Source organism: Perca fluviatilis, chromosome 1 (genome assembly GCF_010015445.1).
Source record: "Perca fluviatilis chromosome 1, GENO_Pfluv_1.0, whole genome shotgun sequence".
NCBI classification, from domain to species: Eukaryota; Metazoa; Chordata; class Actinopteri; order Perciformes; family Percidae; genus Perca; species Perca fluviatilis.
The window spans coordinates 9,452,348-9,520,821 of record NC_053112.1 but is presented as its reverse complement, the minus strand read 5'-3'; the positions used below and the strand labels follow the sequence as shown (position 1 = coordinate 9,520,821).

General features: G+C 41.7%; 3 protein-coding genes and 1 long non-coding RNA gene across 5 annotated transcripts in view; 2 read left to right on the top strand and 2 right to left on the bottom strand.

The window, feature by feature from the left end:
• Window positions 1-8,128: 8,128 nt before the first annotated feature.
• LOC120559285 (ectonucleoside triphosphate diphosphohydrolase 7-like) lies at window positions 8,129-28,559 on the bottom strand. Its single transcript, XM_039800910.1, has 14 exons — window positions 28,376-28,559; window positions 27,241-27,349; window positions 25,644-25,823; window positions 23,383-23,588; window positions 21,028-21,178; window positions 19,694-19,797; window positions 18,784-18,843; window positions 18,526-18,674; window positions 16,837-17,003; window positions 16,098-16,299; window positions 14,292-14,411; window positions 14,085-14,170; window positions 9,444-9,605; window positions 8,129-8,434 (listed from the first exon to the last, which is right to left on the bottom strand). Exons 2-14 carry the CDS (start codon window positions 27,246-27,248, stop codon window positions 8,218-8,220), a joined length of 1,812 nt encoding a protein of 603 aa, XP_039656844.1. The 5' UTR covers window positions 27,249-27,349; window positions 28,376-28,559; the 3' UTR covers window positions 8,129-8,217.
• Window positions 28,560-31,081: 2,522 nt separating this feature from the next.
• Window positions 31,082-43,142, top strand: LOC120559444 (mitoferrin-2-like). Of its 2 annotated transcripts, XM_039801132.1 has the most exons (5): window positions 31,181-31,423; window positions 37,763-37,850; window positions 39,414-39,642; window positions 41,095-41,151; window positions 42,428-43,142. In XM_039801132.1, the coding sequence occupies exons 1-5, from the start codon at window positions 31,320-31,322 to the stop codon at window positions 43,033-43,035; spliced, it is 1,086 nt and encodes a 361-aa protein (XP_039657066.1). In that variant the 5' UTR covers window positions 31,181-31,319; the 3' UTR covers window positions 43,036-43,142. The 2 variants fall into 2 exon arrangements, with proteins under 2 accessions (XP_039657060.1, XP_039657066.1); XM_039801126.1 differs by lacking the exon at window positions 37,763-37,850 and having other exon boundaries at window positions 31,082-31,423.
• A 1,664-nt stretch (window positions 43,143-44,806) lies between these two features.
• Window positions 44,807-46,136, top strand: LOC120559537. The gene is made up of 2 exons (XR_005639308.1): window positions 44,807-45,220; window positions 45,783-46,136. It is a non-coding gene; the product is annotated as an uncharacterized LOC120559537 (long non-coding RNA).
• Window positions 46,137-65,306: 19,170 nt separating this feature from the next.
• The window catches only part of LOC120559460 (homeobox protein Nkx-2.5-like), a 5,420-nt gene continuing 2,252 nt past the window's right edge, over window positions 65,307-68,474 (bottom strand). The window contains exon 2 of the mRNA XM_039801160.1: window positions 65,307-68,368. Within this exon, the coding sequence (XP_039657094.1) occupies window positions 67,722-68,368 (647 nt within the window). The 3' untranslated portion in view covers window positions 65,307-67,721. The remainder of the gene's footprint in view (window positions 68,369-68,474) is intronic.

Below are 68,474 nucleotides of genomic sequence, written 5' to 3'. Positions count from 1 at the left end.
AGTGCCGGGAAGGGGGGACAGCACTTAGCCACGGCCTCGGGATAGTTTATCCCAAACCTCTTAATCCCCCCCCCCTCCCTGTCACATTCTGACAGCTGCAGAGGACGATGAGGAGCTATCGCTGCCGCTTGCTGCTGCAGCCTGCGTCTGGATGCCCCGCCTCTCTTTTTGTCTCTGACCCTGGAAGCCTCCATCTGGGAAGAAGCCCGATTCGGGTGGGGAGGGAGGGGTGCGGGGGTGGGGGTGCGGGGGGGGGACAGGTGTCGGTTTAGACCCGCTGGTCCACCTTGGAGTTCTCTCATCAGTGAAGCCGAAGTGTTGTGGAACTGGCTGAAGCTAGCTCCAGGTTTTTTTTTTTTTGCCTCTCATGTTTGGTCAGTACATTCGAGTCACAAAGCTGAGCATCTGTTTTTATGAAATGTATAAAATCTCTGACGATCTTTCAACAACCCAGAAGGTCCTTTTAAAGACCCGGAAAAACCTGTTTCTTTATGTGGGCGATGAGATCCCTACACGTACTCAGTGGCGGTTCTAGACCATTTTAATGGGGACATGCGATTTTAAGGGGTACCAGATATGCCCGAAACCGCATGGGCTTACCAGGAAGTGGGCATGGCCGTAAAGCAGAGACTTGTGGGTACCCACCTAATCCGTTTTCATTCAGATATCTTGAGGTGAGAGGTCAAGGGACCCCCTTTTGTAAATGCCCATGCCAGTTTTTCCCTCGCCAGATTTTAGCCTAACCTCTGAGCATTATTTAGCCCCTTTTTGACATCTTAGAATGACATGGATGGATTAGGTCATCTAGTTTCATATCATACCAATATCTTCACTATAACTTTTAAAAAAAAGGAGGGGACAGAGGAGGAGGGGCAGGGGGGGGGTTGTCCAGGCCCAATATTACAACTGCTATTGCCGGACAGTTTTGGGTAGTTTACACAAGAGATTTCTATATTTGTGCCTTGTTGGATTGGTTCATCCCCAGATAAATAGCATTAATATAGATAAACAGACCTAATAATACAACTTTTTTCAAATTATGTTTATGCCTGGAGCAAAACAAAAGAAATCTGTTTTATTCTGCAGTGGACAGAACATTGTTTGGATCCAAATCAACAGTTATTGACGATTTGAATACCTTCAGATACCTTCCCTGTTTTGGGAAATGGTTGGTCTATATTACATTTAATGAATTCATGATTATTAGACCCCTTGCAATAAATTTGCACACAAAGTTTATGAAAGATGTATGACATCGTTGGTCTGCTTGACTGCTTTGAATTCAGGCAGCCAGACGGCACAGTTTTAATGTTTACAGGAATAGTTTGAAATTTTGGGAAATCTGCAAAAAAAAAAAAAAACTGCTATCTCATAGCTGTGTGTTAAACATGAAGCCACCGCCAGCAGATGGTCGGCTTAGCTTAGCATAAAGAATGGAAACAAAGGGGGAAACGGCTAGCCTGGCTCTGGCCAAAGATAAGAGAATTAATTAACATGTTACATCCGGTTAAATTCGTGAAATACCAAAGTCACGAGAGACTAATCCATAGGCATAATTCATTGTGTGGGGGTTAAAAAAAACAACTGCTTTTTCCAAGGTTTTTGTGGCTTTTTGTCGTTATTGGAATGCTTGTCATTTTTTTCCGATATTTTTGCCGCATTTGGACAGTTTTTGTAACATTTCTGTTGCCTTTTTCTGACGTTTTGACGCCTTTTCCAGATTTTTTCGAGTTTCAAGTTTTCCGATGTTTTTGGTCGCTTTTTCAATGCTTGCATACATGTCCAGGGACCTCCCTACACCCCCACCTTGGATCCCCCAAATTGTTAAACCTAAAGTTACGCCCCTGGTCTAATCCTAATCTACCGACACACATATTCCAGTGTTGATTTGGCGGTCTGTTGTACATGAACAGTGGCTGCTAGGAGCTTTACACAGCTGTTTGCTGGTTTTGGAACGTCAGCCAGAGAGATTTTTGAGAAACACAGGTGCTCGGCTCTGGATCTCAAATGGAACGACGACACGTGCGAGGCAGCTGAGACGCACCTCGCGGCTTTAACCAAAACCAAGTCAGTCGTTTCTGTCGGGATCAGAGGCCGGCTGCGGATGCGAGGACATTAAAAAAAAACGCCGGCGTCTCGTTAGAAATGAAATGCTATACCTTCTCGGTATCAAGCGGAGGCTTCCCCGCGGGGAGAATAAAGACGGAGTAGTCCCATCCCCGCTGGGCCTTTAATCCGTCGGAAAACACGTCGGATGACGGCAGGAAAGGAAAACCGAGAGACTAGCAAACATTCCACAATAATAACCATGTCATATAATGTACAGCAACCTTTACTTTTCTCTTCTTCCTTTTTCTGTCCGTCTTTTTCCGTAACCACAATACTACAGTAATACTTCGGACCTGTTAACACATTAACACATCTTTATGTACAATTCCTTCGTCAGTATGTAACCTTTAAGAAAATAGAAAAAAAGAAAAAAAAAAAAATACAAGAAGTGCCGTACAAATAGAAGCCTAATATTTTTTTGTTTTTTGTTTTGTGTGAGTGTACTGTACACCTGTATAATGTATATTTTAATATTTATATGCAGCTGTTGTATTAAAAGTATATTTTTAAAATAAAAAAAAAAATGGGTCTGTGTTTCTTCTGTTAGTCCAGAGAAGATTTTTTTTTTTAGTCCAGAGAAGATGAAGTGCTCGCTGCAGCATGTGGTGACATTTTCTTTTGACAAACAAATGATTCCTGTAATGACGGCAAAAGTGATTATTTTATTTCACATATCCGCCTTAAAGCACTTTCCTGACTTTGACTCGCTAATTGCAAGTTGTCAGGTGTTAAGTGTGAGGCAGTCAGATCAATTTAAGGTGTTGCTGTTTGTGTTTTCTGCTCATTTACATTTTGCAGAATGTTCATAAATGCTGCACAGCACCGCCAGCAGGTCACACAGAGTTACTGCATCAGTTCTGAAAGTAGCTTCTTTTTTTGTTTTTTTTTTTTTTTTTAACTTCTTCCTGAAGGAATGAAAGCAAAGATAGAGCCCTTTGTAAGTTTTGGCGTGCACTGGCAATGATTGCTTGACAGGCTGGGCAACGATTCACCCACGCAGGCTCCAACTCATACCAGTTTTGTGGAGACAAGCGCCAACTGCCGATCAGTCTCCTCCTTCAGCTCACGGGGAATTTTAGCCCTCAGTGTTGTCTTGCATAAGAGCAACTGTTATCCTTACTCCCAGGTTGTGTACTGTCGAGGACAAATGTCTAATCCCAGAGCTTTACCCTCCATTAAACCCATTTTCAATTTTTTTTTTATCCACTTGCCTTCACTGGTATCAAACTACGTGGATATTTTTTGTCTCATTCGCACAAGATCTAAAATATCCATCTCTGGCATCATTGCTTACAGTTGCCCAGCTGTCAGTGAGTTGTAGATGTTTAAAAAAAATTTCCAAGCACTTTTAAAGGTCCCATATCATGCCAATTTTCAGGTTCATCCTTGTATTCTGGGTTTCTACTAGAGCATGTTTACATGCTTTAATGTTAAAGAAACGCATTCTTTTTCTCGTACGGCCCCTTTAAATATACCTGTATTCACCCTCTGTCTGAAATGCTCCGTTTTAGCACGCTTCTCTTTAAGGCCACCTCCCGAAAAAAAGTGTGCCCTGATTGGTCAGCGTTTCCGGGTCTTGTGCATCTGCGCTCTCTACCGTGATTGCAGCCCGGGGAATGACTGTAACGGTACTGTAGCGGCATATTCTACCTATATAGAGTATATCTGACATCACAATGTTACCTGCAACTTGTTTAAAGTAACAGTTTCTGAATACGGAAATAATAATAAATACTGTGGGTTGAGCATTTTGATACTTTCACAGTATTTATATAGCACCTAGACTCGGCTTTCTAATAAATAAATAAAAAAGACACTTAAATCTCTAACGTTTTACAATATGGGACCTTTAACGGTAGAGAGCCGCAGAGTGTTTCCATGGATGCTGCAAGAAAAAGGCTAAGAGAATCATTAAGATTTAAACCACAAGGGTAACAACGTTTTCTCCCTGGTGAGGTTGGGAAGAACGGGCCGGATACACCAGGCCTGCACCGAGAGGCTCAGGAAGAGCTTCCCCAACAATCCTAGATGAGGACACTGCCTAAGTTTGCCCTAAATCCTAGAACAACTCCTGCGTACAGCTGACCTGTGTGGAGATGCTGCGACTGGATTTAGCTCTTGGCAAAGGTGAGTGAGGACGGCAAAGGTTAAAAAGGTTGAGAATAAAAAAAAAAAGGCAATTCAATAAAAAAAATGGACGGATAAATTTGCCTTTATTTTGCCACCTCATACCAATCCTAAACCACTGTGTTTAAATTTGGTTTTTATCTGATAAATATTAATATCTGTTTATTAACTGGCCCACTGGCAAAGCAGGTTGAGAATCCCTGCCCTATGGTTTCTGACTTGATATCCAAAGAGAACCAATTTTGATTAGTGCCCCACAATCCTGCACCCACTGTAAGGCAGGAGCCACACACACACACACACACACACACACACACACACACACACACACACACACACACACACACACACACACACACACACACACACACACACACACACACACACACACACACACACACACACACACACACCAAGACTCGAGATTTTATTACTAAAGAATCCTTTATTCAATTTGGAATTGTTCCTATTCACATTGATGTTAAAAGGTACAGTAATTAAAAACATCAAAGTCAAGTGTCCCCCTTCAGTGAATTACTGTTCAACATTGCACAATGCCCAAGCTCTGGAAAGACACTGTTAACCATTGGTCCCTTTATTCACGAGGCAAAAACATCAGAGGAGCAGCAACAAAAAAAATAAGAAAATCCTGGAAACCACATCAGGATGAATCGGAAAGAGATCCACAGTTACCTCGCCGTGGGAGGGGAATTAAAAACAGAAGAGAAAGGTCTCGGTCAGCGTTTACATGTCACTCTGTTGGCTGCTGTAAACTCCCGTTAACCGGTGCAGGACTCACGAGTGGAAAAGTGGTTTTGAAGTACAGACGAGGAGACCGAGGTTACAAACGCGCGCTGACAGCTTGACAGGGACGTGTCACAACTCATCTGTGTCAAGGCGAACAGAAAAATAGCGAGGAGAAAGTGTGCGAATCACATTTTAGCTTATAAAAAAAAACAGCACTTTTCTTTTTTTTTTTGACGAGTCATGCTCCACACCTCAGCAACAATTAATTACAAATCAGAATGTTGGACAAGAAAAAAAAAATCTCCCACTGTGGGATAAACACACGTTTTAACTTCTCAGGAGGTTTCACCAGCTGCTTCTCAGACCCATATTTGCATCGTCATGGTCTGTCGCACAGCAGTCAGCACATAACGCAATGCCAAGGCTGTCTAAAAGAAAAACATCAAGACAGTGGCTTCAGTTACAACTATGAAATACAGTAAATATAAAAACAATGAGTAAAATCGACCTTCTCTTTTCAGAGAAAGGCTTTTTTTCCCTCAAAATGGCTTTAAAGAAGTTCATTTTGAAAACCCTAAACCATATCAGATGTTTAAAAGGTCCAATGTGTGGGAATTTCTCCCATCTAGCGCTGAGATCGTATATCGCAATCAACTCTCTGGCGCCACGCAGTTCAAGGTACGTATTACAGCTACGGTAGCCTTCACGCTTCAAAAAGAAGAAGACTCCTCTTCCTGAAATCTGGATTTTGAATACGTGTGGTCCTCCGTGTTTCCTTCTTCAAACTTGCCGGGGGCCGGGAAGCTACGATGCCCGTTAGCAACGTTAGCAGCACCTGGGAGTTTATCATGTGACAGCCAAAACGCGAAAGGCGGAGCAGTATGTCCTGTATGTCCCTTACAGGCTACCGTATTTCAAGACGGCGCATGAATATGGAGTGCCTACCCCTGTTCATGCAAACGCAAACGTAAAATTTCAAGGCAATAGAAATACTTTGATGGTGGTGGTAAATATTCACGAAAAAGGACGAGTTTGTGGATGGGCAACACCGATTTTGATACAACTACACACGTTGCACACTGGACCTTTAACACCAGAGCTGCAAGGATTCATTGATTAGTTGTCAACTAAATGGCCAACTATTTTGATAATCAATTAATCCTTTTGAGTCTTTTTTTTTTTAAGAAAAAACTAAAAACTCTCTGGTTCCAGCTTCTTAAATGGGAATATTGTTCTAGTGTCTTCTCTCCTCTGGGACAGTAGAACTGAATATCTTTTGAGTTGTGGACAAAACAAGACATTTGAGGACTGTCATCTTGGGCTTTTGGGAAAACGCTGATTGACATTTTCCGCCATTTTAGAGACCAAACGACTGATCGATTAATCGAGAAAATGATCAACAGATGAATCGAAAAATGAAATGAACCGTTAGATGCAGCCCTATTTAACAAATAATGAGATCCTGTCCGTACATTTATTTTTTTGTTGTTGTTGTTGCCATGTCCCGGCCTCCATTTTGACCAGTGGCATAAGACACGCTGCTTCATTTTTTCCTCGTGGAGTTATTGCATTCAGAAATCAGACGGCATCGGTTTATATCAGACCTCCAGGGCCTTCATCTGCTTTCAGCGGCTTTATCCAAACACTGGGCAGATCTCTTCCGCTTACTTCAGCTGAAAAGCGTCTTGGCTCCGTCGTTCCTCTGATAAACATCGGTGCTGGACGGAGGTCTTGGCGGGACGACAGCGGCGTTCGAGTATCAAAGCGAAAATCAGAGAGAGCCGAGCTCTGCGGCCGACCGGCTTCGGAGGGAAATCATCCCGTTCGGGGACGTGCGGAGGTGGAGATGAAACACTATCTTTGATGGCGGAAACTGCTGCACACACGATGATATCGTGTGAACGTTTCAACTGCCAGATGGTGGCAAAAGGAGGGATTTTGATAACTGAGATTTAAAGGTGAAACGGGAAAAAAGAATCGGTTCACAGCTGAGTGAAAGCTTCTTCGCCTTTTACTCTCGCTCGTTTGCGATTGCGATTTGAATGTCACGTTCACATCGGTCACCTGAACATACTGCGAGATCATATGTGCACACTAGGGGTGGCGGTAAAAAAAAAAAAAAAAAAAAATAAATCGATTCACGTGTGTATCATGATTTGTTTTGCTGCGACGATTGTTTTTAGATTGATTCTTTTCCTCAGAATCGATTTGTTTTTTTTAACCATAATTTTCTTTGCATGCGGTGCCGCCATCGTATCGGTTTCCAGCAAAGCAGAGCGAAAGCGGAAAAAGCAGAAAATCCATGTTCTGCTCTTCTTTACAAATGAAATACATGCCCGACCGACTGATGTGCATTCTTCTTAGAAACGTCTCATGATACATTGTCTCTAGAAGTGTATTATTCTACTCTTGCATTTGTTAGAGAAGGAAAAGTCGCAATACCCAACACTGTCGAATCGCAATACTCAAAATAAATAAATGAAAATCCAATCGGCAGCCATCTATCGTGAAAGAATCCAATAGGGACAAGAGCATGTCGTCCCGGCCCTAGTGCCAAACGTGAAGATGCAATATGTTTAGTAAATTATACAAACTTTGGCAGGCAACTAGCCTCAAAAAAGTTAATTGGAAGAAAAATAGGAGGGCCAAATGGATGTTGAATGGTCTTCAAAGTCCTCAACAAATCCATATTCCGAGGATATATTGGCTCGGCCTGGGGACACTAGCGCCTCTCTTCTTCTCGCTCAGCAGTTAAGACATTCATCAAGCCACTCAGCTGTGCAGGCTGCCGTCCAACTAAGCTGAGCACGTGACACAGACAACATGGCTTCGGATTTTGGGGGAGAAATAGGTAGCAAACGAATGATGGTTGTTCGATTCCTGTTGTGCCGAGTTGGTTCTTTTCTCCCAGAGATGAAAGTGAACACGATGAGACATCTTTCCAGTCGGAGATGGGCTCTGTGTTTAAAGCTGGGTGATCAAAAAGAATATACGGAGCGGAGTTTGATTCCCCGGGCTCATTAAACGGTCTCTGTACGGTCAAATCTTTGGCCCGTATATCCTCATCAGCCGAGTCACACCCTCGGCTGTTTGGGTAGCGTCCCAGGTTTTCTTTTCCTGTCCTCCCCGTACTCCCGTTGTGTAGCGTTTTTAGTATCGTGGTCGTGGAGGACACGGGAGCCAGCAGGGTCAGGCAAGTCTGGAGCCTCCGATGCCAAACGGGGGGGAGGTTTCTCAGGGGAGGAGAGCCTCTCCCTCTTCGACCCAGAGGAGGTTGAGGGCCTCGGCCTGGCGCTGCTCGCGCTGGTGGATCCTCCGCAGGCGCAGGATGTAGAGCAGGATGGCCAGCACCACCACCAGGATGCAGAGCGAGAACAGGTGGTGGTTGTAGACAAAGGAGGAGCGCAGCCAGCTGGGGTGGCTCTGCCGCAGCGTTTCCTGCTGCAGGTCCCTGGGGACGACAGGGGGGGGGGCAGCAGACGGCATGAACAGAAACGCTGACACGTGTTCGATACAAATTAGCACAACAACACCGATGAACACAACAGCAGGAACAGCATTCTGTATGTGTCCTTTAACATAAAAAATAAAAACTAAATCTTCCACATACAGTGGGTGTATTTCCTGTGCTGTTAAACAGCTAAACGTTAGCCTCCACCAACCTGCATGGGTTGAAGTTCGTTAGTGCTGTTTAGAAATCTACGTAAGAGATAATGATCCTGTTCAGGAGAGTAGAGATGCACCGATAGACCGGCCGGTGACCGGAACTGGCCGGTTTTCGCCTGCTCGGCCATGACCGGCGACCGGCAGGTCAGCCTGACGTATGGCGATTTCATGCCGGCCAATTAACTGACAACATAAGTTATACGAGTTACAGTTCTCAAGGAATTAACCTGCGACATGTCAGCTGTTTGGAAATTCTTCAGCGCGTGTGCAGAAGATAACAAGTTTGCAATATGCAACACCTGCAAGGGAGAAACTAGGGCGTGGAGGGACGACACCAAAAACCAAAATCAATTTTTTTTTTATTGGATATTGGATGGGAAAAGAAGGAAAATGGTTCTAACATTGCACTTTAGAGTAATTATTATTATCTGTTCAAAACTTTTTCTATGTCCTGTGCAAAATGTTCTATTAAAGAAAAGATAGAAAGTAAATATTTGCGTGTGCTGTGAAGTGGTTTGAAAAAATGAAATGGGAATCGGCTAAAATCGGTATCGGCTGGCCTAACTCAAAGAAAATCGGAATCGGCCTAGAAAGTTGTAATCGGTGCATCTCTACAGGAAAGTCCTGCTCTTCATTTGACTGCTAGCGGCTAGCATTATTTAAAGTACAGTAAGTAGTAGGGGTGTTGAGATGAAATCATTGCATCAATGCATTGTGACAACTGTCATAGTGTGACTATCTTGGGGGGGGGTAACTGATATGTATGCATTTGTGTGTTGTGATGATGGAGGTACCTGAGAGGCAGGAAGCGGGTTTTGAACAGGATGGCTCCCAGAGTCCACTGGACCTCCTTGTCGTAGACCAGCTGGGCTGTTTTCAGACTCAGGTACTCGGTGGGGAAACGGAAGCCGGAGTGCAACACCTCGTACATCCAGGCCGACTTGAAGCACTGATACCTGGGTAAACAAGAGAGGAGGGGGGAGAAATGAACGGGTCTTTATGCTGTAGAGGTCTGCAAAGGGACAGGGAAGATCAGCCGGTGGTCTGCACCTCAGCAGTCTCAGACCTGCAGTTACGGTCCAACCTGCCCCAGCTACGGGCAAGAAAAGACACCGCTTCTGCCATTTTTGGGCCCTATCTTTGCACCGGGCGCGGCGCAAAGCGCAGCGCAAAGCCCGACGCAAGCGTCTTTGCTAGTTTAAAGTGATGGTTCGAGTAATTCAATTCACCTAGGGTCCTTTGCAACATGACTGTAGAGCCAAACACCCCCAAGAAGCTTTTCACCTTGGTCTAACATTGGGAGAGTTAGCTAGAGTAGCGTTATCAGCTGAATAGCTTAGCGCAGGGGCTAATGGACCCACGTTTGTATCTCGTAAATTACCCCACTAATAATTCCCGAAATTATACCAAACATCTACAAGTAGTACAAATAGGTTATGCTCTCATAAAACGATGGATTGGAAAGTTTTACAAATTACAACACCGAAAAGAGATGCAACAAAAATATTTATTAATTTAACTTTTTTTTTTAAGTAAGTGCTGTAGTATAACTAGCAGGAGACAAGTAATAATTGAGGTAAGTTTGGAGACATTACCTTATTTAATCATTAAATTAATAAATATTTTTGTTGTATCTCTTTTCGGTGTAGTAATTTGTAGACGGCCCTAAGCACTCGTCTAACTGCAGGTAGCAGCAGCAGAGAGCAGAAGAGAGCAGGCAAGTGTTTGCAAACTTTCCAATCCATCGTTTTATGAGAGCATAACCTATTTGTACTACTTGTAGACGTTTGGTATCATTATTAGTGGGGTAACTTACAAGATACAAACGTGGGTCCATTAGCCCCTGCGCTAAGCTATTCAGCTGATAACGCTACTCTAGCTAACTCTCCCAATGTTCGTCCCAGGTGAAAAAAGCTTCTGGGGGGGTGTTTGGCTCGAGGTCATGGTGCAAAGGACCCTAGGGTGAATTACTCCGAACCATCACTTTCAGACTGACGCAGTTGTCAGTTTCCCGTCCAGCGCCCGCGTCGTTTAAATAGCAAATGCACCTGCGCCCATCGGTGCGCCCATGGGCGGCCTGGTCTTGCGGGGAGGTGTGTTCAGGTGCGTTCTGGGCGTATTGCCGTCTTGAGGCAGCGGGAAAGGATCGCGCCATTGACCAACAAAAACCAGGTCTTAAGTCAATAACGCAGCATTTCATTGTTATTTTAACAGAAAATTAGTAAAATGCGCCTACGCTCATGCACAGCGTGCACACAATGCTCGTTACACACACACACACACACACAAGCGAAGCAGCACACACACATGCAAAAGATTACAAATAAAAATATTACGGTGCAAATCCTCCATCATAATAGCAATGCGCCGAGGTCCAAACGCGCCTGGCTTTTAAAGGGAATGAGAGATGACGCTCTGATTGGTTGATTGCAGGTTACGCCCAAAACACACCTCTGATTAATGAAGACATTAAGTACAACCCCTTTGAACCACGCGCCCGGTGCACGGACCCCTTTTTTTTCCCGCCGTCAAACGAGCAAAAGTGGATTTGGACACGCCCTAAACGCACGCCGTGCACTTAGATCGTTAAAACAGGGCCTCAAAGGCGTTTTCACATGTACAGTGTTTTTAATCTGGTCCGACTGAGTTGATGAGTTTGTAAACTTGGAGCATCGTCCCCCCCCGGTTCAGTTTCGTTTCACTTGGAGACAAATCCAAACAGACCAAAATGCGTCACTACAAACCCACGCACAAGCATTCACTCTCCTTATAGGTCAGATGTGCAAGGGGAGCAAGAAAGTAAATACAGGAAGAAGGTCCCATGTTCTGGACTAGTGCTCAAAGTATTCATTAAAATGTTCTTTTTTTTTTCAGACATTCTTTCTTGAGTCTGCTCCGCTCGCCGAGACTTGAACTAAACAAGGCAGGTGTGAAAACACCCTGAGTGTTAACAGCTGCAAATTTGTACTTTTTGGGTGTTTTTGGTGGCTTTATGTTTGGCATTTTAAACCTGCAAAAAAAAAAAAGAAAGAAAGAAATATTAACTGGAGCACATTTCTGAGGAGTACTGGGAACGGTGCAGCGTTTGCTCTGCTAGGTGTGAAACGTGACCTGGTTACTTTGAACAGGGAAGTTCAAAGCCAACGATTCATGCAGGTCGACTCCGTTCTGTCTTTGGCGCTACATTTTTGAGCTATAAACCTGGGTGTTACTGATATGTTACATCTAGAGCTCTGGTGTTGGTTGGTAGAACAGTTGGCTGGGACGATTTCTACAGAGAATTAACACTGAGGCTCAGCTGTCAAGCCTCAAAGTGTTAACTGTTCAAAAAAAAAAAAATCAAAGTCCCTGCCAAAGCTGACTGTAGAGCCCCGACTAATTCCTTCACAAAAATCATCAAATCCCTTGGTGGTTTTCAGCCGTTAGCTAAAATATATTTTTTCACAGCCACCGGAGGTTTGAGGGAAACGATGATGTCCATTTTTAGTACCTGTATTTTTCTTTTTTGCTCATCACACGAATACACAAGAACAGCAGCTATATTGAAAGAAAGAAAAAAAAAAAAAAAAGCTTTCTTTGAGTCATGTCATGTTGACATGTCCACATGTGCAGGTCCAAAGCTCTTCTTTCCTGTTGGTGGAGCAGGTGTAGAACTAACAGCACCTCCTTGTGGACAATCTGCAGCCTGCTAAATATGAATGGGCACGTTTGGGACTAATTTACATGCTTTACACCTAAAAAATAAAATAAAGAAAGAAATCTGTAAATTGCTGCAACCATTGAAAGATAATGGGAATATATACTAACACTCGCAGGGCTTTTCAAAAAAGAAAATGTGCATGTCCTCCTAATAGGAGGAAAGACTAATAAAATATGACCGAACAGAACAATACTTAAACCTATTCTATATCAAGTTAATGAAAGCCTGTACATTTTGTTCTATATAGTATCTGGTAGCTCTTTCATGGAAAAAAACAAAAGTGATAAATATTGAACTTAGATTCATCTGGTGGCTGGAAGCATCACTCCAGATGAATACTGATGTTGCTCTGTGTCTGCTGCATCTGTAAATACTTACCGGTTCGCTTAAACGTTTGCCACAACTTGTACACAACTGCAAGGGCATAATATTCCGATGTTGTGTTTACAGCTTATTTGCTTTGCCCCCAAGTGGCTCTATGGTTATGCGATTACAAAATTGTACAAGTGCATGTTTGTGTGTGTGTGTGTGTGTGTGTGTGTGTTTTGTAGCACTGGATTAATCAACTAAATCGGTCATTTTGGCCTTGGTCGACTAAGATTTCTTTAGTCGATCGGTCATGTTTTATATAAAAGAGACTTCAGATACAGTATTAGGGGACCACTAAGGTCTATATAAAAGAGACTTCAGATACAGTATTAGGGGACCACTAAGGTCTATATAAAAGAGACTTCAGATACAGTATTAGGGGACCACTAAGGTCTATATAAAAGAGACTTCAGATACAGTATTAGGAGACCACTAAGGTCTATATAAAAGAGACTTCAGATACAGTATTAGGAGACCACTAAGGTCTATATAAAAGAGACTTCAGATACAGTATTAGGGGACCACTAAGGTCTATATAAAAGAGACTTCAGATACAGTATTAGTGGACCACTAAGGTCTATATAAAAGAGACTTCAGATACAGTATTAGGAGACCACTAAGGTCTATATAAAAGAGACTTCAGATACAGTATTAGGGGACCACTAAGGCCTATATAAAAGAGACTTCAGATACAGTATTAGGGGACCACTAAGGCCTATATAAAAGAGACTTCAGATACAGTATTAGGGGACCACTAAGGCCTATATAAAAGCATCCAAAGAGCACCATGTCATAGGACCTTTAAAATAGGTCTAAAATCTTGTCTCGTCTCGTGAAGCCATTCTCGTGTCCTGTCTTGTCTCGTTTGTGTGTGTGTGTTTGTTTTGTAGCACTGGATTAATCAACTAAATCGGTCATTTTGGCCTTGGTCGACTAAGATTTCTTTAGTCGATCGGTCATGTTTTAGACTTTTTTCATGCTGAATAATTTACTTTCAAGAAACTTATCAGCACGTCTCTGCTAAACATGAGATTTAAAGCGGTGCTTTCGCACGATTCTTTGTGGAGAGACTCAGTTTTAGTAAAATCGATTAGTGTACAAAATTGTACGAGCGTTAGTCGACTAAGAATTTCTTTAGTCAAGGACGAGGACGGCCCTAATGTTTTGCTGGGAAATAAACAGTTGAGGAACTCGGTAGCTAGCGTGACCGGCGACAACCACCACGGCAGAACGGAGAGAGAAAAGAACAGGAAGTCAAACAGAAAACACAAAAAGGAAGGTGTGCTATATTCATACGTCACTGTACGAATGAAGACTGAGGCTCTGGATCAGGATGAAGACGGCTGGAGAAGAGAGGTGAACCTACTTGAGTCTGCTGATGTCGGCCTGCTGAGAGAACAGCTTGTTGTCCAGGCGCTGTTTCAGTATCGGCCACCTGGTGGCGCAGTAGTCCTGCAGAGAACCCCAAACAAACAGCCAGTAAACTTCTACAAACAACAACAACATGAGAGGAAAATCCTATTCTTCAGCAGAGTTCGTCATGCAAAGACGCCGTGGTCCTGTGTGTGGTTACCATGGCAGCCCTGGAGTACTTCTGACTGTCGTACTGTCCTCCCAGCCTCAGCACGTCCTCCGTACAGTAAAAAAACTCGGAGAAGCCGTAGAACTCGCTGTTGCTGAAGTTGATGGGAGCCTGGAGAAAAAAACAACAACATGGAACTAAAAGTAATTTTTTTGCCATTTGTGCTTAGTGAAGACTCAAATCCAGGCTGTCCACTGAGCTGTGACTTCAATATGTGTTCCCAAACAGAGGTGTAGTCTACGTGATATGCAGGTATAGGAAGTATACCCACTAAGAAAGCTCCAGGATTTCCATATGCCCAATGACACGCAACAACATACTTTACATTATTATTTTTGATATATTTTGAATTGTCATCTGTGTTCTTTTTCTTCGCATAGGCTAAATAAAAGGTATTTCCACAGTAAATTGGTGCATTAAAGCATATCCAAATATGCTTTAATGCACCTTTTATGAGGTCATAAGGAGCAAGGTTACCTCCCCTTTTTACCCGGTTACCTCTCTGATTTACCTGCCCAGAGAATTTGGCCCACCCATGAGAAAGAGAGAGACATCATGGCTTGAAAACAAGCAAAGCATGGCAGTTGGTCAAAGCCACACCCCCACCCTCCACCTTGCCCCCCCTCTCTCCTCCTCAATAGCTACAGACACAGAAATGGCACATCCTAAGTAAAGCTCATTGTGGGACTGGCTCTAGTGGCTGTAATTCTGCACCAAGGCTGAATTTCGGGAAAGAGACTTCAGATACAGTATTAGGGGACCACTAAGGTCTATATAAAAGAGACTTCAGATACAGTATTAGGGCACCACTAAGGCCTATATAAAAGAGACTTCAGATACAGTATTAGGGGACCACTAAGGTCTATATAAAAGAGACTTCAGATACAGTATTAGGGGGACACTAAGGCCTATATAAAAGAGACTTCAGATACAGTATTAGGGGACCACTAAGGCCTATATAAAAGAGACTTCAGATACAGTATTAGGGGACCACTAAGGTCTATATAAAAGAGACTTCAGATACAGTATTAGGGGACCACTAAGGTCTATATAAAAGAGACTTCAGATACAGTATTAGGGGACCACTAAGGTCTATATAAAAGAGACTTCAGATACAGTATTAGGGGACCACTAAGGCCTATATAAAAGAGACTTCAGATACAGTATTAGGGGACCACTAAGGTCTATATAAAAGAGACTTCAGATACAGTATTAGGGGACCACTAAGGTCTATATAAAAGAGACTTCAGATACAGTATTAGGGGACCACTAAGGCCTATATAAAAGAGACTTCAGATACAGTATTAGGGGACCACTAAGGCCTATATAAAAGAGACTTCAGATACAGTATTAGGGGACCACTAAGGCCTATATAAAAGAGACTTCAGATACAGTATTAGGGGACCACTAAGGCCTATATAAAAGAGACTTCAGATACAGTATTAGGGGACCACTAAGGCCTATATAAAAGCATCCAAAGAGCACCATGTCATAGGACCTTTAAAATAGGTCTAAAATCTTGTCTCGTCTCGTGAAGCCATTCTCGTGTCCTGTCTTGTCTCGTGAGCTGAATGTCTGGTCACACCCCGAGTGATTGGTTTAAAGAAATGCAATCAATTGAGAGTGTTTTTTTCTCCTATCCCAGAATGTATATGTGGTGGGCCAGACCTTACTCTACAGCGCTGTGGAGATAAGTCTGGTAATGCGAGACTATGCTAACAATAGCCACTTATTTTAAGTTTCTTTGTTTGTTCTTCATCTATGATAAAGTCTCAGTATTGATGTGGAGGTTGGTACCTGGTAGACGCCCCCTGGTGACATGGTGCCGTTGTGGAGTCCCAGGAAGGGTCGCACGGCCTCTTGACACTGAGTCCAGTCGCCCTGACCCCGCAGGTACAGCGTGTGGTTGTCCCTGGAAACCGTCTCGGACAGGCTGACCGGCAGACAGGGGTCCAGGTACGGTTTGTCCTCACTCAGGCCCGTCTGAGTGGTTAGAAACCTGGACAAACAGGAACATGAAGGAAAAAAAAAACACTAGTAAGGAAGATCGCTTAGGTTCAATCTGTGGCCTCATTTTAGATAATAACCATCAAAAGAGATGGCAATAAAAATAACTTCTATGGACTTAATTAGTAATAGCATCTTTACAAGAGTCATTTCCCATATTAATTTGAATAATTACCATAAACAACAGACTGACAGTACTGACCGGTTGGTATATTTTACATCATGTACCACCTGGTGGATTCTTACAGAAAATATGCATTGTGCTTTTTGGCACAAAGCAGAAAGAGGGTGCTGTTTTAACAGCGAAAACAAGGTTTTGACAGGTGTCGATGGAAAAATTGAAACATTTGTACACGTTTCATCAAAGCCTGACAGGTTGTGAGATATAAAATGAGGTTTAGATTTTGAATAACACTAATACGACAGCGGTTGGCATTAGAGAGAGATGGAAGCAGCTATAACGTGTAACGGGCATGCATAGTGGCCCGAAGAATAACACGCAGCGAGTGTGTTCGGTGTGACTCTGAACCTGTTCTTGGCCAGCGTGTCGTTGACGAGACGGTCCTCGTAGCGCTGCCTGGCCATGTTTCCTCCGAAGCCGAGGAACGTGGTGACGTAGACTCGGTAAACGTGCTGTGTGTGCTCGACATCGCAGCCCAGATTAAACTCCGCGAGAACACTCTTACTGGCCTCCTCCTGAAAGAGAGAGAGAGATGACATGGCTGCAGACCTGTCTCCACGCAAACAAGGATAATACATGTCTGTGACAGAGCTGGTACAATTAGTCCATTCATTTGCAACTATTTTGAGGGCTGGTTCATCATTTAAGTAATCTTTCAAGCAAAAAAAATGCTGAATATTTGAAGGTTCCAAGATAGGGCTTCCAAAGAAGGTTCCAGGTGATCAAATTTTAATTGTGATTTTGGCTCCTGACGATCACAAAAACAATGTAATCGTGAAAAAACTGTTATTTTGCACATTACGTTTTGCAAGTAAACTCTTATTTTTGCTTGTGTTCTGTAGGGAAATTATTAAGGGAAATTTCACAGTTCAACATGTTTTCTTTTAAGTTCAATAAATGCAACATCTTTCCAAAAGTCAATGAGTAACCGTGTTAAATAATCACGATTTCAATATTGACTAAAATAATTGTGATTGTCGGTAAATGATCCGTGCTGCCTGCACGATCCGTTCTGCGCATGTGCAAGATGTTCGCGCATGCGCTGTTGTACGAGGATTTACGACACTTTGCGATCTTTTCCACGCTTCCGGAAAAGATCCGCTAACAGCTAATTAGCTAACAGCTAATTCGGCAACCGCTAGCTGATTGTAGCGGTCTCCCGTTAGCCTCCGCAAGCAAGATACGTTAGTTTAGCTAACAGCTAATTAGCTAACAGCTAATTCGGCTAACCGCTAGCTGATTGTAGCGGTCTCCCGTTAGCCTCCGCAAGCAAGATAAGTTAGTTTAGCTAACAGCTAATTCGGCTAACAGCTAATTCGGCTAACCGCTAGCTGATTGTAGCGGTCTGACGTTAGCCTCCACAGGCAAGCAAACGTTAGTTTAGCTAACAGCTAATTCGTCTAACCGCCAGCTGAGACTTTACTTGTGCTCATTTAAAATACAATCACTCAATACTTGTCTTTATTGTTATTACTGTAAAGTCTTAATTTAGCTGTAACCTGCTTTTCCCATTAAGTTTGACTTAACGTTATTTTAGACTGAATCTAGCTGTCAGTGAGCGGTTAGCCGAATTAGCTGTTAGCTAAACTAACGTTAGCCTCTCCCGGTGGAGGCTAGCGTGGAACAGATCGTGCAGTGTCGTATCCTCGGTAAAACAGGATTATCATCCGCGCATGCGCAGAACGGATCGTGCAGGCAGCACGGATCGTGTACCGACAGTGATTATGATTTTTTTTTTTATAATTGAGCAGCCCTATTCCAACTCCAAGGCACTCCAATGCGAGACTTTGATGCTTACACGACTGTAAAATGTACAGTGTAAACTGAATATTTTGGGGGTTTGGACGGTTTGTCGTGCAAAAACAACTTTGGGATATTGAGATGGCCATTAACATCCCCCCCCCCCCCATAGACTAAATGATTAATCTAGAAAATAATCATCAGATGAGTCGAGAATGAAAATAAACGTATTGTCGATAACAGGGAGTTCACACTGTTCCTTCTCCAGGAACACATGGTCTCACGTCACTTCCTTACTTGTTGTGGTGAACTGAAGGTGATGGCGCTGGGCACCTCATAGGCGATCTGCAGCGAAGCTCCGCCCATATCCATGATGCCCACTGTGCGCCGCCTGCTGATTGGCTGCTGGTTCTGAGACCCCGTCGTCACCTCCACTGTGGCGTCCTCTGAGAAACGTGAAAGAACTCGGATGTTATTATGTTCTTTGTTTCTCGTAAAAGAGTAATTAGGGTCAGTTTGAGATACAGTACGTCCTGTTTACACATTCACACTCACCGTCATCGGCGTGCTCAAAGCGGCCCAACACAAAATTAATGCCAATCCACGCGTACACTCCTTCGGGGTTGAGAGGCGACGGGAACACGTCACCACAAACAGGATGAGAGGGGAACACAAAAACAGAGGGAAGCAGTTAGAAATTACAGAAGTGAGGGCTCCTGCACACTGGCTGTGTCGCGTGAGCGTGTCAGCTGCGTGGCGTGTCCTTTTTTTATTTCGGCTCCCATGGTAACAGGTTAGAGCTTTCACACTGCCTGTGTGACACGCACGTCTCGGGCGCAGCTCGAGACGCGTGCATGCTAGAAATAGGACCGACGCCTATTTTTCACGCGACACGCAAGCGTGTTGGAAGCGTTTCCAGGCAAAATAGAATAGGAAAAGATGTTTATATGTCATTTTGACCCAAATACATTTGATAAATGACATTTTGAGGTTTGAAAGCCTCTAGGTTTTGACATAAATGCAGATATAAATGTAATTTAAGAAGATAATAAGAAATTATCAATTTTTAAATATTGCACCTGTCAATGCAGAACAAAATATTGTGTAGCCTATTTTGCCGTCAATACTGCAGACGTTGTCTTTGCTGTAATCAAATCAGTATATATTTATGTTTAACATGAAGTATACTGCTTGAGTGCAGTTTATCAATGGGAAACATACATGTGTACAGACAAGGCTAGCAGCAGCTGCGCCGCGTCAGACACGTTTCTGGTGTGCAAAGACGTAGGAAACACCACGCAGGCGCCACGCGACTGACACGCAACAGAAACGCCACGCTCACAGTGTGCAGGAGGCCTTAAGGATAATTCCTGCAAGTGGCGAGTGTTACACCCTCTCAATTCAGTTAATATATACCCAAACCAGCACCAGCAGGTTAGAGCATCATAGTAAGCAAGCATCACACCTTCTTGTTTCCCAGAGATGACCTCGGCATGGGATCGGGAAAACAGGAAGTCAAACTCCAAAGGGACATCAGTGACCAGGTCCTCCAAGATGTCCGCCTGCTGGCTGCATACAGAGGAACCAGAAACATAACATAGATACACGTCTGAAACGTTCGGCAAATGAGAATCATAGAAGGACATTTCGGGTATGCACGGAAAACTTTCAATCAAATGTGTATTTCAGTATGTGGTGTCAAACTGTGGAGCTCCTTGGATAATGATTTCAAGGGTAATATATCTTTTCAGTGTAAGAAAATGTACAAGGACAAGAAAATTAGACAACATGAAGTTGCCAGATAAATTTTTTTTTTTTTTTATTTGTTATAATAATCTTTTTTTTTTTTTTTTTTTTTTTTTTTTTTTTTTTTTTTTTTTTTTTTTTTTTTTTTTTTTTTTTTTTTTTTTTTTTTTTTTTTTTTTTTTTTTTTTTTTTTTTTTTTTTTTTTTTTTTTTTTTTTTTTTTTTTCTCTCTCGTTATATAAATCATTTATGGTGGGATTATAAAATGTTTTTTTTCTATGATAAGGGAAAACAAAAAAACAATGTGAAGTGTGAAAACTGTTTCAACATAACCTGAATATTACAACCTTCATGAAGGGAGGATTTACAGTAGGACTGCTGCTACTCGCATTTCGCTAAATTAGATTAATTATTTAGTACGTATACTAAACTCTCAAAATATAAGTGTGGGGAGGGTTTCTGCTGAACCTTAGAATTTTTTTCCACCAAACCGAACCCTACGCTTGCACTACGCGCGCTAGGCTGGTCGACGTAATGACGCCGCCGTTGATTACGGGAAGGTGTTTACGTAGGTGGAGCGTTCAATGCAGCAGGCTGTGAGGAAGTGAAAATGGAACTCTTGAGCAGAAAAAGTGTTATTTGGCAGTACTTCCAGCCAAAAGAAGGCCATTCAAGTCCAGCTGCATGTTCAATTTGCAACGGCGATTTGTCTCATGGTGGCGAGGACCCTAAACTATACACAACGTGGCCGCTGTTAAGACATTTACGTATGAAACATCTGAAAGAATACGAGTTGTGCATGAAGTAATCTCCAGACAGCAGCCAGAATGCAGCAACTTCAGGTACGGCAAAGGAAGGACAGTCACAGCTAAAAACTGGGAGTAGGATTAGGTATTCGGTTTCGGATTCGGCAGATTCTTAACCAGTGGATTCGGTATTCAGCCGAACCTCAAAAATCTGGACTCGGTGCATCCCTAATATAAAGTACTATGATTTGAAAAATCATATTGGAATTTCAAGTGTGACCACAGAGTAATGATGCGGTCGTGTCTACCTCTCCGGCAGCAGCCGCATGCCAGCAGTACAGAGGATGTAGAGCGGCGTCTCTTTGTGTTTGGTCTTTGGGACGTGAGCCGCGGCGAAGCTGAGGAGAGGGTGGAGGTAGTCGCTGGCCTGCGTGGGCGTGTTCGCCAGGGTGGAGATACCTGAGAGAGACAGAAAAAAAATAAAAATAAAACACACACATTTTAGCACAAGCTAAGAACAAGATATCGTGATACTGTTATATGGCATAAGTGTTGTCTTTTCCTGGTTTTAAAGGCTGCATTACAGTAAAGTGATGTCATTTCCTGAACTCTCCAGACTGTTCTAGCTATTTGCCATTATATCCACATTACTAATGATTATTTATCGTAAAATCTCATGGTGTAAATATTTTGTGAAAGCACCAATAGTCAACGCTACAATATCATTGCGGTATCGATAGAGGTATTTGGTCAAAAAAATCGTGATATTTGATTTCCTCCATATCGCCCAGCCCTACTAATTATGCAGACACATTTAGAACACTAATTATCATAGCTGCAAAGATTTATTGATAATGGTCAACTATTAATTATTATTAAATACTCGACAATGACAAAAATGAATGATAGTTGCAGCCCTACTAATTACAAATCCCCACACGTATTTTCTTTTGTTAAGGACATATATGTCGACTCACAAACATCTGTTATTAAATATATATTGGCCAATACTATAAGCTCGGCCAGGCCAAATGTATCTGTTGGCTTCTAGTTCAAATAAAATGACAAATGTATGAATAAATAATCAAAAACAATGTAGATTCTTCAATTTCCCAAAACCAATAATCCTGATTGCAATATCTGACTGATTGGGATAATAATATCTTATATTTTATCCGTGCAGTAAAATCATTGGACGAGCTTCCAGAAGAAGTTGTGCGTTCCCCTTCAATTAATTCTTTTAAGAATAGGTTGGATGCATTTTGCCTTTGTCAGTAACTTATGTAACTTATTAATGAAATGGTTTTTTTTTTTTTAGAACATTTCAACCATGAAATGAATGCGCTGGTTAATATATATATATATATATATATATATATATATATATATATATATATATATATATATATATATATATATATATACACACACACACATAACATTTGTTTTGTGTTGCTTGAGTCTGGAATAGAGGATTTTATATCCTGTACCAGAAATTTTTTTCAATACATTTTTCAATAAATAATTGAGCAGGCCACATGGTTAGTTACTCGGTTGTTACATTCTGTCCCAGGGTTCAACGTGCCACGTGGCCTTTTAACTGCTCCTGGAACAAACCCACTGGATCTTATCTGTCTGCTGGGACTGAGATAAAAACCAAGTCACGGGGCCTGAAAGGCCCTTTCTGCTGGAGTGACTAATTACTTCACAAGGAAGCGTCACCAGAAACACTAATCCTGACAATCTTCTTGGCTCAACGAATAAAAATACTGACATGGAAATATAGAGCGACTGAGAGGTTGCTGCTTTTGGCTCAGCTGATTCTTGGTCAAAAACGGTTCCATTTTCTTTCCCAGAATGCCCTGGAAAGAATGAGTGTGCAAGGCACAAAGGAACTACAGTTGCCCAAGGAGGACTGTAGAAACATTCACGCATGAATACTCAGATTTCAGTCCAAGCCAAGCTTTGTCTGCCTGGTACTGGTTTGCTTGTGTGTAGAGCCCGACTGATTTTATCGGCCGATATTAGGCATTTTCCAAACTATCGTTATCGGCATTTATAATGGCCGATAAATGAATATTTGAAATATTACATTAAAAACGGACGAAACACCCTTCAACCATGTTTAGCGTTGCATAGTTTGTTCACTCTACAACGTCCCTGTTGGCAACACTCACGTTTAACCGTTTAAGTTTCATATCTTAAGTTTGTATTTTTAAACATTTTATTTATCAGAACTTTAATATATTTTGATGTTCTGTTGTGACAATAAAACCAACAAGTTTATTTTTAAAATGCATTATATTATTATTTTAGTGAGGACTCATAAATAACTACAAATAACTAAGGTTAGGGAAATCTGTTTATGTTTTGTTACGCGTTCTTTTTTTAAAATATATATTGGAATATCGGATTTTTAACTCACCAAATATTTGTATCGATATCAGCCTTAAAAATCCTTTATCGGTCGGGCTCTACTTGTGTGCAAGACTCTTTACATTAAGATGGTAAAAATCTATCGTACTTTGACAAAAAAGCACTAATATTCCTGATTGTTGCATATAGAGCACAGGTAAGAAGAAAGGCATGCTGACATAAGACCAAAAAAAAAAAGAATTAACAAAAAAAACAACTGCTGTGACAGACTACATCCGCTTCCTCACCAGGTTTGATCTTCTTGACGACTGGCTTGCGGTCGTGGCCCCTCATCTGTCGGACGTCCAGCAGGGTGTGAGGGTTCCCGTTGTGGGGGGGCCAGTAGTACACAAAGACCCGAGAACCACTGCTGCCACAGTCCACCACGATCCCATAATTCAGAGCAGGGTTGAGGACGTCGGTGGCCTCCATGGACTCTGCGCTGGAGAGGTACCTGGGGGAGAACAAACACAGAAACATTAAGATATGAAGAATACACTCCTGTGTGGGGGAGGGAGGTTCGGTGAATGAATGAACAACACACAGCAACACGATCCATGCTAGCCCAACGCAAGTAGCACATTGGAACTGACTGCCAAGCTAACTTACGCCACAGCCAGCCAAACTGAGAAAAGGAAAGCCACTGACCTACCTTACAGGTTCCAGACAAGGCGAGTGGAGGGTCCCAGTTTTAAACTGATTAGGTGTAATGTTTTTATAACCCAATGTGTACTTCTAGCTTTGGTTGCTTAAGACAGTAGGCTACACACAGCTACGGATTTGACCAAAACAAACAACCTAAAAGTCCTGCCTTCCACTTCCTGTTAATACGTCTTTTTATTTTGGAATTTTGAATGGAGTACCGAAACGGCAGTTTCACAGGATCTAAACAAACTTTTATTTTATTTAAAAAAAAAAAAAAAAATAGGTGTTTGATGGCTTTACGCCATAGGCCGACCAGGCCTATGCCATTTGGGGAGGGGCCGCACACCCCCTATATTTCTGAAAATCCTAGACATGGTTGGGACCTGCACTTCCTTCCGTGCTTTCTGATTAGCCTGTGTTTGTATTGAAATAAGAAGCTGCTGCGGCCCGCCGTACATGTTGAGCAGAGGCTGCACAGTTTGACCAGCGGGCAGCGGCCGCACGCCAGGCCGCCGGATGGTGTTGCTAAGAACTTGCGATGTATAACTATTACCAGACCGGCCCTCGCAGCCTCGAAAACACTACCGGCCTACCGGGAAAAGTCCCGACTCTCCCGATTGCCACTCCGCTACTGTGGATGTCTAAACTAAATGTATAAAAACACATACCAAGACACAAACTATACAGTGCCTATGACTCATACATACAGGTCACCTATGCATCTCTAGCTGTCCTTGGTTACTAAAGAAAACACCTGCAGTCAGTCTCACACAGTCACTTTGAGCCGTCTGGCTTCAACAAACCGATTAGATAAGTGTTCTCACAGAGCTGGCAATCAGCTGGCTCTGTTTACCAAGAATTTTCCAGCCGAGCTACAAATGTTTCCACGTTCACACGAAAGAGGGAAAGAGTTCAAACAGCTTAGGACGACATGCGCGAACTATATATCGATTTTTTATTTCATTAGCAAGGAATATTTCTTGAATAATTAAACTTGTAAGTTGAGTTATTGTTGAAGCAATATTTTCTTTGAGGGATTCCAGCGCCTCCTTTGTTTCAGTTATTCCCATCATGGCTTTCGCTGTTGATTATGAAATGCACTGACATTTTCTTTTAATCCCCTCGTAAAAAAACAGTAACAATGTGGTTAGATTAGAACATTAACTGTCCTCATGCTCCTGTGTAAACTACTGTTCTAAGAGAGATAGCCTTTGTTTTCGAAATCCTGCACATTGAAACTTGCAGTTTAAATATCTGTTTTGTTGTTCAAATCGACCAGCTGTGGAACAACTGTTGATCCTAGTTGATGGTGAGAGTCTACTAGGGATCCCAGAAGTATGTTGTTGTTGTTTTTTTACAGAAATGGCTCAAGACTGCCTCTCTGTCCAGCTCCAACATGACAAGTTCTAAACATCCCATTTTTTGTAAAACGCTCAAGCTCATTCCGACATTTTTCCATCTCCGATTATTTGTGAATGTGTCTACTCTGTCTACACTGACCTTCTCCCCACATTCAAATCCTGTCTAGATTTAGATTTTTACTGATCCCAAATTGGAAAAATGTCAGTGCTACAGCAGCAAAATATCAGACACACAGCACACATATAGAATATACAAGAAGTAATAAATAGGGTAGAATACAAGAACAAATATAAAAAAACTACCTTTTCAAATTTAGGCATACTCAGTGTAATTTTATAGTATTTGTGTGTTGTTGTTAATTGCTTTGTAATTCGGTGTGGTCTTTGTTGTGCAACTGTTTTCATTCTTTACCATTTGTTCATGTAAAGTGTCCTTGAGTATCAAAAAAAGGCGCCCATAAATAAAATGTATTATTATTATTATTATTATTATTACTACTCACTTGTTGACTCGGGACCCGGGCCGTCGCTGTGGGCCCCACAGCTGCCTCTGGTAGGTTCCCATGAGGAGGAGGGCGCAGGTGATGAAGAGCAGCAGCAGCAGTCTCTGTCGGGGGGCACAGCCTAGAGACAGCAAGGACACACTGCAGTACCAGGAGGCCGGCAGGCAGGAAAAGGTGATCCTGTGGAGGAAGAACACAACCAAAAACGACAATAAACTAGGGATGAAACGATGCATCATAAAGCGGGTAAAAATCTGAATAAATGTGTAAAGATTACAACCAAAAATGTAAATCACAATGCCATTTTTAAACAGCTTAGGGTGTAATCTACTTTGATTTCACTTGTTTAACTTGAGACGTCACAAGGTGTTCTTAGTTTATTTATTTGAAGGGATTTTTTTTCTATTTATTTAGTTGTTTGGATGCAAGATTTGTTTAAAAAAAATCTAATTGTGATTTTTTGATACAATTCTTTTTTTTATTTAAAGTGCTCCTATTATGCTAATTTTCAGGTTCACACTTGTATTTAGAGGTTGTACCAGAATAGGTTTAATTTTCAAAAAACACCATATATTTGTTGTACTGCACATTGCTGCAGCTCCTCTTTTCACCCTGTGTGTTGAGCTCTCTGTTTTAGCTACAGAGTGAGGCATCTCACTGCGGTTACATCTTTGTTGGGAGTCGCACATGTGCAGTACCTAGGTAAGGACTACTAGCCAGTCAGAAGCAGAGTATGAGAGCGTGCCCTGACAGTAGCTAGGTAAGGACTACTAACCAGTCAGAAGCAGAGTATGAGAGCGTGCCCTGACAGTACCTAGGTAAGGACTACTAGCCAGTCAGAAGCAGAGTATGAGAGCGTGCCCTGACAGTACCTAGGTAAGGACTACTAGCCAGTCAGAAGCAGAGTATGAGAGCGTGCCCTGACAGTACCTAGGTAAGGACTACTAGCCAGTCAGAAGCAGAGTATGAGAGCGTGCCCTGACAGTACCTAGGTAAGGACTACTAGCCAGTCAGAAGCAGAGTATGAGGGTGTGCCCTGACAGTAGCTAGGTAAGGACTACTAGCCAGTCAGAAGCAGAGTATGAGGGCATGCCCTGACAGTAGCTAGGTAAGGACTACTAGCCAGTCAGAAGCAGAGTATGAGAGCGTGCCCTGACAGTAGCTAGGTAAGGACTACTAGCCAGTCAGAAGCAGAGTATGAGGCGTGCCCTGACAGTAGCTAGGTAAGGACTACTAGCCAGTCAGAAGCAGAGTATGAGGGTGTGCCCTGACAGTAGCTAGGTAAGGACTACTAGCCAGTCAGAAGCAGAGTATGAGGGCGTGCCCTGACAGTACCTAGGTATGGACTACTAGCCAGTCAGAAGCAGAGTATGAGGGCGTGCCCTGACAGGTAAGGACTACTTAAGTAAGGAAATTTGTTTTGTGAACCGGAAATCATGAATCATATTAAATATTTAAGTGAATCGTTACATCCCTACAATAAACACTGTGGAGTTCAGTGGAGTAAAATCGTGCCACATACTGTTAGATACAAAAGCGACATCATGAATTACCAAACAACAGGGCCCTCTCGTAGATGGCGTTATCAGTTTATTACCTTGCCATGTGTCCCGGTCGGCAAAAAAACAAGATGTCACCGTCGTCACCTCATGGTGCCTGCTGTCTGATTAGGATCCTGTCCAGAGTTGGGACTTTTTTTCTTCTGCCTGAAAGCGAGAAGAGGGAGAGGATATTGCTTACAGTAACAGTGCTACACCGTAACAATGAACAGATTTTACCGGTACTCAAGAAATCCATTGGCAGATTAATCATGAGTTGCTGTCCTAACTGCCATTGTACAGTCAGTGTATATTTAAGAATGGTCCTTGTTTAAGTTGTGTCTATTCTGAGTTTTTACTTCATTCTAGTTATTGTTTATTTGTAGCTTTTCAAAAAAGTTGTTTTGTGATTGATGTGACATTGCTGTGTAATTATTTCAATTCAATAAATAAAATCATTATTTAAACTCTAATCTCCATATACAATGGCCATAATGCACTTTGTAGTATATTCCTCTATCTTCTTTTGGTGTACAGATACGATAAGTTTAGCCTTTATTGAGCCCCAGTGTGGACTATTTGTTGTTACAGCAGCACAAGGACAGCCATAAGGATAAATATCTAGGTTTATAAAACTAAAATAGAACTATATATTAGAAATATGGAGACAAAAATGACAAGGTAAAGGAACAGCTGTGTGGTTAAAGTGCGAGTGTGTTGACGGTGCGGTATAATATTGCTATAAAATAGTATAAAAGAGACATAAATAACAAAATAAATCAATATAGAGGTACATACTAGCTAAATAGTGCAGTAGCGCCGAGATTGAACAGTGGCTGATGGTATGTTATTTTTTAATTCTCCTATGATATTTGTGTGACATTCACGTAAAACGCAGTGTATGCAGTATTCCCCCCGTTGTTTTTTTAAATACAGGCCGGTAGAAGGAGGCTTAACGTTATTTCCCAGTTACATAAGACACAAGTGTTGCATAAAAACACAACAGTTTCACATAACAAACAGCACACCACTTAATTTGTTTTCCAACTTAGCTACACTTGTGGTTGCTTTTGAAACCTGTGTATGAATGTGGAAGTTAGCAGCTGTTCAGTTACGGTAGGTTTCCGTGAACTGCTGCTAACGTTAATTGGTTACAGTGTATCCCAATGCTATCACTGTTCGATATAAACATACCTAAATATTCCTGACCTCCGCCATGACAGCCCAGTCCGTCAGTGACAGTGAAGGTTGTGGCTCATTCGAGCCGAAACGGCGATGGAGTATGTTGTTCTCTCACTCTGCTTTTACGGAGATCGTTAAGACAGGAGACGAAGAAGAGGAAGTGATCGAAACCATCCAACAGACTTCCTGTCGGCGCGGGTGCTACGTCATCAAATACGTATCATGAGCTGAACGTCTGCTGCATTCAAGTGCTGTAGGAATATGAGGGGTGCATTTAAAACCACTCCTTGTTTGTTTATAAAATATATTCACTGACTGAACATTTATTGTAATATAATATAATAACTTTATTCAGGACACAAATGGAAGGTCCATAATACATCAAAAATGACAATACAAACATAGCAATACATACTGTATACAGTTAATTACAATTACAATTCATATAAATTAATAAAAGGTCAACAACCTTCACCTGTAATATACAAACAGGAGCGCCAATGTCTCCACAGTCTAGATCACGTGTGTCAAACTCAAGGCCCAGGCGCCAAATCTGGCCCCTTGCAAATGATTTGATCCGGCCTGCATATCAATTTAGATTCACATCAAATTTTGGCTGGACTAGTTGTGCACCACACCAAAAAAAATGAGGAAACTGGTTTTCATACTGTATTTACACTGCCGTGCAAAATTTGACACATTTGCCGACTGTGAGACTCAGAATTCCCCGCAGAAGCAGATAGTTTTTTAATATTCAGGCTGTGATACAGGTTGTGGTGAGTCGACTGGGTGGCAGCTGCTTTTCAAAAGGTAATGTTTGTTTTTCATAACTTGCTAAATTCTACGATGGCTAAGAAACTTTTTTGTTGACTTTTTTAGGGTTTTATGTCGACCAAACTGTATGGGAGAAAGCTATTTGAGACATGTAATGATACAAAGTTAATTTACTTTTTTTGTTCAATAAAAGCATGTCAATAAACTCAACATGTCTGGCCCTTATTGTGATCGTCATTTCCAGTGTGGCCCTTGAGACTTGACATTGAGTTTGACACCCCTGGTCTAGATGCATACCTGACAGAGCTAAAAATCACTGTGGGCTAAAGCTTGTATAATTCTGTTTATTGAGACAGACATTCTACACATGTATCGATAAATAAGGTTTCTTATTAAGGCAGAACATGTAGGCCCACCAACACTAACAAACACTTGACTAGCACTACACCATCTTGGTTGTTTTAGAAGCAGTCCCATGCCATCATTAGACGCTACATTCAGTCTCTGCATGTTCTTTTTTTTCTGTAAGACCGCCACAAGTGGGCAGTATATGGTGTGTGTTGTACAGAATGCTTTGAATAAAGCTACCTTAACATTAGCAGAACACATGCCAAATTTATGCGCAAGCACATAGCCTGAGCATACATCTCGCCACATCTGATAAATCATTAACAATATGATGGCCACGATATTTAATCTCATCACACACTTTAAGGGCAGTACCAGATAAAAAGAAATCAGGAAATACTAATTTCCTGTCTTCTTTACTTCTAACAATCATAATATTGCTCTTTTTTGCATTATATTTGATATCGAAATCCACACCGTACTGAGAACAAACCTTCAAAAGTTGTTGTAACCCAGCACTATATGGGCAAATGATTACCAAATCATCTGCATACAAAATATTATTTTTATTATATTTTATTATATTTATTATTATTATATGTTATAAACAAATAAAATGAACATTATTCCATTTGTATTCTATGATGCATTATTGTATTTGGGTTTGAGTAAGGAAAATAAAGAAAAGAAAGTCACTGTAAAGACAAATGGGACAATTTGAGTCTTTCTAATGTAATTTTGGAAAATTTAAAAATGTTGAGGGATTATGCATTGTATTATTGCATATCGGAGGCATTTGTATCATAATGGTACGACACATGTTTTGGTAAATGGATGGATAATGTTTTGTAGAATTATTTCTTTCTCCAGGTAAAATGTACTACATATACAGATAGATAGATAGATAGATAGATAGATAGATAGATAGATAGATAGATAGATAGATAGATAGATAGATAGATAGATAGATAATACATAACAACATACGCCACCACGTGGACACATGAGAACATGCTATAGATTATTTCCAGTTTATGATTGTCACTAGTCCCTTTATTTAGCACGACCACAGCAGTGGCAATAAAGATGTATATATATATCATATAGGCCAATGAATAATTCAGGTCAGTATCAGAAAATTGTTTTCTTCTTCTTACTACAAATATTCTGTATACAACACCACAATAAAAAATAAAATAAGCCACGGTAATAAGCGACATGAACGTACAATTCCAATTTGGGACGTCCTGTATAAAACTTCCCGTACATTCATGTGACCTAAATGTTACAAAATCGTCAACACCCACTGATGCTGGAACTCCGCCCACTTTAGACAGAATTGGCCAATTGAAGGGACTATCAGTGATTGACAGTCAGCCTGTCAATCAGAATTCAGCTTCTAGTGTGACTCACTGGTAAACCCACCCGCTCGGACTCCCGTTTCCCGGACTTTCTGCGCAGATGCTGTCTCGCAGAAGCAGCGACCCGCCAAGTCTCTCCGGCAGGTTGGGATACTAATTAAGTTGCCAGGAAGACTACACCAACAAGCGGGTCGCTAGAGTCGATTATAACAGACTAGACGGACTTTTCACTTGAATGGAAGCGGACGGTTTCGTGTCCCGCCGAACGTCCGTGGAAACACCGGGCGTCGACAGCCGGGTTACTGGCGCTGCAGCCGGTGCAGGGTTTCGATGGATGGGCGGAAGGCTCCTGGACACCACGGGAGGATTTGTCGGGTCTCTTTCACCGGGAATGGCCGGGGAACAGGGCTTTGCTCCGGTGTTGCATCGAGCAACTCCCGAAACCTCGACCTCCGTCGAGCCAGAAATAGACTATGAAGGGCTACCGCAGGAAGCAGCCACCACCACACACATGTTGGCAGGAGCCGTGGCTGGAATCATGGAGCACTGCCTTATGTACCCCATCGACTGTGTTAAGGTATTTAAGCAAAGCTATACACAACACCGCTTATTTCTCCAGGCCCAGTTTATGTCACACGGAACGCAGCCACCGGTTGTTTAACGTAGCTAGGCCTGAACACAAGCCTGAGCTTGATTACCGTAAGCAGGCTACAAGCAGATGGGGTAACCTTGCTAACAGAGGTCAGTTAACAAACTAGCATTACCTAAACGGGAAATAACGCAACACCAGGTGGTCGAAGTAAAATTCCATATACGAGTATGTATGTTTGGCGCAGTTAAGCTTTCATTTTGGTCGATATTTGTTTAATAACAAACTGACAGATGCGCCTCCTCCATAGAGAAATAATGGACGGAGCTTCCGGCTCTGAAAAGTGAAGCCAATGCGCAAGTGCCTTAAACGTGCATTCAATCTAATTTCCAACAGGGGGCGACTCCACTGATTGCAAAAATAAGTCGGAGTAAATGGCCCTACTTCTCACTTGATTTATTACCTCAGTAAACATTTTCCTAATGAGTTTATTGGCTTAATTGCTAGTTTCAGGTCTTCTTCAATACAGCGTGCTGTTCATTTTATAAATGATGTTCCCATTTAAAATAGACATAAAACAGGGCTGGCTACATACCGAACTGTCAGTGGTAAAGGCTGAGCAGTGCTAACCATGACACTGTTTGCATTTAAATAGCCAGGAACTTTTATTAGGTACTGTCCACGTTTGCGCCCTAAACTTTGACCCTTAACTTTCACTTCATCAAAGTTAATTAGAACGTATCGGTCACCTAAAAATGTCTAGTTCAGCGTTCGGTGGCACCTTGCCAAACTAAGCTAGCTAGCGGTAAAAGTCCTGCAACTTTCCATCTTTAGCATTTGCCTAAGCGCAGTGCTTTTAATACCATAGACGACACTGGCTGAGTCACATCCTTCTCCCCAACTCCACCCTCGCGTCCAAAAATCGTCATGTCCGGTTTCAAAAAACCAAGATGGCGACGGACAAATTTCTAAACTTGAGGCTTCAAAACGGTAGTCCACAACCAATGGGTGACATCACTGCTGCTAAGTCCATTATTTTCACGGTCTATGGTCTCCTCTCGCTTAGCTAGCACGCTACATACACGGGGTTCCCACAGTCGTGGAAAACCTGGAAAAAGTCATGGAATTTCAAAATCTCATTTTCCACGCCTGGAACAGTAGCTCTAATATGCATTGATGCGTGACAGTGTTTTGTTAAATATCGCATAGTTTCTCATAGGTTTTTTTTCTCCGCGTTCCGTCTCTCCCTTCTCAGTTGTAAAGTGAGAGTGGGTCTAGGGAAGGTTCATTCACAGCCCATTTCCAAAGGGGCGTCCCCAACGGACGCTACTCGAATGCCTCTGGGCGCATTGGATAGTCCTTCAACCAATCGGACCAAAGATCCGGGTGACGTAGCAGCGACAGCGGCATCAACGGGTTGCTGCGCGTTGGTGGCCGTCATGTTGAATGTTAACAAAAAGCTGCTCGCCGTCGCCGCGCTATTGTCATCGTGTAAAGCCCGCCTCAATGGTTCTGATTGGTTTCTAGATTTGGAGAAATTGGAAATGGTAGGGCTGGGCGATATGGAGAAAATCAGATATCACGATATTCTTGACCAAATACCTCGATATCGATATTGCGACGATATTCTAGGGTTGACAATAGGTGCTTTAACAAAATATCTTCACACTTAGATTTTAGATCAATAATCATCAGTAATGTGGACATAATGTCTAAGTGGGGAAAAGGCAAATAATAGAACAACTAGTACAGTCTGGTAAGTTCAGAAAAGTACATCACTTCACTGTAATGCTGCCTTTAAAACCAGGAAAAGACAACACTTATGTCATATCACGATATGACGATATCCAAAATCTAAGACGATATTTAGTCTCATATCACGATATCGATATAATATCGATATGTTGCCCAGCCCTAGGAAATGGGCTTGAATGGGCTCTTGGCGAGAATGACTTGCAGAGCAAATCTAAAATTTGCCGGAAGCTCGTCAGGATTTTCCCAGGCCAGTCTCTCCCTCCAGCTAGCTGAAATCCTCTATGAATCTGATATGTTTTAATAATGCCGGGAAAGTGTAGGCTACATTTAATGATTCATGGGTAGATACAGGTATGTGTCGGTCAATGGAAGAATAGTTTCAACATACCAAACAAATTAGCGTAGCTAATCTAAACAAAGGTGTAATTGTAGTAGATGTACATACAGGGTCCAAATTTACTTTTCGTTCACCAGCCAAATTGCTAATTTGTTTGTTTTTTGGCTTTTGAAACAAATCTACCAGCCACGTGCATATTTTACCAGTATTTGGCTGTTGGCTGGGTGGTGATAATTTTGAACGCTGCGTTTATGGTGCTGTTAGTCGTTGGTCTGTTTGTGATTGTAAAGACGTTACTAAGAATTTAATGAGGGGAAAACGGTCTGAGGCCATCATGTGGAAAGTCCATTTGTGAAGAAGAAGTAGTAGTAAATTATTAACACAGATGGGTCGTAGTCACCAGATCCATGGTCGACAGTATAGATGGCTAAGTAAAAGAAATAAAACACACCTTGGGTTGTGATAGTGTACACAGTTGTCTTACTGTAAACCAATATAGATGACATAACTGGATAGTTTTATGATTACCTGACCATATCAAAGAATGTTAAGGTATCAGTTAATGTGAAGGTAAACACTAACCTAACCAACAGAGGGGAGGACACAGATTCATGATTTATCCTGTTAATGTGCCTGCTGCATCAAGAGTAGTACTTAGGCGTTTTACTTACAAAACTGCCATTTTCGAGAAGAGAATTGTTACATAGTGTAACATGTGTGCTTGCGGGGTCCCTCTCAAACAGATCTCTGAAATGTGACCTTTACCTCTCTGTGCTCAGCCGTTTCTCACTGTTTGAGTTGCTCTTCTAATGAAGAGTATGAAGCATGCTTACACTGGAAGAGCGACAACTTTAAGTGCATTCAAAGATTTAGTTGTGCACACTAAATTCGCCTCATTTGGAATGTGGTGTTGATTGACCCTTTTTCCCCCCACAATGCAGTGCACAACAGAAAATGAAGAGCTGCGTACAAGTGGAAGAAATCAAAACCAATGGTGGACAAGAATCCTCAGAAAAACAAAAACAATCTGAGGGATAAAGCTTATGTTTATTGGTTGACGTTTGTTATTTCCTGAGAGAAGGGAAAAGAACGTACAGTACATTTCCTGTGCACCTATTGTAAAAACATTATACTATGAAGATAAGCATAAATAGCGCAGACTGTGCAGTATTTGTTTGGAACTGCAACATGGCAAATGAGGAACCGTTTATTGGGCCTGAACCGAGCCGACAAACTATCCACTCGCTGCATACCTCAACGCTCAAAGATGTTGGACTGACACCGTAACCTCCTTTTCACCAAAAGACCCATTATTAAGATTTAGGAATGACTCGTCAAAATGATCAACCGATCTAGTCAAAAGTCAGTTGTTTACATCAAGACCAAATGCACAATCGTCTTGCTGTCTACAACTGGTTGTTCTTAAGACCTTGGTTCTCTTTAGCCAGACTGTTGTTGAGTTCAAACAGAGCTCCTGTTCACTACAAATTCCTTGGTAATTAGCTCTTCCAGTTGGCACGGTTTTTTGGCACGACAACCTTAAACCGGATCACCCCTTGTTTACAATAGCATTGCAAATCGGGGAAGAGGTCTTGTAAAGATTCTCAGATGTCTGAAACGATTATCACCGGACAGAATTATAGTTATTCCGAATTCTGAAAAAGTAATAGTAAAACATACTTTTTTAAAGTATATGATAAATTGAATTTTTGTTACTTATCACATATCACGTTGTGATAGGCATATATTGCCATTTTAAATGGTCACCCTGTGGTTAGGACTTCAAAATGAATCAGTATATCTTAAAAGTAATTTGTTAAAACAGCTTGCCTTTTTTCTTAATAAAAAAAAAAAAAGAAGAAGAAAGAAACAAGGCACAATTAAACGTCGACACTACAATTCAAGCTCAAGACCCACCCTGGCAAAATCACAGGTTTTGTACTCCTTTGTCCAACAAGTTGTTTTTGGTTTGGCTTGTAAATGGGCACCGTGAACCTGGATTTGATTAGTACAAATATTAAGAAATGTGATCGACGGCAAGACAGCTTTATTTCTAAAGCACATTTCAGCAACAAGGCAATTTGAAGACAAGAAAGAGATTGTTTAACTCTCTGTTCCCCCTTCGGTACAGACAGTGGCTGCCTGTTTCAGCCACAAAGTCGAAGGAGGAGGAAGTGCATTACAAAGTTGTGTGGCCAAAAATCTTTTGGCTCGAGGAAGCCAGTTTGGTTCGATTACAGTAATGTTGTGTTCTCAACTTCCTCTTTCCCAGATTTTCACAATCTTGGTTCCGTGTTCCTGCACAGCAGGTTGGCCAACATCTTTTGATATCTACTAGTTCATTCTTTCCACTAATTTCAGACTCTGTTTCCTCATTGCTCGCAGCTCGTAACCTTAAGCCAGGATTAGAGCATTGTGTCCCTCCCTGATCTCTTTGGTTGCAACTTAAAATTCGGCTGCACCTCTGACCAAACCCAACTGTAATCTCAAAGTATACTGACCGGCACCCTGAGTACACGTCTCTCCATCACTACAGTGATATTTTCAACCACTTCATGATAGCACAAGGATTCAGCTGGTGTTAAGTTGCTACATTCCTACTGGGCTTGGGCGGTATCAAGGTATTCCAGCACACCAAGGTATTTAGAAATGAAACCTAAATGTCAGATGTATTTCCTTGTAGAAATGTCTGTCGCTTCCTGTAACAGTCTGATTGATTGAAGGTTAGCAAAGCACAATGCAATATGGCTGTTGTATTAAACTTTGTATATTGTGATTAAATGTCTCGCTGTGAGGAAGTTACTTTCTCTCACTGCACAAAATAAAGGGCACCATCAGGGATTTAAAGGTCCCATGGCATGACAATTTCACTTTATGAGGTTTTTTAACATTAATATGTGTTCCCCCCCAGCCTGCCTATGGTCCCCCATTGGCTAGAATTGGTGATAGGTGTAAACCGAGCCCTGGGTATCCTGCTCTGCCTTTTGAGAAAATGAAAGCTCAGATGGGCCAATCAGGAATCTTCTCTTTATGAGGTCATAAGAAGCAAGGTTACCTCCCCTTTCTCTGCTTTGCCCACTCAGAGAATTTGGCCCACCCATGAGAGAGAGACATCATGGCTTGAAAACAAGTGAAGCATGGCAGCTGGTCAAGGCCTTTCCCCTCCTCCTCCTCCTCAATAATAGCATTTATAGCTACAGACACAGAAATGGCTCATACTAAGGAAAGCTCATTGTGGGACTGGCTCTAGTGGCTGGAATTCTGCACCAAGGCTGAATTTCAGTAAAGAGACTTCAGATACATATTATTTTTGTGTGTGTGTGTGTGTGTGTGTGTGTGTGTGTGTGTGTGTGTGTGTGTGTGTGTGTGTGTGTGTGTGTGTGTGTGTGTGTGTGTGTGTGTGTGTGTGTGTGTGTGTGTGTGTGTGTGTGTGTGTGTGTGTGTGTGTGTGTGTGTGTCCAAAAAGCAGCATGTCATAGGACCTTTAACGGTAAACCACGATAAAAATGTTGACGATAACAATTAGCGTTTTTTTTCATTTAAAATATTATCGCGGTGGATTACCACGGTGTGGAAACGGCGTGTTTAATCCTTCCCAGCTTCATCAAAGTCTAAATAAATAGTGGTGTTTCTTTGATTTGTGTACATATTGTTCTTTATGTTTTAGCTTGAATATTTGGATTTGTATAATTTTAAATCCGCACTACTGGAAATGTTCCTGACAAATAAGCCGTTTACATGCTGAACCCTTGTTCCTTTGATGTTAAAAGTTGCACTTTCGATAAGGTTTTGCCTATATTTTTGTAATATAATCAACTGTTACACTTTTTGAAACTATTTCAACTTGTGTACGCCTATCAGTGCTTTCTGAACATAGTGAACACACTTTGAAAAATACTGCAGATAACACCGAAAACCGTGATCATTTTGGTCACTGTAACTGTGAGGTTAAATTTTCATACTGTTACATCCCTAGGCACCATGATGTCTGCTAACTAAAGGGAGAAAAAAAATTCCCAGTGACTGGCACCAACAGGAATAATGTTGACGAGAAGCCATGGCACAAACATAAAAAAAAAAAAAGGGGTAACATTCGTTCTGTCCTTGTAGTGCAAATGACCCCAGAGTTATCTCGCTTACTAGATGTGCTATAACAACTTGACCGCAGAGAGACCTTTCTCCCGGCTGTGTGGATAGTAGATGTTACCGTATAACTCCTTTGTCATCCAATCAAGGGCCTTTTGTTTCCAAGCAAGAGGCGAGTCAGCTGTAGCTGCCAGGTTGAAGATGAGTCCCTCAGAGATCACGGTTTTAGTCCCAGAGGTTAGTGTCTGTCATCTTACAGGCCAACAGCAAACCTAACAAGAGACACCGAGAACATCCAACATGCAATCGGACCAAAAGTGGAAATATTATTTAGTGCACCACAAGATGACAAGTTGACAATGTATAGTTTATTTTGAAGGCCCAAAACCAGCTATATTGTTAAGATGTGTAGTTAAAGTGTCAAGTACTACATACATTTAACACGCCCTCCTCCACTTCCTGTTAGCAATTACATAACACTATATGTTACATAAGTGAGTCAATGACTGCATCTTGATTGCCTTTCAGCTGTTTGCATGACCGAGGTCCTCATGCCTTTTTTTTAAAAGTCTTTGTCTTAGTCTTGTTTGGCAAGCTTCAGCTGTTGTACTTAATATCTGTCCTTTTAATAAGGTACGTGTCAAGATAATCAGTTATGTGTGTGCAAAAAGTGACATGAACATAAAGCCCTTTTTGTATTGTCTTTTTTCGTTCACTGACATCTGATTCTGCTTTTTGGTCTAACCATCTGGCTCTTTGTCAGTCTTGGGCTGAGCAATCTTTCAGTTTGGTGCCTCAAAAAAAGACACACAAAAAAAACTCTGCCAGACTTGAATACACTGCTCATATTGTGGATGACTGGGCAAATTCCATTTGAGTTATCATTTCCCAGAAGCAGGGAGCAGGAATGTGCATGTACGCCTCCAGGATCCAGCCACTGTAAATAATCACCCCCGAGGGGGAGGGAGGGTGGAGGCACGGGCAATTCCCTTATTGCATGTTATGAGAAGTTCAACTATTACGGCATCTTGGTCGGTAGCTTTGGAATTTGATTCATTGCTCCAGTATTCGGCCGCTTTATTTATACACGCGCGGGGGCGGCTGTGGCTCAGGCGGTAGAGCCGTCGTCTACAAATTGGAAGGTCGGTGGTCCGATCCCTGGCCCTGCAGTCCCATGTCGAAGTGTCCTTGGGCAAGACGCTGAACCCAGAGTTGCTACCGATGCTGCGCCATCGGGGTGTAAATGTGTGTGAATGTTTATCGGATGAGCAGGTGGCACCTTTTTATATAGACGCCTCGGCCACAGTGTGTGAATGGTTCCTGTACTGTGTAAAAGCCCTTTGAGTAGTCATTAAGACTAGAAAAGCGCTAAATACATTCACGTGCACAGATTCACTGATGTTCCTTGTGCAGCAAACGGTACTGCTTATCTGAGCAATACTAGTGTTTTTGTTTTTGCACCACTTCCTGGTTGCGTTCAGCACTCTTAAGTCCCCATTGGTGGTTTGTGGTCGGCGACTTTGTCTGCAGTCGATTCTCTCTAAGTTTGATGTCGAGGCACAGTCTGTTTTATAATCAATCATGTGGTTGTTTTAAGAATTACCGGGACAGCCGGAACAACTGATGGTGGAAGAGCTCATTGTTCTTCTTTTGTAATAACTTCAGCTACCAATCTAATCTAAAAAAATAATTCACTAGCTCTGTGAAGTCAGGAGTTATAAAACTCTGCACACTTGAAAACAATTTGGATAAATAATGTAATTTTTATTTTGGTGTCTGCGTTTGTTCCTCTCACGCCAGACTCGCATGCAAAGCCTGCACCCCGAGCCGGGAGCGCGCTACAGGAACGTGATGGACGCCCTTCGGCAGATTGTGCGGACGGAGGGGGTGTGGCGGCCAATCAGAGGTGTGAATGTGCTGGCGGTGGGGGCGGGGCCTGCCCATGCTCTCTACTTTGCCTGCTACGAGAAGATCAAGTTCTCGCTCAGTGACGCCATTCACCCCGGAGTCAACAGCCACTTTGCAAATGGTAAGACGTCTTCCAACAGACACACAGACAGACACACAGACAGACACACAGACAGACACACAGACAGACAGACCTCCAATGAAAATGTTACTTTTCATTCACGATGCTCAAACGTAACTTAACTATTTTCTTTTTCTTTTCTTTTTTTTTTCTTTTAAACAATTTTAAGGCAGGTTTGGTGATAATACAGGGGTTTTTACGTAACTATTAGTATTAGGGGGTGTAAGAAAAAATTGATACACTTGAGTATTGCGATATTTTATTTTGCAATACTGTATAGATACAAAAAAAAAAAGTCAATCTATTTTTCTATCTTATTTGTTTTTGTAATTCATGTAAGACAGTGGTTCACGTTTATGTTGTGTTTAAACCCCCTACCGCTAGATGGCTATGCTGAGACGCACCACTAGTGTCCTTGCCTAACAGGGACTAACAGTGCCTGACTTTTTGCTAGAAGCTAACAACGTAGCTATGGCTGAACTTTGGCCTACTTTAGCATATAAACATTAGCTCACTAAGAACCTGGGAACCACAATCCCAAACTGGCAGTTTGATTTTCTGTGTACTGAATTGTTTACCTAAAGTAAACTTCTTTGACTTTTATGAACATCATGTCGTCTTTTTAATATTAGTTTTTCTAAAATTATACTTTAAAAAATCCCAATATATCGCCTTACGCACAGTATCGAAATATATTGCAATATATTGAATCGTGACCCATGTATCGTGTATCGCCATATTCTTGCCAATACACAGCCCTAATTAGTATATATTAGTATTCCTAGTTTACAAAGGTCTTACATTTTTTTCTAGACCTTTAGTCATAACTTTTTACATTTTTTTAGTGTGCTGTATGTTACAATTGACTGTATTTGTTGTGACTTGGATGTTTATACGACTGTACAGGTAGGGTTACGTCACACCTCGCAAAGCTTTTGTGTATTAAATATGTGAGAACTATTGTATAGATAGGTAGGTAGGTAGGTAGGTAGGTAGGTAGGTAGGTAGGTAGGTAGATAGATAGATAGATAGATAGATAGATAGATAGATAGATAGATAGATGATAGATAGATAGGGTGGCTTGTGACCTGGAGGTAAAATGGTTGCCCCACAAGGTTGGCGGATCAATCCCAGGTCTTCCGGCCACGTGTCAAAGTGTCCCTGAGCAAGGCACTGAAGCCCAAGTTGCTCCCCAGATGCTGTATGTATAGCTGTCCACTGCTCCTAGTACTTAGGATGGGTTAAATGCAGTCATTTTGGTTTTTGTTAAATTTAAAAGCAAATTTGAGTACTTGGTAAATATTTCTTCTTCTCGCGCTTAAAAGCCGTACGGACTTATGTGTATGTGGCCGTAGAAGTTGCCGTTACATTTTCCTACCAAGTGACCCGTTGGGAGGAGGTCGTTGTGGTTGAGGCTTTAACATCCGCCTCGCTGTTTCCTCTGTTCTGCAGGAGTGGCGGGCTGCATGGCCACAGTGCTGCACGACGCCGCCATGAACCCAGCCGAAGGTAAAACCTCCTCTGCTTTGCCTAAACACACACACACACACACACACACACACACACACACACACACACACACACAGTATATTCTGCATAGTGAAGACTGACTGTCGGTCTATGTATCAGTCCCACCAGAAAAACGCAATTATGCGATTGCATAATCAGCCAAAGTCCGCATATTCATGCGGGGGGCTGCATTTTTTTCAAATAAGCCGCACTTTCGCCGCATAAATTGCTGATTTCCGCACGGGGCTTGCATGATTTCATAATTCCCGCATTTTCGTTGCAGTGGTCACATATATATCTTAGCAGAAAGTTGAAAAATGTTGCGTTTACTTCACACAAGAGCAGCCGTTTTCCCCTGTTGCCATGGGAACGTTATGAAGTGATGTAATTACGCGACATGAACATCGTCGAAAAAGCAGGGTGTTGGGGAATCACACAGTTTTTGCAAGTTCCCGCAATTTCATCGCATAAAATTGCATGAATATCCCGCATATTCCATCGCATTTTTTAAGAAAACGTGCCGCATAATCAAGGATTTTTGCCCGCAACGATCACAAAAAAACTCCCCATTTTTCTGGAAGGACGGATGTATAGAAGTTCTCACCCTCTTTCAAAGACCCTTGTAGAAAGTCTCTGACGGTGTTATTCTGCCATCAGGACACTTGGTGGAGCTCCAGACTCAGATGTGTTACAGGAGTGCTGTTTACCAAAATGTTACTGCAACAAACCAGTCGAAGAGTTGCATAATTACTTTGAAATATGTATTCATCAGCATCAGCATCATATTTCTGATCATTAAGATTTAGCCCGTTTTGTGTTTTTCCAACACAGTAACATAGATTTTCTTGACCACAGCTGTCTTCTCAACAATCCTATTTGATGTTAAACTTTATATTTCTGCTAAGAGTTTTAGGATTTTTAAAGCTTATAAAAAATGCTAATCCATCGCCAACAATAGTCCTCGATAGTCAAGCATTAGGCCTCTAATAATTCTGCTAAATGTTCTAATTGATGAGCGATTGTTTTCAGTTTATTTATGTAACGTTAGTCCCATATATGCCACCCATTTTTGCCATGAATTGTATTAAGAAAACAAGGTTTTTATTTTTAAAGACAGTTTGGTCAAACATCTTTCTTTCCTTTCTAGTGTTCCTGCCTTCCTCCCACTTCCTCTTTTCACGGTCCTGTTTGATTGTGTAATCATGTGAAATATATACTTTGGGGTTTTCCCTGCTAATTTCCTCTCCTTCCCCTCATCCCCCCCTCCTCCCCTCAGTTGTGAAACAGCGAATGCAGATGTTCAACTCTCCTTACCGTGGCGTGCTGGACTGCGTGGGGTCTTTGTGGCGGCACGACGGCCCGGCCGCCTTCTACCGCAGCTACACCACCCAGCTGACCATGAACGTGCCCTTCCAGGCGCTCCACTTCATCACCTACGAGTACCTCCAGGAGCTCCTCAACCCCCACAGACAGTACAACCCTTCCTCCCACGTCGTGTCGGGCGCGCTGGCCGGCGCCCTGGCCGCCGCCGCCACCACGCCCCTCGACGTCTGCAAGACCCTCCTCAACACGCAGGAGGCTCAGGCCATCCACGTGATCCAGGCCGAGGCCGCGACGGCATCCGGGGCAGTCGGGGCGGCCGCCGCCGCCACCGCCGGCGCCACCGCCGGCGGCAGCCGCCACATCTCTGGCCTCTGCGAGGCCTTTCGGACGGTGTACAGAACGGGAGGCATGCCCGCCTTCTTCAAAGGCGTCCAGGCGCGCATCATCTACCAGATGCCCTCCACGGCCATCAGCTGGTCCGTCTACGAGTTCTTCAAATACATCATCACCAAGCGCCAGCACGAGAGACGGCTGCGCGGCGATCGCGACGGCGACAAATAAACACCACGCCGTAAGATTGGGGTGTCGGCAACGCAAAGGTTTATTGCAATCGATCACGGTTCTATCGGTATTGATCACTAAACCTCTAAAGGTTTTAAAAAAAAAAAGCTCCTGAACTTTAGATTCTTTGAGCAAACTTTTTTTCCTGAGATCTATTAAGCGCGGTCTGCTCTAGTTCACAGCAGGCGAGGACACGTACACCTAGGAGGCAAATAGTCTTGATTTCTAGACGTTGGAGAAATGTCCGTCAATACCCATCGGTAAGAGAAGAGCCTCGAAGGGGTTGACGGGGAGTTCCCGTTTTCCTAAAGTCGCCCCACTAAATTATGACGCTTTTTAACTATTTTTCATTTTAGTGTTCAACTTGACAAACTCCCTCTATTGGCTTTCAAAAAGCTTCGTGGAGGGCAAGGCACAGTGAAAGCAAAGTTGCATTTGGCCATTTGATCAAAGAAATCCCCTCCACCACCGATTGTTAGCGTTCAGACTTTGTTTTGGCTCTGAACTCAAGTACGTTGGATTAAGAAAAAAAGAGTGACTCTGAAGTTAAAGTGCTGACTTTGAGCTTTAATTTGAGGGCGTTTACATTCACTTCCAATGAACTGTGTAGCAGTTTTGTCATACATACCCGCCAAAAGGATTAAAAAAAGGGCAAGCAATCCTACATTGGTGGCAAAGTCAGCACTTTAACCTCATAGTTACAAATCCAGTGCGTTTGAATACAGAGCCGAAAGAAAAGACGAAAATTCATCACAATCCAAGTTCTAAGAACTGCGCCATGAGCTGAGTTACACCCCTCTCTGAAATGCTCATGCTGCACTTCTCACTTCAAGGTATTATCACCATGATAAATTCTGACCACGTGGTGGCGTACAGTAGACTGGGTAAACTAGGGCTGGGCGATATGGAGAAAATCAAATATCACGATATTTTTGAACAAATACCTCTATCGATACCGCAACGATATTGTAGTGTTGACTAATTGGTGCTTTCACAAAATATTTACACAATGGGATTTTTGATAAATAATCATCGGTAATGTGGATAGAATGACTAAGTGGGTAAAGGCAAATAATAGAACAGCTACAACAGTCTGGTAGGTTCAGAAAATGACATCACTTTACTACGACATTACTACTGTAATGCAGCCTTTAAAACCAGGGAAAGACAACACTTACGCCATATAACGATATTACGATATCCAAAATCTAAGACGATATCTAGTCCCATATCACGATATCGATATAATGTCGATATATTGCCCAGCTCTAGGGTAAACCCAGCCTGATCTGCCGGCGATTTGATTTCCCCCCCCCCGCCGCCGGTGGGGAGGTGTTGTTTTTTCTCCCCCTGGGCCCCCCCCCATTAAGAAGGGAAAAAAAAAAAAAAAAAGCCCCCCCCCCGGGGGGGGGGGGGGGGGGGGGGGGGGGCGGAGAAAAAAAAAAAAGGAGGGGAGGGGGGGTTTCCCCCCCCCCGCCCGCCCCCGCCCGGGGGGGGCGCGGCGCCCCCGCGCCCCGGGGGGGGGGGGGGGGGGGGGGGGGGGGGGGGGGGCGCGGGGGGGGAGAGGGGGCCCGGGGCCCCGCGGGCGGCGCCGCGGCAGCAGAAAAAAAAAAAGAAAAAAACACAAAAAATTTTTCTTTTTTTTTTTTTTTGTTTTGTTTGCTGCCCGACACACAAAAAAGAAAAAAAAAAAAAAAAAAAAAAAAAGAAAAAAAAAAAATTTTTTTTTTTTTTTTTTTTTTTTTTTTTTTTTTTTTTTTTTTTTTTATTTTATAATAAAAAAATAATTCCAGTATTCAACACTTGAGTGGAACGGATGATGTGAGAGTGTGTTTGCGTGCGTGCCTGCGTGAGTTACAGTGACTGGATGAGCGGAAGTGGACTGGATCAGCTTGATAGAGATCGGGTCTCAGCACGGCTGAGCTATCCACTTTGTGTTGTCCTTCAAAGGAAAAACGCCCTGTAAAAGGTGGGTCAAAAATATTTAGCTTTTCTTTGTGGTTAGCGTTCTGACCACAGTGCAATTTCTTTTGACGCAACATAAGGAAAGGGGGTTATTGCATTAACTGTTTCATGTCATCACTTCGGTATCTTTTGCGGGTGCTTTTAAATTCACGCACACGTGAGGGATTGTCTCTGGGTGGAGCCGCGGACACATCGCTGACAGGCTCGTAGACTCATGCTGGTACGTTTTTTTTTTTTTATCCCATTTTTGTTCTAAAACAATATAGATTTTTATTTTTTTTAATGCACATCTAGTGTTTTGGAACAACAATTACAGACGGAACAAAAACGGCATGAGTATTCACCTTAGACGCTCACTTTAGGTTACCTTTTTTATTATGTTTTTTTTTTAACGCACAACATCCTAGCACTTAATAGCAGTTATCATTGTTAGGACCAAAAAAAAAACATAACTTTGACAATAAAACAAGTACACAGAACAAAGTAACATTACTTGTACACATGCCTTCGGTTAGCCGCTATACATCCAACGCACAACTACTACAAAGAGACCCTCGGCTAGAGATGTCCTTTTGTGTTTAGAAGCCTATAAAGAAGATCGAAATTGTACATAATATATATTATATATAAATATGGACAAATCTAGATAATATACCTAAACTCTCCTAACCAGCTTTTGAAGCTAACCTGTATTTTGAATTGTACAAATATATGAAACAGAAGATTTTGTCAAGGAAAAAAGTAAAAAGTAGAGTTTTTTTTTTTTTTTTTTTTTTTTGTAGAAAGTCTACAGATCCTCCCCTGGAAGGTAGCAGCAAAGGAAAACCTGGATTATTTTAAATTCAGACACACGAGTATGGAGAAAAAGTTAAAACAGCTGAAGACTATTTAAAGTAAATGATTGTGTTGCTCATGCGGAGCCAAGTTTCAGGATTGGGACACCAAAGACAGAGCGATAGAGACAGCAGGGGAACTTTTGGTTTGTCGGAGGACGACACTAATGTGAAAAGCTTGAACGCTGTCTGTCTGAGAGCGACACCTGTATTTTGTGAATTGTAAATAAACTCGCTAAGGCAGCTCCTCGCAGAAGCAGGGTCTTCTCTTGGTGCTGGCTCATCAAGCGCTGACAGAACTTACTTTTGTCTACTTGTCTTACTTTTTCTTTTCTCCTTGCTCCCTTTCCACATATTGAACTCCACCCCCCACCACCCAGGCACAAGACTTTTAGGCTGGAACTTCTGCCATTACACAGGTTGTTTTGAATAATTAGGGTGACGCATGTGGCTGCACTTTATTTTGTAACTTTTTCACGATTCCTGTTTGTATTGACTTCTTAACTTGTAGTTATTTATATCATGTTTAATAATTTGTCTCTACTAAAAGCTTGTTACAACTCAGGAAACAAACTTTAAATCCTCTCCCAAATATAACACTTAATGTCAATGAATTGACAGAAAAATAAAATATTTTTTCAATTGGTTTATCGAGCAAATATGCCAAACATTAGGTAGCTCCAGCTTTTAAGTTGTGAGGATTTGCTGCTTTTCTTCTTCTTAAGTCCCATAAGATAGGTTATGTGAATGTAAATTGTATATATTGTTGGTTTGCTTTAATTTTGGTCGGTCACCCTTTGGTTTAGATCAATTCTGATGAGCAATTTTTACTTTTTTTTTTTTTTCTCAATTTCTTTGACCCGTGCAACTTTAATGTAGGTCTAACAATCAACCAGCAGATGTCGCTGATACTGGGACGACCCTCGCCGCCAGATCTGTTGGTAGGTATGCACAGATGTCAGCACTGTTATAACTAGAAGAATGATGGCCAACTCTACGAAGATAAGACCCAGATTATTACAAATTCATTCATGATGATTTACAGTAGCCGATGCCATCGGCAATATTAACTTTCAGTCAATGCAGGATACATGTCGACAGAAAATGCAGACGTTGACATGTAGTGCTAAAACGATACCTTGATTTATCAATTGGCAGAAAGTTGACAACAATTTTTATAATAATAATAAAAAAAAAAACTCTTTCATGACTCGCTGGTTCCAGTTTAAAAAAATGGGAGGATTCCCTGTTTTCATTCATTCATCATTGTAAACTGAATATCTTGTGAACTGAAAACAAGCAAGTCTGAGATGTCACCTCGGGCTCTGAACCTGTGGGACGAAGGATTTCAACCCTTTTTTGAACGTTTTTAGACCAAATGAATAATAAGTTAATGGATGAATATAATTGTTTTGGAAAGTCAAAAAAGTCCAGGGTGCTCAGGAAGTTCAGTCAAATGTCTGAAGGTGCTCTTCGGGGTCGGGAATTCAATTTAAGTGTATTAAAAAAAGGGAAATCCAAGGCACTCTTCTTCAAAATTATTTAAAAAGTCTTTATTTTACTGGCTATTTCATAATAGGACATTTCAAAGACACGGGGAGGAGCAACCCACGCGTAGCGGCACAGACAGCCTTCTTCAGGGTGTGATATATAATTGAAATATAACTGTTTGTTTTGTCTTTTTCAATAATGAAAATAATCAGTAATTGGTTTTGTCTCTACAACAAAAAGACTGTTTTGCACTCCACGTCATCCTTGAAAATGAGGTCTCAGCAGGACTTACTTTGAGGGTTGGGGTTAGGTTACTTTGAGTCATTTTTATGAAAAAAGAAATAATTCTCTGATAACAGCTTCTTAAATGTGTTTTCTTCACTCCTCTGTGACCGTAAACTGAATATATTTGAGTTGTGGACAAAACAAGACGTTTGAGGACGTCATCTTGGGCTTTTTGGCAAACACTGATCCATATTTTTAACCATTTTTTATAGACCAAACAGCTTATTGATTAATCGGGAAAATAATCGACAATGAAAAGTATTGTTAGTCGCAGCCCTAATCACAAAGTCTCTTTATTACTTCCATGAGCTCGTCTTATTATTATTATTATTATTATTATTATTATTATTATTCCACGACCAAAGGGGCGACCTCTAGCTCACCCAGTAAGAGCGTTCACCCCATGTTGGCTGAGTCCTGTAGTGACGAGAGTTCAAATCCGACCTGCTGCCCTTTGCTGCGTGTCATCCCCCATCTCTCTCCCCCTTTCATGTCTATCCACTGTCACTACTTAATAAAGGTTAAAGCCACAAAAAAATAATCTTAATTGAACAAAACTATAATGGCGTGTTTTACACTTGCAGAATGGCCGCTCAGTTGGGGTCAGCGGTGTAGTATACGCAGTATACCCACTAAGAAAGCTCCTGGATTTCCATATACCCACTTAACCCTTGTGTTGACCTCGGGTCAACTTGACCCATTTTCAAAGTTTCTATATTAGAAATTTGGGTATTGGGTTAACAATAATAAAATGACAATAATTGCAAAAAAACAAATGTCGGGAAAAGATAATTTTACATTTTGACCCCAAAACAACAAAAGTTGAATGGTCGACGGGAAGACGAAACAAGGGTTAAAAATGCTCAATGACGCACAAACGACATACTTTCCATTATATTTTTGACCTTTTTAGAATTGTCATCTGTGTTTTTTTTATCTTTGCATAGGCTCAATAAAGGTATTTCCACCGTAAATTGGTTCATAAAAGTGTATCAGAAATGACGCTCAAAATTTCCCTGGTGGAGGGCAACCAGACCGCCCAATGTGATATGTACCAAATGTAGTGTGTGTGTGTGTGTGTGTGTGTGTGTGTGTGTGTGTGTGTGTGTGTGCACACCCACTGCAATACATTAGATTACACCACTGGCTGGGTTACAACAACAAAAGCTTTTGGTTGAGATAACAAAATGATTGAGTGTCCTCTCAGGCCTTCCGTAGCTAAACTATTGCCGTTCTGTGTAGAGGGTAAGCTCCCGTGCTTCCTGGTTGAAAGCTGACAGGCAGGCGTCCACCGAGAGACCGAAGCAGACTGACGGAGAGCGGCGCCTCCACCTTCCCTCCGCTGCAGATCCTGTTTCACTCGAGGCCCCGTGTTTGTTGTCGTTCCCCGCGGCCTACAAGCTAAAAATGTTGTCTTTCATCTCGTTTCTCGTCTAACTTTACCTCCCTCCCTACTGTTGTTCCTTTTCAAACGTCGGCGCTCTGAAACGTAAGGCGATCCCTTTCAGTCGGACAGGAAGGTTCTTGGCAAGTGAGGTCAGGCCCTCGTCTGGAGGGCGCATGGCAGCAGGTCTGGTCAGAGCCAAGGTCAACGTGAGGCGTGTGTGTGTTTGTGTGTAGACAAAATACAAAGAGACAAATGAGGTGACAGAAACCCAACACACCTTCTGCACATCCCTCCAAACAATTACCCCGGCGAATATGTGTGTGTATGTGTAGCTCGAAAAGACAGAAGAAGAGATTTGACCCAAAACGCTTCCCTGTCATCCTTGGTTTGATAAACGGTTTGTTTTCGGTGTTAAAATGTGGGACGAGTTTCTAATCTCTCCATCGGTGACGCTCCGCCTGCAGGTCACACAAATATAGGCGATAACACACATCGCATTACTTTGAATGTTTGATATAAACCACATAAATCATCATTTAGAATAGCCGCGTGGCATGTCGTTAGTGCCCTCCCCCACATGCTGTTTGCCCCATGAAGTGCCATGTTTTACAGGTGGACCACTCCAGAGGAACACAGCCTGAAACCCACAGAGGATGATGAATGTGATTTCCCCCCCCTGCTGTGTACTGTATATAACTGTAGTAGTATATGCAGTATATAACACTTCATGGACAGCATCCACTTAGAATTATAAACTAGTATATCATTTACACACGTCTTTCATTACCTGAGTGAATATACATTTGTTTTGCTCTAACATGTTTTGTCTTTTGATATGACTTCTTCAGTAATTCTCTTTTTTATTACTGACTTTTATCTCCACTAGCAGGATGTCCGGAGCAAAATATCCGATTACTGGCCAGGTCTTTAGATGGAAATATACTTAATTCATCCCTCTGGGGACATTTTGTGAAAATAAAAACAGTTGGCACCATTCTACCAGCCCTCCGGTGGACAAAAACTGCATTTTGCACCCTGTTCGTGATCCCCTGAGGATGAACTAATGGTTTTGGTGATTCCTCTAACCTTTGCCTATCGGCCACCATCAGACCAAATATGGTTTCACATGTATACGAGATATTTTCAAATGGTTCAGTTACTCTCTCTGACTCTCCAGAGGGTGAACACTTTTGATTTTGGTCTTTCCTTTAGCAACCTCCTCGGGGGGGAAATCGGTACATGTTTGCCCCACTACTGATACGGCAATGCCAGTGTGAGTATGTTGAAATTTACCCGTTTACCAGCTTTAGTTTAACATTTTCTAACTAGCACTAAACACAGTTGTACACAAAAAATGTAAATCTCATGTTGCCATTGGATGAAAAGTCAGGATAACCAAAGTCATCAGGATTCATCCTCTGGGGACCATTAATATTCACGCAAAACTTCACTGCAATCCATCCGATGATTGAGATATTTCAGTCTGGAATGAATGTTGCAACCTGTAGGGGGTCTACTTTCTTTGTTTTTGAAGTACAAATAAGAATTAAAGTGGTGAAAAGACACAGGGTGAAAAGAGGAGCTGCAGCAATGTGCAGTACAACAACAAATATGGTGTTTTTTGAAAATTAAACTATGTAAACCTTTTCTGATATAACATCTAAATACAATTATGAACCTGAAAATGGGCATAATATGAGCACTTTAAGTAAAAATGTGGTGAAGACTTCTGCCGACAACCTGCCACTGTTTACCAGAAAAGTTTAATTTTGAAGGGAAGTAACAATGCTAATAAGTACTCTTGCAACAAACTTTTATGAAGGAAAACACACGTAGATCTTTATATAAATTGAATGTATCTTTTTGTGCAAAGAATCCATATTTTTTGTATATATCCCTAACCATATAACAGGATGATACAGTGCTGTTTAGATTGTTAAATTGATAGAAAGTTACTGGTAAAATTGGTAAAAATTAAATCACAAAACTATTGGCTTTTTCACCTGCCAAATCAAAGGACTTTTTTGTTTTTTCTGCCATATCAATTTCTTTTTTTTTGTTCGCCGATTGTTATGTATTATACACATTTTTAAAAGAAAAACTTTCAAGAATAAAAAGGCAAAGAAATGTATCCATGGAAAGGGTGTGGCATGAAAATTCCTGGCGCTAAACTGGGTGGTATTTGGCCGTTAATCATTATGAGCTAATGTGTATAAAAATACACCAACGCAAAGTGAGAATGCGTGGTGTCCTTTTCAGAGTGTCTTCATGTTTGTATTAGCCCTATTTACTGAAGGTTTTTTATTGTCAACCGCCTCACTTGAGTGCTTTGAGTTGGAATTCTGTGCCGCACCCTTCTCATGGGCGAAGGCCCAACTCTTTCCGCTTAAAAATCACCATTCTCCAGAAGTGTGCCTGTTAAAATTCATGCCATTTATTCACGTGAAATTAGCCGACATGCGTGTTATTCATTCTGGTAGAACCATGATCGTTTTGCCGTTGGATAACCGGCTTGATCGGCTTTGTTTTAAGTGCCTTGCTCGAGAGCACCTGGCTATCGGTTGCTGATGCAAAGCGAAAGCGTCACTCATTCATTTCGGCCCAGACTTTCCCAGCTGGTGTGGATCTTAAATTAATGACTCTAATGATTTTTAGTGAGACACGCACCGCAATTTATGTGTGTTATTGCAAACCCTGACAGTTTAGGATAAATCTCTGTGGGTAGCACTGGATAAACACCATATACTCGTGTATCTTCCCAGAAAACATAACGTTTTTGACCCAGAAAGCTGCAGCAGTGAATGGATAAATGTGGATCACAGGATAAATATTTAGATATCTCCGGGGGTTGATGGACGAGGTTGGCCTTCCTCCCCGTCTCCCATCCCAGAACACGGGAAAAGCAGTTAAAAAAGACATTTCCAAACATCCACGTCCATTGCAACATCTATTACGCTGAAGTCAGTGAGCATTACGTGTGTGTGTGTGTGTGTGTGTGTGTGTGTGTGTGTGTGTGTGTGTGTGTGTGTGTGTGTGTGTGTGTGTGTGTGTGTGTGTGTGTGTGTGTGTGTGTGTGTGTGTGTGTGTGAGCTGACTCAGAAGACACTGTGCAGTCTCTGAAGAGCACTTTACACTGAAGCTTGTAGGTGTCAAATTTTCAATTGGTGGATATCTCATCTAAGAGCCAAACTCCCACAGGCTGCGATCCACAGAGATTAGCACAGAGGAGGTTACTCTGATATTTAGCAAAGTTTTGACGAATATGGATTATGCCTACAACTGATAGCTGGCAATAATTTCTTTTAAATTTGACAGTTTATTAGTGTAGTCCAGTGTTCTTTTACAAGATGTAGGAAACGGCCATGGACTGCTAAATTATCCAGCCGCATACATACATTGTGTGAGGCTGTAATGCTCTTTTCACACCAGAAATCTAATCATCGGAGGGATGAAAAATGGCCATCTCAAGATTCAGCTTGTCAGACTGAGCATATTCGTCAGTCTGAGCTGTGTTCTGTCAGTGTTAACGCTCGCTAACGCCAACGTTTCTTGCCAACAGTAGTTCATTTTAACTTGGCACGCGCCAAGTAGATCAGCACACTTTTTATCTATATATATATATATATATATATACACACAGTTCAACAAAACTTTGCCCCGCACGCTTGACAGTGCTGACCTTTAGTGGAACAGAGAGCTGAAGAGTCCAAAATGGAAGACGCTATCGTAGCTGTGTTTTGAGACTCCTGTCTCATAAATGTCTTAAAAGTCCAATGTGTGGGAATTTCTCCCATCTAGCGTTGAGATCGTATATCGCAATCAACTCTCTCGCGCCACGCAGTTCAAAATACGTATTCCAGCTACGGTAGCCTTCACGCTTCAAAAAGCCGGTCTCTTGCTCTTTTCAATCTCCTTTTTCTTTTTCTGGGCGAAGAAGAAGAAGAAGACTCCTCTTCCTGAAATTTGGATTTTGAATACGTGTGGTCCTCCGTGTTTCCTTCTTCAAACTTGCCGGGGGCCGGGAAGCTACGATACCCGTTAGCAGCATTAGCAGCACCTGGGAGTTTATCATGTGACAGAGAAAACGTGAAAGGCGGAGCAGTATGTCCTGTATGTCCCTTACCGGCTACCGTATTTCAAGATGGAGCATGAATATGGAGCGTCTACCCCAGTTCATGCAAACGCAAACGTAAAATGTCAAGCCAATAGGAATACTTGGAATTGATGGTGGAGGTAAATATTCATGAAAAAGGACGAGTTTGTGAATGGGCAACACAGATTTTGATAACGAACTAAACACGTTACACACTGGACCTTTAAGAAGAATGCCTTTATTTATCCCGTAAGGGGAAATTTACAATTTTCACTCCGTTAGTACAGTTGCACACATTGAACACAGAATTACAAACATGCTCAGGACCTATACATGCTATTACACTAATGGAGAGATGTCAGATTGAGGGGGCTGCTCCTTGGAGGAGCGCCCCGAGCAGTTAGGGGGGGGGGTTCGGTGCGTTGCTCGAGAGCACCTATGCAGTGCCCAGGAGGTGAACTGGCATCTCTCCAGCTACCAGTCCACACTCCGTACTTCGGTCCGTACGGGGACCTGAACCAGCGTCCCTCCGGACTGAGCTACTGCCACCCCAAACCCCAAACCATTCCTCTCTTTTTTGGAGCACTCCTGACAGAGGAGGTTAAATAAAAGTGGATAAGCTCATGAGCTAGAGATTTCTCCATTTTGTGCTCTCCGACTTTCAGCAGTGCAGATTGCACTTGTCAAAGTAAGCACATGTTGAACTTGAAACATATTCTTGATCGTACCCCGAAAGAACCAGCATGTTTTCAGCGTGTATCGATAGCTCAAAGTTTGTCATTCTTTGCCGAAGCGAAGGGATTTTGAGATGGGCAACGCACAGAGAGTGGAAGTGGATGTCAGGATCAAATATGATCCAGACTCCCTGGATTATATTTGATGTCTCAGTGCCGGGGCTTGAAGCAGCACGCCCCCTTTAATGCCAGGTCCAGCTCTCCCACCTAAACTTAAGAAAGATCCCTGAGTCAGTGTTGAACTGTTCATATGCCTAAATTCATTTTGTTTATTAAAATCTGGGTCCAGGTGTAATTCCTGCATAAAAACATTGTACATCATGTTAGAGAGAGATGTAACAGGCCATGAACAGTAGTAGTGCCCTAGGGGCCCTGTAGCAGGGCCATGAACAGTAGTAGTGCCCTAGGGGCCCTGTAGCAGGCCATGAACAGTAGTAGTGCCCTAGGGGCCCTGTAGCAGGCCATGAACAGTAGTAGTGCCCTAGGGGCCCTGTAGCAGGCCATGAACAGTAGTAGTGCCCTAGGGGCCCTGTAGCAGGCCATGAACAGTAGTAGTGCCCTAGGGGCCCTGTAGCAGGCCATGAACAGTAGTAGTGCCCTAGGGGCCCTGTAGCAGGCCATGAACAGTAGTAGTGATAGAAGATGAAGCAGCTGTTGTAGCCATAGGCGTAGATTTCTTGGGGGATGCAAGGGACCCCCCCAATATTTAGAAGAGGTAGATTTGTCCCACTCAAAAAATATGATTGGTTTTGGGAGATTAAATCCATGTTGTCACTGTTTTTTGACGTGTGTCGCGGGTGCAAATTACATTGGCTGCCGCTAGAGTACGTCTAGCAACTCTCCGAGCTGGAAAAACCAAATTCTTGTCAGGCCAATCACATCGTGTATAGAGTCGGTGGGCGGGCTTAACATAATGACGGCAGAGTTACGACGTTGTGTGAATTCCCCGCTACTTGAAAACAAAGAAGATGGCTGCTGCTGCTGGCGAACAGCGGCCTTTGGAATCGGCTTTGGCCGCGACTCTGTAAGACTTGGAGTTCAGCTTTTCTTTGAGGAAAGAACAAAGAACGGCACTGAAGTCATTCTTAAAAAAAGGAAGATGGTTTAATCTATCGACTAGCTCCGCTATCTTCTTCGTTGCTCTGCCTGGTTGTAGCGCTGTCCTATTGCGTGCAGAGGGAACTTTTTTAAGACATTTTTGGGGATTTCTTTTGCGTTTTTGTCGCATTTTCCGACCTTTTATGACGTTTATTTTTTTTCCAATGTTGTTTTTCGATGTTTGTCGCCCTTTTTTGGACATTTTTGAAGTTTTCTTCAACGTTTTCAGAAGATTTCTAACTAGGCAGCTTCGTATAAGAGAATGTTTATGTAGGCCTAAAAGAAAAATGTTCTGTATTTTAACTGTAGCTACACACATAATTTCCGTTTTTTTTTTTTTTATTATTATTACAGCAAAGTCTGGGTAATATGCTGCCAGAACTTTAACTTAACATTTTACGGATTTATTTCTTTGAACGCAGGAAATTAAGATTTTGAGATTAAGACTCTCAAACTTTTCTAGGGGATGACCCCCAGAATCCCCGGTTATAATGTGTGTGTGTGTGTGTGTGTGTGTGTGTGTGTGTGTGTGTGTGTGTGTGTGTGTGTGTGTGTGTGTGTGTGTGTCCCAATGTTGAAACTAAACCTTTGTTGGAGCAGTAAGAGCCTCTGCTGTAAGCTCAGATCCCTCTGCCATGAGCTGAGGAGTCTCTGTGTGTGAATGCAGCCTGTCTGGGCCTGTCGGTCCTCCGCTCTGCAGCCTGAGCGGCTGGTCGTCCTCTGATGGGGGGGGGGGCGGAGGAGTGTTGCTCCGTAATGACCAATCATACAGTAAGCAGCAAATGACTGCACCTCCTGCACCAACATGTGGGTGTTATGACAGAGCGAGCCAGGAGACACTCTCCAAACTGATCGAGATACAAAAAGACGAGAAGCATTACCACATGACTTAGTTTGAACTTGTGTAATGAGTGCAATAACAACTAAAGCCTCAGTATCCATATTAGAGTTAAGAGACATAATCTACGTTTTAGGTTTTAACAGAATTATGTGCTCATATTATGCTTTTTGGCTTTTTCCCCTTTCCTTTATTGTGTTATATATCATTTTTGTGCACGTTATAGGTTTACAAAGTGAAAAAGCCCAAAGTCCCCCCCAAAGGGACTTACCATCTCCAACAGAAAACACTGTTCACCAACTGCTCCAAACAGCTCTATTGTAGTCCAGCCTTTACTTCAGAGACAGACGTGGTCACTTTGGAACACGTTATAATGCTCGCCTAGCTGCTAGCATGGCACGCCCTCATACTCTGCTTCTGACTGGCTAGTAGTCCTTACCTAGCTACTGTGCAAGTGCGACTCCCAACAAAGATTGAACAGAAGAAGTGAGACGTCTCACTCTGTAGCTAAAACAGAAAGCTCAACACACAAGGTGAAAAGAGGAGCTGCAGCAATGTGCAGTACAACAAAGATATGGTGTTTTTTGAAAATGAAATCATGTAAACCTATTTTGATATAACCTCTAAATACAATTATGAACAAGAAAATGAGCATAATATGAGCACTTTAACATAATGTGATGGGGACTAGCTGATAATGCAAGAACTGAATGTAAACTGGTGACGTTTTTATTTTGAAATTAATATGTGAAGAGCTACTTTTTGAACATTTGAATAGAAAATGTGTCATCAAACATGTAAAGCTCGCAGGTGTAACACATTTTGAGCTTTAATGTTTTTAGAAATGAGATCATTAAACATGTTTTGGGTTATGTTATGTCATATATTCGGTGACATACCTTTAAGCAACAATATATTTTTCTAAAATCAGTTTTAAGCTCCCCACAAAGCTTCTTCTGTACACGTTAATGATGAAAACAGTCTGAAAATACTTTTGATAACTGATAACTTTTGAGAATTTCCCGCTCAGTTTTCCACAATCGTGCGTATAAACTAACAAAGAAATAATTAATTGGAGAAAAAGTCTTAATTAGACCTGATCTAGAAAGTCTTTGACAGACTGCTCGGCTGGTGTTTGTAATGTTTTTTTCTCTAATACCAGCTCAGACCAGTTTGGGATTACCATTTTAGTTCCCCAATATATAAAACGTACTGTTAATTTAATTGTATCTTTATTTGTCAGGGACAGTGCATATTAATAAACATTTCTGTAAATATGCCAGAATTAGCCAGAAGGCTAGTTTTCATCTGCAGTCCCTGGCCAGATACAGTTACAACAGGCTCCCTTAAAAACAATGATAGGCCTCCTAACATGAGCATGACATTAAATACAAATATAAATACATGTGTGCACTAGATAAGATCACATTACATTCTTGTCTTGTTTACAACAACTCAAATTACATTCCATTGCAATTTATATAAAAATAAAAAAACTGATGGGTTTGAAAACGCATGATAATAAATAATCTTTGTTTAAAACAAATATTAACAGGAGATTCAGATAGCAATGGTATCCAAATCCAAACTTTCACATGCTGAATTTACAGATCTTAGTCGTAAATAGTGTAATGTTTATGTGTAATGGTGTAATGGTTTATTTTAATAGTTAAGTGTTACTTTGTGTCCATGTTTTTAGAGCAAAATCCCAATAATGTGTCGATCAGCATCGCTGGATCTCCCTTCAGGATGGGTGATGTGTTTACTGATCAGTGATGATCCAAGTTTAAAGGGATACGCCACCGTTTGTTGAAATAGAGCTTATCACGGTCTCCCCTAGCTGTAGATAGGTGGGCCAACGCAGTTTTTGTGCATGCATTGTTTTAATCCGGTGCAACAGCGGCAGCGCCGCTGCTAGTTAGCTTAGCGTAGTGAATGGAATCCTATGGTGCCGTTTAGCATGTTGTGAGTAAAAGTGAGCCAACAAAAGACAAAAAAAACAACCTAATTACTTGCACTGAGACAAAGAATGCGTTGGCCCACCTTTCTAAATTCATCTAGCCATAAGGACTGCAGTTGAAAATTAGCCGGCTGGCTAACACTGGCACATTTACAGAAATGTTGATTAATGTGTGTTGTCCTTTATAAATAAAGAATAAGAATAACAATCTACAGCCAGGGTAGACCGTGATAAGCCCTATTTCAACAAACGGTGGCGTATCCCTTTAAGCATTTAATACACCCAAAAGTTGTCTCTGTTGTTGAAATCGGAAAGAATATGTTAGAATGAATGATAAGCAGTTGGAAACACCCCCAGAGTAGAGATGTAAAACACAGATTGTTTTGTAACAAATCAAGGTTAGATAAAGAGATTAGGAGCCTGTGCTCGTGTAAATGTGCATACAGCATATCACTGAGGACATCACAGTGACTTGTGTGCCACCGTTGGATCCTGGAGACCGTGCAATCCCTCACACTGTTCCCCCGAAACTCAAATGAAACTCACATCTGTGTGGAAACCTTCTTGAAAACAATCTGAGAGAGATTCAACAAATCATATATTGGGGAAATAAATGGTCATTTCAAACTGGTCTGAGCTGGTGTTAAGAAAACATTACAAACACCGAGCATGATTCCTTTAAAGGTCCCATGGCATGAACATTTCTCTTTATTAATTTTTTTAAACATTAATATGCCTATGGTCCCCCAGTGGCTAGAAATGGTGATAGGTGTAAACCGAGCCCTGGGTATCCTGCTCTGCCTTTGAGAAAATGAAAGCTCAGATGGGCCGATCTGGAATCTTCTCCTTATGAGGTCATAAGGGGAAAGGTTACCTCCCCTTTCTCTGCTTTGCCCACCCAGAGAATTTGGCCCACCCATGAGAAATAGAGAGACATCATGGCTTTCAAACGAGCAAAGTAGAAGTTGGTCAAGGAATGGCACATACTAAGGAAAGCTAATTGTGGACTGGCTGAAATTCTGCACCAAGGCTGAATTTCTGGAAAGAGACTTCAGATACAGTATTAGGGGACCACTAAGGTCTATATAAAAGAGACTTCAGATACAGTATTAGGGGACCACTAAGGCCTATATAAAAGAGACTTCAGATACAGTATTAGGGGACCACTAAGGCCTATATAAAAGAGACTTCAGATACAGTATTAGGGGACCAGTAAGGTCTATATAAAAGAGACTTCAGATACAGTATTAGGGGACCACTAAGGTCTATATAAAAGAGACTTCAGATACAGTATTAGGGGACCACTAAGGTCTATATAAAAGAGACTTCAGATACAGTATTAGGGGACCACTAAGGCCTATATAAAAGAGACTTCAGATACAGTATTAGGGGACCACTAAGGCCTATATAAAAGAGACTTCAGATACAGTATTAGGGGACCACTAAGGTTTTGTCATATAAAGAGACTTCAGATACAGTATTAGGGGACCAGTAAGGTCTATATAAAAGAGACTTCAGATACAGTATTAGGGGACTACTAAGGTCTATATAAAAGAGACTTCAGATATAGTATTAGGGGACCAGTAAGGTCTATATAAAAGAGACTTCAGATACAGTATTAGGGGACCACTAAGGTCTATATAAAAGAGACTTCAGATACAGTATTAGGGGACCACTAAGGTCAAGGTCTATAAAAGAGACTTCAGATACAGTATTAGGGGACCACTAAGGTCTATATAAAAGAGACTTCAGATACAGTATTAGGGGACCACTAATGTCTATATAAAAGAGACTTCAGATACAGTATTAGGGGACCACTAAGGTCTATATAAAAGAGACTTCAGATACAGTATTAGGGGACCACTAAGGTCTATATAAAAGAGACTTCAGATACAGTATTAGGGGACCACTAAGGTCTATATAAAAGAGACTTCAGATACAGTATTAGGGGACCACTAAGGCCTATATAAAAGAGACTTCAGATACAGTATTAGGGGACCACTAAGGTCTATATAAAAGAGACTTCAGATACAGTATTAGGGGACCAGTAAGGTCTATATAAAAGAGACTTCAGATACAGTATTAGGGGACCACTAAGGTCTATATAAAAGAGACTTAAGATACAGTATTAGGGGACCAGTAAGGTCTATATAAAAGAGACTTCAGATACAGTATTAGGGGACCACTAAGGCCTATATAAAAGAGACTTCAGATACAGTATTAGGGGACCAGTAAGGTCTATATAAAATAGACTTCAGATACAGTATTAGGGGACCACTAAGGCCTATATAAAATAGACTTCAGATACAGTATTAGGGGACCAGTAAGGTCTATATAAAAGAGACTTCAGATACAGTATTAGGGGACCACTAAGGTCTATATAAAAGAGACTTCAGATACAGTAGTATTAGGGGACATAAGGGTCTATTATATAAAAGAGACTTCAGATACAGTATTAGGGGACCACTAAGGCCTATATAAAAGAGACTTCAGATACAGTATTAGGGGACCACTAAGGCCTATATAAAAGAGACTTCAGATACAGTATTAGGGGACCACTAAGGTCTATATAAAAGAGACTCCAGATACAGTATTAGGGGACCAGTAAGGTCTATATAAAAGAGACTTCAGATACAGTATTAGGGGACCACTAAGGTCTATATAAAAGAGACTTCAGATACAGTATTAGGGGACCAGTAAGGTCTATATAAAAGAGACTTCAGATACAGTATTAGGGGACCACTAAGGCCTATATAAAAGAGACTTCAGATATAGTATTAGGGGACCAGTAAGGTCTATATAAAAGAGACTTCAGATACAGTATTAGGGGACCACTAAGGTCTATATAAAAGAGACTCGCAGATATAGTATTAGGGGACCAGTAAGGTCTATATAAAAGAGACTTCAGATACAGTATTAGGGGACCACTAAGGCCTATATAAAAGAGACTGCAGATACAGTATTAGGGGACCAGTAAGGTCTATATAAAAGAGACTTCAGATACAGTATTAGGGGATCACTAAGGTCTATATAAAAGAGACTTCAGATACAGTATTAGGGGACCACTAAGGCCTATATAAAAGAGACTTCAGATACAGTATTAGGGGACCACTAAGGTCAAGTAAAAAAAGAGACTTCAGATACAGTATTAGGGGACCAGTAAGGTCTATATAAAAGAGACTTCAGATACAGTATTATTAGGGGACCACTAAGGTCTATATAAAAGAGACTTCAGATACAGTATTAGGGGACCAGTAAGGTCTATATAAAAGAGACTTCAGATACAGTATTAGGGGACCACTAAGGTCTATATAAAAGAGACTTCAGATACAGTATTAGGGGACCACTAAGGTCTATATAAAAGAGACTTCAGATACAGTATTAGGGGACCACTAACGTCTATATAAAAGCATCCAAAGAGCACCATGTCATGGGACCTTTAAGTATTTAATACACACTAATGTTGTTGACATCAAAAAGAATACTTTGAATTAATAATACAGTCAATCTTGAAAAGAATCTAAGAGAGATTCAACAAATCCAAGTATGAAAATCAAACGCACCCTCATGCACGCACAGTGTACAGTACCACTGATGACTGGTGTCTGTTTGACCGGGCAGAGAGTCGGAGAGCAGCTGTGGTTAGCTGTTGGGTGGAGTGTAAACAGATCAGCAAGCTAACAGATGGAGCAAACAATAAAAACTGTGTCGCAAGTTTGTATGTCTGTGTAAGACAGCATGCTGGCCCACTGGTTATCACTGTGGCCTCACGGCAAGAAGGTTCTGGCTTCAAATCCAGGTCATGGTCCCGGAGTGGAGTGGAGTTTGTATGTTCTCCCCATGTTTGCGTGGGTTTCCTCCGGGTCTCCGGTTTCCCCCCCACCATCAAAAAAACATGTACTAGGTTCTCCAGTCAGTGCCCTTGATCAAGGCACCGGCTCAGATCTGGAGCTGGTCCCCCGGGCGCTGTAAATGGCTGCCCACTGCTCCCTTGAGGGATGGGTTAAATGCAGAGAATGAATTTCGCTACATGTATGCGTACGTGACAATAAAGTACCTTTACCTTTAAGAACGAATGGCCTTTAGGTAGGATTAGTGTCATACTCCGAGAAGTAGCACTGGCAGCAGTAATAAGTCTTTAGGTTAGTTTTTATTTACATTATGGATGTGTATAGGCTATATTTCATTTTTTATCATTACCCTTTTTTAGTATGTTTTAACATATGTTCTTTTTTTTTTACATGGATTCGTGTTATTTACAGTGGTGCTCATAAGTTTATGAACCCATGCTAAAGTTGACTAAAAAGAGGAATAAAAAAACATCTTTTGGACTTTGATCTTAATGCCTTAATTAAAATAATTAGGAAAAATGTATCGTAAATAAATAAATGTTCTTCCTTAAAATACAGGGGGCGTAAGTCAGTCCACCCCTATGTTAAATTCCCATAGAGGCAGGCAGATGTTTATTTTTAAAGGCCAGTTATTTCATGGATCCAGGATACTATGTATCCTGATAAAGTTCCCTTGGCCTTTGGAATTAAAATAGCCCCACATCATCACATACCCTTCACCATACCCCCCCCCCACATCATCACATGCCCTTCACCATACCTACAGATTGGCATGGGGTACTTTCCATAAAATCATGTCTCAATGCAAATCAAACCAGCTATTAGGATAACTGAAATAAAACCATGGCAATCTCTAGGTATGGTGCATAACTCTGAATGTAAATGTCAATTGTATGTCCCTGCAGAACTTAATAATCAAAGTGTGTGTGTGTGTGTGTGTGTGTGTGTGTGTGTGTGTGTGTGTGTGTGTGTGTGTGTGTGTGTGTGTGTGTGTGTGTGTGTGTGTGTCTATTAGCAGTGCTGGAATGTAACTACGTTTATGTAATCAAGTACAACTTTGAAATACATATATTTTACTTGTGTATTTCCATTCCCTGCTACTTCATACTTATATTACTATATATACTTAAATATTGTACTTTTTAAAGTGGACTACTTAGGGAACATGATTTTTTTTCTAACAGTACATAAAGTTATTAAAATGATCCACCTCCACGATCCACAACAGTAAAAATACTGCCGACATGTCAGTCAAATGGCATAATATAAAATAATCCAACTCGTTTTTCTTTATAGTTTTTGATATGTTGTTAATAATACTTCTGGGCTTTTACTTTTGGAATGCAGGACTTTTTCTTGTAATGGAGAGTTTTTAAAATGTGGCACTTTTACTTGAGTAAAGAATCTGAATACTGCTAGGATAGATATGAGAGCAGAAATCAATCTTAGTGTAACTAGGGCTTGGTTAAAGTAATCGATTCTCCAATTAAAATTGATCTTTGTTTGATCTGATATCGACTAAGAAAATCCTGAAACCAATCTTTTAATATATGCCTTTTCACCATGGAAAAGTACTTTAAGCAAACTGTTTGGGGGTCAATTATTAATGTACACATTAACCCGGTGCATTATATTCTTGCTCGTATAATTTACAGCAGAAATTTCCCCCAATCGATCAATTCAAACCGTGTGAATCGGAATCCAATCATTTTGGGGAGCTCAGCCCTAGTGATAACAGTACTATAAGTGCCATAGTAGCACTAAAGTATCGTATTAACATTACTAGAAGGTCAGGAAGTTTGAATACATTTTTAGATTCAGAGACTAGATGACTATTCATCTATATTCCGGGGGTGGACACAATAACAGGAACACCTGTAACAGTTGAAACCAAAACCACAGCCCTGCAGAAATCAATAGCAGCCTGTTAAGCCTGTCAGAAAATGTAATTTCCAACTGTTGGAGTGAATGTTTGAGGTTGTAGTTTGAAATACCATTGGAGATATGGTTTGAAATATAGGCTGTAATGTGTGTTTTTACAAAAAAAAAAAAATAATAATAATAATATATTTTACTTTTTCCAGCATCAGAATCAGAAAACTTAGTTGGGAAATAGCTTAGTTGCAGTTGCTCAGAGCCTAATTAAAGGTACAAGAAAAGAGTGTGTCAATAAGTGACTAAAGTAACATCAAGTAATATAGCTGTACAATATAACAATAGTAAGTTACTAAATAGAACTTTTTAAGATGAAACTGACTTGCTGTGGACTAACAACATTTACTTTATTTATATGTTTTAGTGTAACAGTCAGTCTTTCTATCACATTTTCTTCTTTTTGTCTTGTTGTTGTTGATCTTCTTTATTAATATAATTATTAGTATTTATTAGTACTGTCGCTTGATGGCGGCCCGGGAGGCCGTGGTGTTTACCTGCCAGACGCCTCTGTGTCTCGCCTTTATTTGCCTCCCTCCATCAGTCTCTGTCCTGCGGCCGGTGCGGGCAGCACCTCGGGGGCGCATGGAGCCATTATCAGCTCTCTGTTTACCTCTCAATTAATCCCCATTAGTAAGGAGAAGGCTTTAGGGCTGCTCCGGTGGACTCTAACGTTGTTTTGTCCCCAAACAGGAGATCAGCTGGTTAACAGCTCAGACGGACAGATCTCAATCTGGGCGCATGCACAGACCGGCTGTCTGGCACGGAGAGGAGCGGCACAGACGGACTGATCACTGCCGATAACGGCGACATTTAGTAACGTTTGTTTCTTCTATCCGGTCTTCATAAATCGGCTTTAATTGAGAGGAACAACAAAATGTGCGTAAAGTACAATTAATCACGGAGTCAGGACATAACTTATTTTGAAGCTATACCTTAAAACAGGGGTCTTAGTTAAAAGAGAGACGGAGCAGGGACTACATAGATTGTATAAGATTGAATTGCATATTAAACTGGGCCGGATGGATGAAAACTGACATTCACATATGGTGGTGGAATGTAACTAAGTACATTAACTCAAGTACTGTATGTAAGTACAAATGTTGAGCTACTTTACTAGAGTCTTTTCTTTTCACGCCACTTTCTACTTCTACTCCGCTACATCTCAGAGAGACATATTGTACTTTTTACTCCAAGACATTAATCTGACAGCTTTAGTTACTTTGCACATTAAGATTTCTGCACACAAAACACATGTACTTAATAAAAATACGTTGTTTTATTATAAATTAAACTAGCCAACAATATCATTAGATTAGATCATTAAACACACAACTGTTTGGATCGTTTCCAGTTTCTGAAATGGGAGGATTTTCCTGCATTGAGTACTTTTACTTGTATTACTTTAAGTATATTTTCCTGATGATACTTTAATACTTTTACTTAAGTAACATTTTCAATGCAGGACTTTTACTTGTAACAGACTATTTTGTAATAGGCCTATCATCAATAATGTGTAACTTAAATGTTCTTTTTGCTAATAATGTGTTAGATTCACGTTACTGTATATTTCCGGACATAATTTAATTTTTGGAAGAAAAAAAAAACTATGAAAACGTGATCAAACAGTACCTCTGACGACCAACTTATGGGTCGCGGAGCCCCTGTTGAAGATCTCTGTACTTAAAATAGTACAACATGAAGAGCATTGTTTGTGGCTGTTCCTTCCTCATTTTATCTAAAAAACAAACCCCCCTGTCAGTCATCGGAGTTGTTCCCACCCCATTCTCAGTGTAAACGGGGGTCTGGAGGTTCCAGTGGGAGATGTTTTAGTAAATGTGGCTCCTGCTGTTTGTTCTCAGTCTTAGCTGCTGTCTCACATTAGGACCTGCGTGTGGGTGTAATTATAAACGAATGGGTGTGGGAAACAACTGTTCTCGGGCCGGAGGAACAATTACGCGCAGTGGAAAACAGCTATTTATGGTTAATTTCCTCAATTTCCATGGTCATTTTTTTTTTTTCTTAAGAATTATCAGCTGGCAGGTTTTTGTCCCGTTAACGAGAAAGACAAAGGTTTGAAAGGAGCTTGGTCTGAAATTGACCCCTACGTGTAATTTATTTAGCCTTTATTTGTGCGTAATGGCTCATTATGGGCCCCAATTAGGCTGCACGACCTTAAATAAAGAAGCACGTTAACCTTTTAAACATCGCTCATTTTTAAACCAAATTAGGGTTTCAGCTCTAGTTTGCCCTCATTTATAACTGTTGCTTTTTTTTCGAATAATCAATGACACTGCTAATCAGGATTTAGTCTAGAAAATGTCTGAAAATAGTGAAACATACTTTTAACTTCCTAGAACCCACAGTGAAGCCTTCAAATGCCTTCTTTTGTGCGACCTACAGTCCAGTTTACAATAAGGCATGCATAAAACGGAGAAAATCAGCCAATTCTTACATTTGAGAAGCTGGAGTTTGAAAGTTTGCCATTTTTGATTTCAAAATGAGTCAAATTGTTGTCCATTGATTTTCTGAATGGATTATTTCAGGACTCAACCAAGCTTTGACCAAACAAACAAAAAACGGAAATGTCATTAGGCTTTTGGATTATATAACTCATTGAATCAATAACTGACCATTCCAAGGAGATCCTTTTGTAACCCCAAAAAACAATGAATCCATAAATCAATATCCCTGTGAGGACTTTCTTTTCGTCTGTGGTGCGTATAAGGACCCTTTGACACGTGAAATCTATGTAATATTAGAGTTTTGCTGTAATATTTCTTACATTTGCTTCTACGTATTTATGATAGGATTTTTCTTTTTCCCCCAGGATTATTCTGTTACCTGTGAGAATAACAACGGTCTGATCTGAAATAAAACCCCTTAAACTGAAATAATAGCCTACAGGACACGAACCTCGCTCCCTCCTCCCCCCCCCCTTAAAATCCTCCTGTCCATTTTTCAAATCGGGATAAATGGTGAAACTTGTAGCAATAATACCCCCTTCTTTCACAAAAAACGCCTCCCCGCTGCCATAACCTCCAGCCCGCCTGCCCCCGAAGCCTCGCGGCTGGGCATCTCGGAGAGCTTTTCTCCGCGAACAAAAAAAGCCTCCTGAAGGGGAACAAAAGTGACCACATTTTTCCTCCGTGTCCCCTTCTCCTCGCAGAATGTCCCTCAAATGGGAATATTAGGACGTCAATCTCACGGCCCCTGTGCGCTTTTGTCTTTGCTGAGTACCCGGCTCTGCCTACCACACACCTTTTGTCCGACAATCCAATAAGAGCCATTATTCCCGCTCCCTAGCCCGGCTGCAGCTCGCTCTTCGGGGGTATTTTAGGTGCTTAATCGCGTCCTTTTTAAAGGACCTCAAATGGAGAATTACGTCCTCCTTTCACGTCGCCTGGCATCGGGACAAAGAGTCCCTGTGGCCTGGCCTCTTCCAGCAGCTCTCCCCTTAAAATGTTTACGAGCCAAATTTGCCTCCGTGCATCTGACTCACTTCTGGGCACAGTGGGAGCAATCATTATTGGATTATTCTTTGTTATTATATGATTCTTTCTTTTTCATTCTTTAGGGAGAAATGCAGTTACGCGACGGCGATGTGTTTGCCATTATTTCCACCGCACAGTGAAGCTAACATCCCCCCAAAAAATTATCTTTTTTTTCCCCTGGATACAGAATCAAAACGCACCTTTTTCTCATTTTCTCTGATTTATTTGAATAGATGTGAAATAGACTAAAACAAATCTCTGTTGAACCAAAAAAAACGAAAACAAAACACTTTAAAGCAATTCAATCTCTCCATATAGCCTAAAAAATATACCATGTTGGAAACAAACGTTTAAAAAATACCAATAATCTTTTTGAGTTCAAATAAGGAGAAATGCGCAAGCTAATTCCCCCCTCTGTGCTTCAGTCCTACCAGTGCCAAACTAGAGCACCGACAATTATTGGACCACAAAATGAAATTTCACCCAAGCTGTGTGACTGTTCAGATGTCTCTGTGAGACGTCCAGCCTTTTTTCCGCACTCATTTCGGCTAAAATACACTTGAACTAGCCAGAAGAGTGACAGGAGAATCCAAACTCAGATCCATTATATAAGCAAATACTGTTTTCTGAGGCGTTTTCACAAGTTAACACACTTCTAAAAGCGTGTGGGTTGACGAAAATGAAAGAAAAAAAAAAAGAGAGACACTAGATGTGTTCTGGTGAGGCTACCAGGCCCGGATCCCCTGCAGGGAGCCCTGACAGGATGTGACCGCTGTCCCTTGGTGTGTTTGGGCCTGTGGGGAGCCGCCGAAGCCGCTTACACTTCCCAAGTTCATGTTCATGAAGGCGTTGGAGGTGCTGGACGGAGGAAGGGCAGGGATGCTGGTGTACGTGCAGCTGTAGTTGGTGTTGTAAGCGGGGCTGTTGTATGTATATGCCGCTGGGTATCCGTTATAACTGTACGGGTTGGATCCGTACGGGGCAGCAGCAGCGGCGTAGCTCTGCGCACCGCCCAAACACGGCTTCCCATCTCTGACCAGCACCGGCACGGCGACGCGCCGGGGCGGGGGAGGGTGGTGCTGCCCCGCCGCCTCCAGAGACTTGTCCTGCCGCTGCCGCTTGCACTTGTAGCGGCGGTTCTGGAACCAGATCTTCACCTGGTTCGAGGTGAGTTTGAGGGTGGTCGCCAGGTGCTCCCGCTCCGGGGCGGACAGGTAGCGCTGCTGCTTGAAGCGCCGCTCCAGCTCGAAGACCTGCGCCTGGGAGAAGAGCACCCTGGGTCTCCGCCGGCTCCTCTGCTTCTGCACCGGCCGCTCCGAGTCGCCCTGCCCGCCCTCCGATGCCTCCTCCCGGGACACCAAACCACAGCTCTCTGGGTAGGTTGGAAAGTCACGTAAGAAGTGTATATGTATAAGTATGGGCTGTGTCTCAAATCATGAAATGTAAATACTATATATATATATATATATATATATATA

Coding starts and splice junctions, on each gene's coding strand:
- LOC120559285 (XM_039800910.1), bottom strand. Junction 17,004..18,525: donor CCTTCAGTTCACCACAACAA/GTAAGGAAGTGA, acceptor TCTCTCTTTCAG/GAGGAGGCCAGTAAGAGTGT. Junction 14,412..16,097: donor CACCAGGGGGCGTCTACCAG/GTACCAACCTCC, acceptor TTTTTTCTCCAG/GCTCCCATCAACTTCAGCAA.
- LOC120559444 (XM_039801126.1), top strand. CDS start 31,082: ATGGAAGCGGACGGTTTCGTGTCCCGCCGAACGTCCGTGGAAACACCG. Junction 31,424..39,413: donor ACCCCATCGACTGTGTTAAG/GTATTTAAGCAA, acceptor CTCTCACGCCAG/ACTCGCATGCAAAGCCTGCA. Junction 39,643..41,094: donor CAACAGCCACTTTGCAAATG/GTAAGACGTCTT, acceptor TCTGTTCTGCAG/GAGTGGCGGGCTGCATGGCC.